Below are 66,308 nucleotides of genomic sequence, written 5' to 3'. Positions count from 1 at the left end.
TGTCAAATAATTAGCTATTGAAAAAGTGGAAGATTTTTCTCCTTTTATCTGCTTTTCATGCAGTTGTTAGCCATGATGTAAATATTGTAAGCAGTTTATTAAATACTTTTGAGTAAATCTTGGCTCTTTTCTGCAGATATTATTGGTAAAAACTTGTATTATTCTAATTAGTCATGGTTTTGTTTATTTCCAGGTTGTGCTCTTTGCAGCGCTACAAAATCAACAGGTGTCCTCACAGAACAACGAGTGTCTATGTCTGAGGAGTGGGTGCACTTTAAGATCCAGTCCTCAGATTCAAGCAGATCAACATCTCTGGCCTCTTTGAGAAACAAGATTAGACGACATGAGACGTCCAGAGCACACAAAATAGCCCAGGAGCTCACGGAGAAGGGTGGACAGGATTTAGTTGGAAATTTGGTGAGAGCTGTGTCAGAGACAGTGTTTGCAGTAGGCCATATTGAGATTTTGATAAAAATGTCGATTAATTGTTCAACCCTAGAAGATAAGTGGGCTTTTTCCATCATTGTTCATTCTTTTATTTTTTTTATTGTTAATGTCTCTGGCAGTTAAAAGTCACATAAAAATGCTTATAATACATTGACATGTTGATAACACATAACCAGTCTCAAGACTAGTCTATGCATTACTAAGTGTGATGGTGTTCATGAGGTGTTGCTTCGAGACAGGATGAATACAATTATTACAGTATACCCACTACAAAAAAGTAGACTACACCACTGGAGCTAACTGCCTGCCGTCAGATTTCATTTAAAAAACAGATCTGATTTTAAGACTATTTCTTCGCTCATAAAGAATGATAAGAATAAGAATAATAAGTATTTAACTGGTTTCATTCATTAGTGAGTTTAATTAACACTAGAACCACCAATCAGGTCAATTTGTGTGATGTGTGTTGTGTGTGTGCAATGTAACTTTTTTTCAATAAAATATTAAAGTCTCCCAGTCCGTGACTTTTCCTGAAAGTGTGTTATGTAGCACCCTATGTTGTTAAAAATTGCATTCTAATAGCGGGATTTGACGGGTTTAGGTAGGCCTGTACAAAAACCTCTGGCGGTTCTAGTGTTAAGGTAATTAGGTACAGTAGAAGCCCTTTTTTATCAGTAACAAATTTAGCAGTTGAACATAAAAGTCAACTAACTGGGGGTCACTTGCAATGACAGTGTTGTGTCTAATTGTACGCTTGTCACTCAGAGTAACCTACAGTTAATTTAGCTGCTGGAGAAGAAAGATCGGGGGGGGGGGAGAGAGCTGTGGTTGATGGGCCATTAGTTGTGTAAATACACAGCTGAGAGCTGCCTTTTCATTCAGACTGTTAAAACGGTAACAACGGACTATTTTTCAAGATCAAGACCCCTCCGTTACGCCTTGGGAACCTGATCTGCCGACTAGGCTCCATTAAAATATATTTATTTTTAGTGAATTACTGAGTTTAGGCACTTTAATGAAGTTGAATACAGTATATTCATGTTTGTCAGTGATTTCATGTCAATTGTGTGTGTGTGTGTGTGTGTGTGTGTGTGTGTGTGTGTGTGTGTGTGTGTGTGTGTGTGTGTGTGTGTGTGTGTGTGTGTGTGTGTGTGTGTGTGTGTGTGTGTGTGTGTGTGTGTGTGTGTGTGTGTGTAGAGGTGTGTGTGGTTAAAACACTTTCATGAAGTGAAGGAGGTTTTCCTTCTATAAAACAGCTGTGGGCAGCAGTGAGTGTCAAGGACATGAATTCATAGATCAAGTCAGACTGGCACACACACGCTCCTGTCCTGCCAGGCGACACGCCCGTTCTAAGCCGTGTCCCTCCCTCCTCACATCCCAAGCTGCATCCCCACAAAGTGTATGATGTTGTTACATCGTTTCAGATGTTATGTTTCAGTTGTGCTCTGTCTTTGATGCAAACTTTTCACCTTTCGGCGAAATTCGCTATTTTGAATCCAAAGTAGGTAGTTTGTGTGATTCACGTAGATATGCAATAAAAATATTTTTGGGGTATGGGGGGGTCGAGCTGTGTGCTCGAGTCTCCCTGCCTGTCGGCTCTGCTCTCATGGATGTATAATAAGGCTCTGCTGCTCCGAGATGATGGTCTAGCTTAAGCAGCTACATTACCTACGGGTGCGTTCGTTAATATTAACTGTGTGTCCGGAGTCACAGTGGCACAGACTGGACCGCTGGTGAACAGCTGTTAGAACGGGCCGTTCAGGTGTTCAGAGCAGAGCTCCCTGTCGGAGCGGCAGAGCGTGATGTGAACTGAAAAGTTTTTCTGTGGCAATATTATTTAAGGAATCGTTGAGCTAGCTAGCTAGCATACATTGTCACTATCTGCTAACGTTAGCTTTTGCCTTCTATTTCTAATAGTTTTTTTCATAGGCTGTAAACAGAGGTGGTATAAGTATATATATATATATTGTACTTGAATAAAAGTAGAAGCACTCAGATATTGTACTTGAGTAAAAGTAGAAGCACTCAGATCTTGTACTTGAGTAAAAGTAGAAGCACACAGATCTTGTAGATTAAAAGTAGAAGTACTCAGGTCTTGTACTTGAGTAAAAGTAGAAATACTCAGATCTTGTACTAGAGTAAAAGTAGAAGTACTCAGGTCTTGTACTTGAGTAAAAGTAGAAGCACTCAGGTCTTGTACTTGAGTAAAAGTAGAAGCACACAGATCTTGTACAAGAGTAAAAGTAGAAGTACTCAGGTCTTGTACTTGAGTAAAAGTAGAAGTACTCAGATCTTGTACTTGAGTAAAAGTAATAGTCCCAGAGTGTAGGAATACTCTGTTACAGTAAAAGTCCTGCATTCAAAATGTTCCTCAATTAAAAGTAGAAAAGTATTATCATCAAAATATAGTTAAAGTAGCGACAGTAAAAGTAGTCATTGTGCAGATTGGTCCATTTCAGAATAACATATATGATATTTTTTATAATGATTGATCATGAAAGTGTTCTCAAAGCTGGTAAAGGCGCAGCTAGTTTGAATGACTTTGTATACTGCAGGGTAGCTTGTGAATTTACTCCAGGTGGAACTAAAGTCTGATTTAACACTTGATTATATTTCACATCATTCATCCACATCTGTAAAGTAACTAAAGGTATTAAATACATGGAGTCGAGTAGAAGTACACCATGTACCTCTGAACTGTAGTGGAGTAGAAGAACAAAGTAGCAAAACATTGAAATACTTAAATAAAGTACAAATATCTCAAAATTGTGCCCAAGTATAGTACTTGTTGAGTTTATGAACTTAGTTACTTTACACCGTGTGGCTATAAAGATAGAAAGATTAAGCCTTGCACAGAGGCATGAAAATACATTTTCAAAATGCTCAACAGTGCTGCCAAAATTATAAACTGACTGCTACACAATTAAAATAAATGCTTTTATATATTTCTATTAGATGTGACTCTTTGGCGTTTCTGTTATTATTAACACTGCTGCTTTAGTTGTTCTGACTGCTAAAATCCTCTGTTTCCTCATTTTAAAGCCGATATTCCGTGGGGTGGAGGAGCCGGGGGCTCCGATCCTTGTCACCTTTTTCATACAGATGAGTTTGCATCCCAAAGCCTCAGTCCCCTTAATTCATGTAATAAAAACATCTCAGGTCAGTAACACTCAAAGCTAAATGTGCAATACCATGTTCAGCTATGTTACTATTTATAATGTTATTGTTGTTACATCAGAAGATGTACATATTGGAATGATTTCAACTTACAATAGGCTATTTTTTACAATGTGTGTTGGAAGGATTTATGAAATTACTATGAACATTGTCATTGTTGAAGGCTTTTAGAGAAGGATGAACTATAAGCCTGAATTACATAACATTTTATACCTAGAAACATAAAAGCCACAATAAATAAATTACAATTATTGAAGTTATTTTTACCTCCCGTATTGCTTTCAACCCACTATTTTTCTTAGCGGATGCATGTCAATTTAAATCAATACATAAAAACATTTTCTAAATCCATAAAAGCATTTAAATTAATATTGGGAGTCATGTCGTTACTTTGTTGAGAATGTGGTCATGTAATAAGCGGGATAATTTGCAGAGACTTGTTCCTTATGGGGAAAATAACAGCCTTCATGCTGATCAAGATCCCTTCGCTACGCTTTGGGATCCTGATCTGCCGACGAGGCTCCATTAAAATATAAATATTTTTAGTGAATTACTGAGTTTAGGCACGTTAATAACGTTATAATGAAGTTGAATACAGTATATTCATATGTGTCAGTGATTTCATGTAAAATCGGCGAACATAAACATAAATGATCGTGGTGAAGATGATGATTAAATTACGGGCTGCATTTCCTCCCGTTCGTTTTTTTTAACTAAACAACATTATTTTGTTAAATAACAACATGGTGATGTTCTGTAAATGATTACATGTCTCTTATTTAGCACAGAATATGATATCCGTGACATATGGATCCTAACAAAGTTCCGCTGTACATCCAGCGTACTGTATCTGACTTTATTTCACATGAGCTCCAGTGTGGAACCCCACTGCACCCCCTGGTGGATCAATGATCAATTGCAGCTGGCTTCATTATAATTACATTTATCTATCACGGGGGCGGTCTCAAGTCAAGCTGGAGGTTTTCCCTTGAGCGAGGGCAGATCACGTACCAATCACGGACCTCACGTTTCAAACTGTCTCAAATGAATCGCTACATCTGTAAAATTGGTTTGCCATGAATTTAGTGATGGATTGTAAATATTTGAAATGTAGCATTTAAGTGTTTCTCAGTTACAAGGTTGTTGTTTTAATAAATCAGACACTGATGGCGCAAGGCGGTATACTGTACCTCTTTATAAGGCTTTTTTCCCCTAACAAATAGTTTTTGCGCTGATCAGGGGGTACTTGGCTCAATCTTTTTTTCAAAGGGGATACATTATTGAAAAGGTTTGAGAATCCCTGCTCTAACCTGTTCCTGGGATCCGACTACTGTCCTGTTGGAGGTCCACGGAGTCTCCAAAGGGCCTCTAAGAGACGCAGGGCCAGGATTCCAGCCCGTGCCCCAGTGGCCATGGTTCCAGCCCCAGTTCTGGCCCCAGCAGCCATGGTTCCGGCCGCAGCAGCCATGGTTCCGGCTCCAGCAGCCATGGTTCCGGCCCCAGTTTCGGCCCCTGCTGCAATGTTTCTGGCTCCAGTTTCGGCTCCAGTACTGGCTCCCCGGCCGACGCCAGCCCCCCGTGTCATGTTGGTGGTCCGGCCCACTCCAGCTCCTCGTGTCCTGTTGGCTTCCCGGCAGACTCCAGCTCCCCGTGTCCTGTCGGCGTACCGACCAACACAAGTTCCCTCTCAAGTCCTCTCTCAAGTCCCCTCTCAAGTCCCCTCTCAAGTCTCCTCTCAAGTCCCCTCTCGAGTCTCCTTTCAAGTCACTTCTCGAGTCCCCTCTCAAGTCCCCTCTCGATTTCCCTCTGAAGTCCCCTCTCAAGTCCCTTCTCGAGTCTCCTCTCAAGTCTCCTCTCGAGTCCCCTTTCAAGTCCCCTTCCAAGTAAACTCTCAAGTCCCCTCTTAAATCACTTCTCAAATTCCCTCTCGAGTCCCCTCTCAAGTCCCCTCTCGAGTCTCTTTTCGAGTCCCCTTTCAAGTCCCCTCTTGAGTCCCCTCTCGAGTCACCTCTCAAGTTCCCTCTCGAGTCTACTCTCAAGTCACCTCTCGAGTCTCTTCTTGAGTTCCCTCTCAAGTTCCCTCTCGAGTTCCTACTCAAGCCCCTACTCTATGTCCTGTACCGTAGGGGGTCCCGCCGACTACTGTTCTGTTGGGGGTCCTGCCAACCCTATGTCCTGTGCCGTTGGGGGTCCAGCCGACACCTGTTTCGTCGGAGGTCCTGCCAACCCAATGTCCTGGTCCGTTGGAGGTTCCGCTGGGGGTCCTGCCAACTCCATGTCCTGTGTCGTTGGGGGTCCCGCCGACTACTGTTCTGCCGGGGGTCCTTCCAACCTGTGCCGTTGGAGGTCGTGCCGTTGGAGGTCCCGCCGACTGCTGTTCTGCCGGGGGTCCTGCCAACCCTATGTCCTGTGCCGTTGGAGGTCCCGCCGACTACTGTTCTGCCGGGGGTCCTGCCAACCCCATATCCTGTCCTGTTGGGGGTCCCATCGACACCTGCTCCGCCGGGTTTCCTGTCAACACCATATCCTGTCCTGTTGGGGGTCCCGTCGACACCAGCTCCTGCTCCGTCCGGGGTCCCACTGACACCAGCCCCTGTTCCGTCCAGAGTTCCGTCTACGCCTGTCCCGCCAGGGGTCCCAACAGCTCCTGCTTTTGACCCGGAGGGGTCCCATTGTGGCATACGTCGTCCTCCGGAGCAATCCCGTCGCCGCCTTGTTGCCCGACCTTGTGCCCTCGAGCCCGGCCTCCTGACTTTTCCAACTCTGCCTTACCCCCGGGCCGTCCGCCCGAGAACCCCACCATGAACTCTGCCTTGCCCCCGGGCTGTCCGCCCAAGACCCCCTCCATGAACTATGCCTTGCCTCTGGGTTGTCGAGTCCATCCCTTGAGGGGAGGGGAGGTTCTGTCACGATTTTTGGTTTTATATGTCTAGGTCTGGGTTTATTTTGCTGTTCTGTTCTCCCTGTCTCATGTTTTCCTCCTTGTTTCTTGTCTGGTCCTTCTCCCTGTGTTAGTTTCCCTGGTGTGTCTGATTGTCTAATTGTGTTCACCTGTTGCCCTTGTGTTTCTGCCTCCCTTGCCCGGCTATTTCTCGTCTCGTGATTACCCCTCCCTGTATTTAGTCTTGTCTCTTCCTGTGTTCCCCTGTCGGTTCATTGTTTGTTTTTCCTGTCTCCCTCCATGTCAGTCTTTCCGTAATGTTTTTTCCTTGTGCTTTCGTTTTGTTTCATGCCATGCTTTTTGTCATCGGCTTTTGTAATAAAGCTCGCTTTATTATTTTCGAAATAATACATTGTTATTTACTCAACAATAACACACAATTATCCTTGTTTTTATTTATGTGTTCAATTCTATAATCTCTGGCTTTTTGGTCGTCCGTCAGGAACTGAATTTCAAAATAAAGTCACCGGAAACAGACGTAGGCCTATATGGGACCTGTGAGGATCTGCAGTACTTCCTCCTTCTTTTTTCCCTCTCTGTGTTTGTTTTGTCTGTTTATCTGTGTGTCTGTCTTCCTGGCTGGGCGTGGCTACCTACATTCCGATTCCCGCCAACTCACCTCCTCAGCTGCTGCTCATCTCACTGATTGCCACCACTCACCTGCACCTGCTTAAAACCCTGGTTCCCATCCTCAGACTTCGCCAGTTCTTCATTTATTCTTCAGTGGTAAACTATCGTCCAGGCCTACTAGTGTTTTTCCTTGTGACTTTTTGATGCTCCTTGTGAAAGGAAATTATTTCCTAATCCTGCTTGTTTTTCCTGTTCCAGATCCACATACTCCAGCTGCTCTGCCTGCCACGTCCAGCCTCCCCTCCTGGTAAGCCCAGCTCCACGTCTTCCCTCTACGTTCTCTTCGTCAACTCCTTGTCAGTGTCGTGGACAAAATAAAGCCTTTTTTGACACTTCACCACTGTCTCAGTTTTAGTGCTTGCATAACAGGTTCTCATCTCCAGTCACTTCTCGGGAATCTTAACAGGACTTTTCGAGAATCATTGCGATACATAGCCACCGAACTGATTACCCAAGATCCTCAGCTATAGTTTAATCTTGGTGATTGGATGTTTTAGCTGCAATGCACGTTGGGATATGGTTTTTATGCGGTATGAAATCCCAAAAACATTTTGGAGTTTAGGATGGCCGAAGACACTACACTACCCATAATCCTCAACTATCGTTTGGGACTACAGTCCTGTTGCTTGACAAACCCCGTGATTAATCTTCATGCTCTGTGATTGGATGTTAGAGTGGCAGTGTACCAAGGTTACGTCGAGCGTCAGACAGTTCTTTGAAATAGAATGAAACCCACGGCAGACTATCCAAAACTGGACTCGAACGGGTCCCCCCCAGAACTACACATGCTGGCTATTGTGTTTCGCAACATGTTCTGGCACGTCTCTACTGGGAATTGTAGTTTTAAAAGACGTTTTTCCCACAATTAGAAGTTGCCAGTATTAACCAGTTTAGCCCTGAGCCTGTTTTTCAGGTCTCAGGTTCGAAAATGACATTCCCAGAACAAATGACCATATCTTCCCTTCTAAAAGGGTTACATTAATAATCTTTTTTCTCAAAGTAATGATAAACCTGTGAGTTGGATGTAGAAGAGTCAGAATAAATATAGATGTTTTTTATTTTAAAGAAAATTCAGATTGAACATAGTGAAAAACTGTAAATTATAGTGTCCGTCCAAAAAGTACTTTTTAATTATAGTGAAAACTACCCTTGGATGATGGTAAGGTAGACTAAAAGCTTTAGGAATCCAAAATACAACATATAATAGGTACCCTGTGTCAAGATTGATGCAAAACAAGTGACATTTGACCTTTTTATAGAGGTTTAGCAAAAGAAACTCCACCTCTGAGGTGATTTGGGTGGAAATGGGGGTTTTACCGTTTCTCTGGAGCCCATTGGTCGATTTTGGTGATTGACATCTCTTTCTGACCGTTAGAGCCAATATAATCGAAGAGGAATCTCCCCACTCACACACATGGTAAAACAAAAAGGTGGGGGCTTCACACACACAGTTTTGCATGAGAGTGAAGCTGTCTCTAGCTCTGACATCTGAAAACCGAAAAGCAGGTTTATTGCTCATGGATTATCAGAAATAATTTCAAAGGGACACAGACACATTGGATTAACCTATGGATTAACTTCAGCAGCGTTTTTATCGTTTTAATGCCATTGAAGACCACTTTTGACCAGACTACGACACAAATGAGCCATGTTAGCGTTTTTAGCTACCTAGTGCCATATATTTTGATGTCTGTTCTTGTTATTATCTCCGCGAGTTCGAATAATTGAGTGATAATGAAGGGTACCCTTCGATTCTTTGTCACCTCACGATGTGAAAAAATGTCATGGATATGCAGCAAAGATAAATAATAGGGTTTTGTGAGTGAATTTTGGTGCAGTCATCTGTTAACATTTTTCGCTAATTCAGAGGCTCAGCGTTAGCAATGTGGGGTTTTTTTTGAAAAAAAAATTAAAATGATCAGTTAGATGAGTTTCTTCCTATTACATGGATATAAAACATTCATAGTTTATTAAATGAACACGCCCTCAGACATTGTTTCCTTCAGGATGTTGCAGGAGGGCCCCGGTACCGGGGTCTCTCGGGCTTAACAGGTTAAACTGTGTACATCCCTGGAGGTTTAGGCGATAGGAAACACATCGGTGTTATCAAATTTAAAACATGTAATTACTAAATGGGTGAAAATCGCTTGTATCCATATCTGGCAGAATTAATATATACCCACATGACAGCTCATTGTTTCTTTGTAATTCTACTCCACTACAATTCAGAGGTTAACCTGGTATTTTTACTCCACTACATTTATTTTAGTTACTTTGCAGATTCTGATTAATGATGTGAAATATAAACAACCCTTAAATCAGACTTTAGTTACACCTGAGTAAAATTCAGGGAAGGTGATTGTCAAATGCCAGCAATCAGGCGATAGTTAGTGCTTGAGAAGACTAAACATTTATCTGCAGATCCCTATAAAGTCTATTCATTACTCGTTAATTAAAGACTGTATATAATGGCTATTTTGCACATCCCTTTCAACATTTCAAGATGTTCTAAGGTTTATTGACATATCATATATACAAATACGGTGTAGTTATGCAATGAATGTAGTATATATATGTAGTTATGCAATGAAAAGCTTGGGTCGCAGGTTCCTCAACAGTGCATTACAAGACGTCTATCAATATGTGTGTATACCTCCACCATTAAACTGTCATATTCTGCACATTTCTTATACTATCTACGTACATAAGAGTATAATTAATATGTATACATCAGTTAAAATAAGTGCTTCAAAATAGTTAACATTGCAGGAAAGCAATATATTAGACGTTAAGTACTTTGTCAGGCTTAATATTTATCTGTAGATACCCCCACAGCTTTTTTCTTATTTAAAAGAAGACCCTAAGCTAAAGTATTCTTTAATGTTTAAATAAAGGTTAATTATTATAATTTTTTTGCACATCCTCCTATTAATATCTTCGTACATCCGGCACTAAACTGTTTCATTGTAGAGATCACTTACAGTATCTTCTTGATTTTTTATATTCTATATTTCTATCATTGACCTTCTACTTTCCCCCTATTTTGTATGTAAATATAACCTATTCAACACAATTAAATAATGTGCTTTAACCACTAGGCGCTGCAGGTTAAAAAACTGTCAAGTTTACAGTGAGTGTTAACCATAGACTGTATATATAAATTATTATATATTAACACAATAAGTTATACTTTCCAGTATAAGTTTCCAGCTTAGTTTATGACGGATGTATTTTGTTATCCACACATATATTTTTTATTTTAACCTACACCTGCAACAGTCAAAGACAGGCAACTGTTGAGGAGTTGGAAAGGTCTGAAGATGTTACAAATAAGGTACACACAGCATACAATGCCATAATAACTTTGTATTTTTAGTATAGGACACTTATGTATGTATAACATCTGAAGATGTGTAGTTTTATTCATGTTTTCACATCATTTTACAGGATATTGCTATGTTATTTCACATGTTTTACTTCTACACATTAATATCTGATTTGTAAAACATCATAGACAGAAAGGTATATCTGTCATTTAATGGTAAGCTTTTGTAATTGTGAATCCATAGATGTGTCTCCCATTACCCAAAACCCCTGACTATTCTCTCAATTCAGTATTTACATTCTTATATTAAAAGAAAATCAGTAATATCTTTAAAAAGTCCCTATCTATAAGCTGTGCACCATTAGGGTGTAAATATAGCCTATTTACCAATTGGATCAAATATAAAAGTCAGCTAAATTAGTGTTGATATTGAAAGGAGATGTATTGTGTGAAGAGAAATTGAAGATGTTGTTTAATTGCTTTTATATTTATGATCCACGTCACATATTCAGTTTCGGTGGCAGTTCTTCCAGTTTATCTAGAAGTCTTCTAATCAGGGCTCTATAAATAAAGCACTACGGCAGATGTGCCATATTTAATGCAGCCGAACTGTGTATTACAATGCCGTTATGTGATGACTTTCAAAGAGAAAAGCAAGAACACTCGGATTAAAGTATTATTTTCTTATTTGTAAATGTTTTTCGGATTTCATATCGCATAAACACCATATCCCAACTTGCATTGCGGCTAAAACATCCAAGCATCGAGCTTAAACCATAGCTGAGGATCTCGGGTAATCAGTTCAGTGGGTGTGTATCACAATGATGCTCGAAATGTCCCTTATAGGCCTACGTCTGTTTCCGGTGACTTTATTTTGAAATTCAGTTCCAGAGGAACGGCAAAAAAGCCAGAGATTATAGAATCAAACAAATAAATAAAAACAAGGATAATTGTGTGTTATTGTTGAGTAAATAACAGTGTGTTATTTAGAAAATAATAACAAATTAGAAGGAAAAAAAGATTAAAAAAATACAGATTTCAGTATTCTGAGGCTCTGAGCCCCATTTATTTTCCTCGCGGACGGAAAAAAAGACCGCCATTATACGATTTAAAAGAAAAACAATAATCGTGGCTTGATATTGAGTAAGAACATGTTTTTATGAACCACACGGCTTCCGGTCTTCCAAGACCCGACCGGACAAAAAGGCGTGGTGTAGGCACGAAACATACTACCAATAGAAATACATTGCTTTTAAAATCGCTCTGTGTGACACGAAAAAAGGGGAAAATCATATTGGTGAACACGAATATATAGATTAAATATCGTGAATATAACACGAAATGCCGTGAGACTGGGTTGTTGTAGCGTGTTTGCACGGGTCGGCCACCAAACATTCCCTTCTTTTCACATTTACTATTTTATTGTTGTTCTAACACTTTGACATCACAATTGAATTCCTATTTGTTTGTATTAATCATTCTGTGTTTTAAAAAGTTAAGAATTTTAACATTATTTTGGGTAGCAGATAAGCAGAATGTGTTTTCTGCCTCTTCCGGCACTTTATATAAATTGTTGTCGGTTACATTTGTGTATTTCAAATTGTGCAAAATCTTAAACTCCATAAATGACCTTTGCCCTGGCAACATAAGCTTCACATGTTACATAATCCTAAATCCGAAAAAAACACGTCTTCAGATACAATCGCTCACCATCAGTTTCTTGGAGGAAGCAATAAGGCAGAGTGATTGAAATGTCGATATAACATTTACTTTTAATAACCAAGAGGCAATAAGGACTTGACGTGGATTATGAGAGGTGGAATCTCTTAAGCCTTCTTCCTCCTCACATGGTGAGTGGAGAGTGTTTGTTCAAAAAAGAAGGAAGGACAGCCTTGAGTTCATTCACGGATATTGTATCCAGGCTTCTGCTGCAAAACAATGGAGGTGGGTAACCTGTTTTTTTAGATATTGTCTCTCCTTAATGTGCGTCTAACGCCAGTGAGTATAGATTGCATGCCTGCTCGTTAAATATTTTCCAAACCCACCTCAGATCACAGTCTGTTTTTTTTACTTTTACAGAGAAAAACAACAGGAAGTACTTTCTTTAAAGCTTCAGTTAATATTAGTGCTGCATTAATGTACATGTAGCATTTCACCATTTACCTCTAAAAATAATCGTTTTCATAAATGTATCAGAAAAACAGCCCTGTTTTTAGCTTTTTTACATTGCATTTTCCAGGGAATCCAATAAGCTTTTTTAAAGACTTTATTAAGCTTAAGACAAAGGAGAATTTTTCTCAATACTTATCAGGTCCTCTTATTTTGTCTGCTCTTTATTGTATGGATTCCTTGTTTTCTCTGGAGAGAAAGGGGAATAAAAACTCTACAGTAAAAAGTTACTAAAACTGTCAGACAAATGAAAAAGTAAAAGCTTACCTGAGAGATGTGTTTTGGTGTAAGAGTGTTGTAAAATAGGATTGGTCAAGTAAATCAAATCAAATGGGTACCAAAGTACAGTACTTGATTAAGTAAGTTTTCATCACTATCTATTCAACATTTCTTTATATAACCCTGCATAGTGACGCTAATGCAAACACTTGCTGCTGACACTGACTGCCCCCCCCTGTACATCCACCTGTTTCCTTTGGAAGTCCCCTCTGTCCTGTGCTGTGCTGAATTTGGATCCTAGCAGTGAGACAAGTTTTGACATCTAATAATATTAATGATAATGTTTTTATTTATAAAGCGCTTTTCAAGACACTCAAAGACCCTTTAAAGAGTAAATCACACTTGAGATATGTAAAATAAAACATTAATTACAGATGAAAAGCAGTTCTGAAAATATGAGTTTGATGTGGCAGTTGAACATGGTGAGAGCGGTGCAGTCACGGATGAGTTTGGGGAGTGAGTTCGGAGGGAGGAGGCATCGACGGGGAAGGCTCTGTCCCCCCAGGTCCTAACATCAAATATCCATGTTTGTAGTTACATAATAAACATGGGAAGGCTTAGGGAGTAATAGATTACATGTACAATAGAGTAAGGCTTTATGTAATCAGGAAATAAGAAAAGGTAACTGTATTCACCTACAGTTACATAAACAAAATATGTAATCAGATTACTGTTCCATTTATAAAAAATGGGGATTAATAGCAGGAATACATGTTACTGTTTAAAAGAGCATAATGTGTTTATTTCCAGCAAAGCAGGTTTGTTTTGTGGAGGGGTCCCTGGATCCCTCTCGCAGTGAGCGGGTTGCAAGCTGATTGGCTGATGTTGAAGCAGGTAATAAATCATCATGTCAGTACAACTTGTCCAATAAATCCAATGTTATGCACTTAGGTATGAGGATTAGCTTTAGGTTTTCTCTGCGGTTATAATATTCTCTTTGACATGCATACTGTTCTATCTCACACAGGCTCCGCCCTCTACTGGACTCTATGGGCACTCCCCTCAGCAATGATACGCAAGCGTTCACACTCTGAAGTTGTATAACTGTAGCTGGTGATGACCATGGCGGCGTAGCGCTTTGGGCTACCGCTCCCCGCACCACTGCTGCCGAGGCCGGTGAGCCGCCTCCACCAGGGGTTCTACGGCCCGGTCCGACGGGCGCAGCCAGCTTTCGTTTCGCCCCCGTTGCCAGATATCTGGCAGTGTGTGTAGGCGTCGTGGCAGCAGACGCTGAAGACGAAGGCTCCAGTGACTGGTATGGTGGGAATTCTCAGGGTGCAGGGCCGCACGGACACAGGGTGTCCCAGCGTGCCCCCCCTTGATGAGAGCCTGGCAGCCCATCTGCTCCCACAGGCAGCAGGTTGGGCAGAGGGTAAGAAGCCTCTGCCCCCGCTCCCTCGTGACCAAGAGACGCTGGAGTATTTTGACAAAATATTCCGTCTTGGAGCACAGATGGCGGCAGCGGCAAATAATCAGGGTGTGTTGGGCGTGTCGCTGATTACTCGCGCATGTGAGTGTGATAAACCGCAGGAAGTGCTGTACGGGTGCAGGGGCATTGTGGCCGGCGTGTTGTTGTTAGGAAATACACCTCGCCTAGTGTGATAGCTCCAGTCAGTGCATTTCACCGTCTGTGTGAAAATGACATTATGACGGTGCGTTCAGGGACCTCAGTAGAACATCGGCCCTTTCTGTATCAGCCCCCCATGGGCCAAACTTCCTTTTATGGAGGGTTTGGCGGCAGAGTGGGCTGCCAGAGAGTACCACAGCTTCATAGCTGCGGCTCCACATCTTGCACGTCCCCTAACAGAGTTTTATGGGGAATGGAAGCGCAGCTGTGTGCTGACAGACTGGATGGACAGGACACTCAAACTGGGTTACGTACTCCAGTTCTGCAGTGCCCTTCCTCCATTCAGGGTAATAAGAGAGGCAAATCTATCATCCCTGGAGGATGATAGATTTTGAAAGGTTGAAAGGTTTCCTTTCAAGACCCTGGTGCAAAAACAGGCTGTGTCTGTTGTGTGCACCCAGGACAGGGAAAAGGGGCTTTATTCCATGTACTTCCTAGTTTCCAAGAAGACAGGGGAATTCAGACCCATTCTGGATCTTCGCAGCCTGAATCAGCACATTGCCTGCAGAAAATTGCATATGTTAACCATAAGATAATTACTGGAACTAGTGCAGCTGGGAGATTGGTTCACAACAATCGACCTGAATGACGCTTACTTTCATGTCGAAATTGCTCCAAAGCACAGAAAGTATTTGCGTTTTGCCTTCCAGGGGATAGCCTACGAGTACAACAGACTACCGTTCGGCTACTCCCTATCCCCAATCACATTCAGCAAATGTGTGGCCACAGCGCTTCAGCCGCTTCGAGACCATGGCATGAGGGTTTTCTTTTATCTGAGCGACTTCATAGTCATAGCCAGGTCCAGGGAATGGGCAATCTGGGGTTACTGCATATGTGGCCCGCTCTATCGAATTCAATCGGAAGTCGCAACGGCTCAACGTGGATTTGCGTAAAAAACAATTTTTTCGGGGTTCGGGTGTTTTGTTTGATTTTTAAAAAACAAAGTCTTGGCTTTCAGAATATGAAACTTTTATTTCCAAACTCACACGATAAATACATTCTTTAAGCTTGTAAAGGGAAGATGACAGGCAATCTGCTCTTCCGCAGCGCCGCCCCCCCTCCCTTCGGCTGACATCATGAATGTAAGCGTAGAGTAATCATAAATAACACGGCAGGGTCCGTTACAGTTTGTTTTCATCTGATTTCAATTAAACAAAGTCTTGGCTTTCAGAATATTAAACTTGTTTCGGCAAATTCAGATGATAAATACAACTTTGAAGCTTGTAACGGCATAATTACAAGCGGAGAACGGAGTAATTTAACGTCACAGCAGGCATAACAACAGCCGGTGTTTCTCATGAGGGTTTTCCCCGGGAAACAAACGCAATACACACAAACGCAAAATTACACAAACACACACACACGTATACACACACACACACACACTCGCGAGCTTCTCCCACACCAGTAATCCAAACGAAAATATCTTCCCTCCGTAGTATTTTGATCATTTGCTCCGCTAATAATCAATCAGATCGACGGATTCTAGAGAAGAGAAAACTTTGAAGGCCTTTTTCTTAAAATGATGACTCTGTGACAGTCATTATATAATGTGACATATTTCGCTTAATATTTGGAGAACAAAAACAATCCTGATATCATTAGAAAGCTCGAAATATCCTCTTTCCAGCAGTGTATACAACTCAAAATGTGTCTTCGGGTCAATGCGAATGATTTCGATAGAGCAGGGCACATACAGTACGTCGCCTGCAGAGGTGGTTTGCCGGCCTTCGTTTAGATCCCAAGAGGCACAAACGACGTCTGGTGACCATCCCCCCCTCAGTGGAGGGCAACCTCCGATTACAGGCAGGGCGGAGTCCGCTCCGCCGCCTTGTTGAGCACAGCGGAGAACCTGTGGTTGTGGGCCTCAGAGAATGTGTTGTCTCTGAGGGCCCTCCACATCCCTGGGTGGGAGAACAGGGGGGCCAACCTCATGTCGAGGGGCTGGCCCCTGCCAGACCAATGGATACTTCACCCGGAGGTGGTGAAGCAGATCTGGGCCCAGTTCGGGAAAGCGGAGGTGGACCTGTTCGCCAACCGGCGCAACAGCCACTGTACCCTATGGTTTTCCCTGGCTCGGCGGGATAATCCACCTTTGGGGGTGGACGCGTTTGCACACGAGCCATGGCCAAGAAAGCTGCTCTATGCCTTTCCACTGCTGCGTCTCATTCTCCCCCTCCTGAAGAGGGTGAGACGAGAGCGGTTGTCAGTCATCCTGGTAGCCTCGGATCGCCGCTTGGCACCGTGGCACGCGGAGGTTACACAGATGATGGTGGGCCAGCCCTGGACGGTTCAGCTGCAAAAGGGGCGTTACCCACTCTGGGCCAGTTGTGGGTCAGTAAGTTGTATCTGACCCCCTGGACATAATGCACTTATGTTTTCCCATGCTCCTTAGGGACCCGGGGAACATGGTGCGCAGTAAGCCCCAAACGGGGCTGGAGGACTCTCCAGAGCCTTCATCACTTCGGCCCATGCACACTCTACACGAGGTAAGCGTGTGTGAGTGTGGAGGACAAGTTGCACTTACGCTCTCCCCATGCTCCTTAGGGACCTGGGAAGCGTAGTGTGCAGTGTTAGTCACTTGCGCTGGCACCTGCAGGGTGGAGCTATGGGCTTATTCAGACCAATTAGGCTCTACCCAGCGGCCCCGATTTATCCACGGTCAAAACCGGATGAGAGGAAGTTGGGGTGCGGTGGTTGTTAACCAAAAGCCGGTCAGGGGCAGTGTGGTGGGTCGACGTGTAGGACGACATTGTGGTTATCCATTGGGGCTATGTGAGATAGAACAGATGGTTACGTATTGTAACCCTAGTTCTATAAGCACAGGCAGAGCCCTCTACCTGGGGGCCCTGTCTTCCTATGCTGCTCGCTGAAGAGGGTGTAGGATGACAGTCAGGAGGCGTGGCCGCCTTATATACTGTGGGCCTGCGGGCGCATTCAGGTAGGCTCGCCCTGATTGGCCGGCTACGTTTATACAACTTCAGTGTGTGGACGCTCGCGTATCATTGATGAGGGGAGTACCCATAGAGTCCAGTAGAGGCTTCCGCCTGTGCTTATAGAACTAGGGTTACATTACGTAACCCCCCGTTCCTCCTCCTCAGCCAGCACAAACGACCCAATTCCTTATCAAGAGCTGTGTCCCAAAATGACACTGCGAGGGCTGACAGTGCTGAGGCACGAGCTTTTGACATAAATATGCCCCTTGTGTTTTAGAATGTGCATTTCTACTTTTATGTTTCATATTTTATGTTTAGTGTAGTGTGCATGGAGTGTTGAGAAAGATGCCTGAGGGAGTTCTGAACATGCTGGGGCACATCTGTCAAAGCTGAGGAACAGAAAGCAGCCATACGTCACCAGAATTGGAAGAAAATGTAGCTTATTTTTTTTTAGTTAGTTAAAGCAAACGCCCTGCGGGGCTACATGGGTGTTTCTGCTTTCTTCTCTCCGCCAGTTATTGTTTTTAAAATGAATTTTATCTTGTTGGTGTGTCTCCAAAGGAAAATGAAATCTAATCTGCTTATTACATACACTAAAGTATGTACAAATATTGAATTGTCCATACTGTAGAAGGTACAGGAGGAAAATCGTTTGGGTCAGGATTCAGGAAGCATAAATACAAAAATAAGGAAAAAGAATGAGGCCATTAATCGGCAACCGATGAGGAAAATGTGAAACTCTCCGAGCAGAAATGTTCCTGCCTCTGCCCTTGCTTTTGTTCACACTCTGAGCATGTGTCAGTCTTTGAAATGGCTGCAGCAGGAAGACACATGGAACGGGTGCTGGCATGAGAGGATGACTGATATGGTCCCATCTCGCTGCGCACGGAGGATAAAATATGAGACAGGACGATCTCCATCCAGCCAAGAAGTGAACTTTGTTTCATTTTACCCACTTAATGGTCCAGCGCCACATGCCAGGCCTTTATCGCCTCCATCACTCCACTTAATCAGAAGTGCTGGCGGGGGCGTTCCTCTAATCAGACCAATTAGACTTTAAGGCCCTGTCTCTCTGGCGGATGTCCTCTTAGTTCAGGAATATCTTTGGCTTCCTCCCTCCTGCCTGGCACCCTCCCAGCCAAGCTTTCAGAGAACAACCTTGAGCATTTTTTTATTCTGCATAACCTTTATTTAATAAGGGAGGTCAATTTAGAACAAACTGTTACTCACGATGACAGTGGAGATAAATGTGTCCCGGGATGTAACAGGGACTTGGATTAAAACTAAGTAATGGTTTACGCCACCAAGACGATTAAAAGACTTAAATGAAAGGGTGTTATGAAGACTCTGTCACCATGTCTATAAAGCACCCGCCTGCGTTTCGGCAGGCTTCAGTCAGGCCTGTGAAACCTGTCTGTCTAAACATCAAATGAGTGTGTTTTCACACTCTGCACTGTGACAGCCATGCTGAGAGATGTAAACACCACAACTGAGGCACACTTAGTTCATAAGTACATCCTGTCAGATGTCATGGCACGTGGAGCATTGCTTCTCACAAACATCACACGATCTAGACTCTAAATTGTTTTTTAACACAAAGTAGAAATTCATACTCTCACAGTTAGCGATGCAGTAACATCATTTAAAATAAAGAACCCCAGAGAACCAACTCCTCGTGCGACTTTGTAATAGTTTTTGACATTTGATATTTCTGAAACATGTTTAATCTCAGGATAATCATGGTAAATCAGACAGCACTATCCATCATAGCCAATTGTAATTACCTGCATATATATCACTGTCACATGAAAAAGGGCCATTAAAGGGAGCTCTGTGTGTGAATAGAAAACATTCAATCAAAATGCCACAGGCAACACGAGCGGGAGCCAAGAGCAGTGATTGAACAGGAATCCTAACCAGGACATCCCACGCTGATGGCAGCGCTCCCAGGTGGGCTCTCTGCGTCTGACAGTCACATAAACAGGCCTTGGGGGGGATTTTTCCTGTTTGACCAGCTTGATTTATCTGAGCTAACTGTCCTGGTGGATTATCTGGCCAAATATATTTCAGACAGGGTTAGCAAAAAAACACCAGGGTTCATAATTAAAGAGGAATCCAGATATAAGTGTGATTGATTTTCTTTCCGTATGATAGTTTTGCCACTGATTTATAACCAAGGGATACTGTGCAACAAGCTTTTCATTGAAGAGGACATATTATGCTCATTTCCAGGTTTCCTAATTGTATTGTGTCCCTCTATTGCAGTGGTTCCCAATCTGGGGGGCGCCAAAGATCGCAGGGGGGGCGCCAGGCCTCAGATGATTTGAGGCCAAATATATTTTTTTTACATATAATTGTAACGCAATACATGATTGTCACTAAAAGCCTTGTCTCTATATTACAATAAAATATAAAAAATAATTGATTAATTAATTTTAATAACAATTCAAGTTAGTAGCTATTATAGGCATAACAAGACAGAAATGTATAATTATTTCTTTAATAGAAATGTTTCTTCTGCCCGTAAAGTGTCCAAACCATAAAACATAGTCATTGTCCATGCCGGTTTCAGTTGGATTATTTGTCACAGTTGCTCCGATCAGATTGGTCTCCTCCATTTTGTAGATTATTTACGACTTTTGAATCCGGTAAAATCCGGTTTACTTTGAGCATGTGTTTTAAATAGTTTAATCCCTTTGTGAATTGTTTCCACTTCCGCGCCGTCCTTTAATTTCTTCATACAGCGGGAATCCAAATTAATTAATCCAGAGCCCAATAACCATCAAAGTCACTCCAATAGTGCTCCTTAATTGCGCTTTCATCCTTCTTTAACAAAATACTTCACATTCATCCAGTTTGTGACAGTAGTTATAGCATTTTTTAGACTTTTAACCTTTAATTACCGCTGTTGCGGTAGGGGGGGGGGGCTCTTGGGAAAAAAGTTTGGGAACCCCTGCTCTATTGGGACATGTTTATACGCTTTAAAGGTGTCCTATCATGCAAAATCCACTTTTTGATGTATTTTATACATAAATACATGTCCCATCCACATCCCCGGTGTGCTAGTGAACTCACAAAGTGTCAGAAAATAAAACCCTCTCTCTTTTCCTTTGTCCCCACATTTCTAAAAACGGGGTTACAACGGAGCTGATTCAGATTTGCTGTGATATGACGTAATATCAGAAATGTGGGCTGGCTTTACACCCACGGCTCTATGAGAAATGTTGCTATCAGAAACAATGCGCAACGTGTTTTGGACGCAATATGGTCTTTGTTTACATTGGCAAGCATAGCTAACACTCAGAGCTAACCTGTACTGGAGAAAGTATGTGTAAAAAAAGCAGGAAATAAAAAAAGGAACTCACCTTTTAGTGAACCCACATGAAAATGAGCATTTGAGCTCCATACTGTTTCAGAAATAATCCTTGAAGTCGTTTGGAACATGATATTGCGTTTAACCACGGCAGCATTTAGCTACATCTGAGCAGAGCAGACAGCTCGTCACAGAACTCACAGTGTGCCTGCTGCTGAAAAGGGGGCGGGGCCAGCAGAGAATCAGCCAAAACAGGGCTGAAACAGAGGGGTTTGAGGGATGTCTAAAATGCATAATCTGTTTGGTGTTTTGAGCAAAATACATCATATATATGTTTTTTATATATATCTGATACCCATAATATATACCTGAAAATAGCATGATGGTTGATATTTAAAACATTTCTTATTGGACTTGTTTGCCATTCTTTATTCAAGCAATGTTTGAAGAAAGTTTAATAAAATAAAAAGGTTTTTCTTGGGTAAAAGCCTCTAAAAATGTATATGCATATGTTCGCATATGATTTGGTAGCCAACATGAGTGTTGCAAAAACATTTTAATCAGCTGTGTGACGTGCTCGTGTCCTACTGTATATAAGTCTAGCACTGATGATGATGCAGAAACAAACCCAAGCTGCCCTAATGAGTTATACTGAAGGTGTCAAAATAACAGCCTGTCCTCCTACAAAAAACGACCATATAGGCCGATTGTTCATGCCCTTATTACGACCCAGAGACACGTTTTAAAGTGTATGTTGTTTCTTAGACGACCACTAGAGGTGCTCTAGTGGTCGTGTAAGAAACAACATGCTCCCCGCCCGTTCATTGCAAACGCTCCGGAGGGACGTTTATTCACAAATAACCCTCTCTGGAAAATCCTAAATTGTGGAATAGTTTGGCCATTAAAATGCTTTTTGATGCGATTTCTGGCGAGAAGTGTATATTGTACTCTTAGAATCCACGTCCAGTCGATGTGTAGGATGATAGATATTACGAAGATGATTTGAGGTCTCGCCAGGATAACGTGTATGCAGCTTCCATATAAAGTTAGCGTGGGTGAAAACAGTTTGAAGTCCGGTCTTGAAGTTTTCATATTAAAACCGGATATATTCCCCTCACTGTCAAATGATTACACGGCGATATCTGCATTACTCATCCACTAAAAAATATCAGTTTATCCTTGTTAATTACACAATATTGATTGGTTTATTAAAATGCTTTTGTGTTTTTAACCTTCGATTCAGAGAAACAAATAGTTTTTTCGGAGTTAAGACACTACAGTTTCCGAAGACATACATGTACATTTAAATACACATTTATTTATTTCATGGGACTTTTATTTCATAATGACACATTTATTTATTTCAAGAGACTTTTATTTCATAATGACACATGTATTTATTTCAAGAGACTTGTATTTCATAATGACACGTTTATTTATTTCAGGGGACTTGTATTTCATAATGACACATTTATTTATTTCAGGGGACTTGTATTTCATAATGACACGTTTATTTATTTCAGGGGACTTGTATTTCATAATGACACATTTATTTATTTCAGGGGACTTGTATTTCATAATGACACATTTATTTATTTCAGGGGACTTGTATTTCATAATGACACATTTATTTATTTCAGGTGACTTGCATTTCATAATGACTAATTTCCATTCCTTATATGCAAATGAACGGGGCGTGGTTAGCTCACAGATCCAGAGACCCAGACCAAAGCAACAGCACCACACTGACTACTCGAGAAGAGGAAGAAAAAGGAGGAGAAGGACTACTGAATAAAAATAAGGCAAACTACTAAATGAAAATAAGGCGGAAGCAGAAGTGGCATGATTTTGTGCTCAGGAGGGGACTTTGAGAGAGTATTACCCAAAAAGTACACAGTAAAAACGTCATTTTATTGTAGCAGTCAAACTAGGAATGAGTAAAACAGTGTCAGTTGTATTAAGAACTTATGGTATAAATGACTTATATTGCAAATAAAGCAGAAAAAAACATGCATTATTTTACTCTTGTACAGCGATTACCATAAAGGCACTATTAATTGCGCACTCAAAAATGAATAGCTGCTGATTTGATCAAGCGAACGCGAGAGACGGCTGAGTTGACCGCAGTTATGCAACAGCAACCGCTAAAGCTAAACTGACTATCTTGACTACTTGTTGCTATCCTATTGTGGCATAAGCCGTTTTCTACAGCCACATTTGACCTTTTCATTATGATTTTACTTGTGATAGTCCGACAGCACAACCTGTGCAGCCCATGTATTGATTCCATCTGATAGCTGCTATAATACAAAACAACACTTCTGCCTGCTCTCCACAATGATCAATGACAGTGAACGGATGGTCAAAGTAAGGTACAAATAAACAAAATCACACAAAGCCTGGTTAGTGTTGCCTTTATAAAGTGTGTTATTTTTTTATAAGTGTGTGGTTGCGTTCCAGCTGAAAAAAACAGCATGGACCAGCATGGTGTTGACCAGCATGGACCAGCATATGTTGTGTTTTGGTCACCAGCATGGTCCACCAGCATGGACCATGCTGGTGGTCCTTGCTGGATCATGCTGGTCCATGCTGGTGGATCATTCTGGTGGTCCATGCTGGTGGATCATTCTGGTGGTCCATGCTGGTGACCAAAACACAACATATGCTAGTTTTGCTGGCATACCAGCAGACCAGCAGACCAGCATTTATCTATCACCAGCTTATGTTAGTATTACATATACAATGTATTCTGGTAACTATCAAAATAAAGACATTGTATAGTGTTCATAACAGTATTTTTATTTAATAAATTATACTTAAAGGAGACATGTCATGGCCATTTCCACTGATCATAATTCCATTGTTGAGGTCTACTACAATAGATTTATATTGTGCAATTTTCCAAACTCACATTGGTTTCTCATACAGCATCTCTGTAAACTACGTGTATTCACCGAATTTCACTCTCTGCCTTTAACGGCTCGTTGTAGCTCTAATAGCTCCAGCCCCCACCCTCCCTGTGAGCACAGTGTGCTCTGATTGGTCGGGACGTTGTGAATCGCGCTGAGCTCCGTGGAGGTGTTGTTTCCTCGTTTAGCGATACACAGCAAAACACAGCCAAACTCATCCTGAGCACACACAAAGTCACAGTCGAAGTAAAAACAATAAGTGTGGCTTGATATTGAGTAAGAAAAAGGTTGATAAACGCTGTGAGAATGGGTCTGCAGAGAGAATTTCGCCGCGGTCCCAATTGTCTGTTATCAGCCTGCAGCCAGGAAGGAGAAATCAGCAGAGCTGCCTGCACTGTGTGTGTGTGAGGAAGTCCGTGGATTGGTCAATTTGGACCAATCGGCAGGGGCTTAACCTAACGGCTCCACTGACGTAACATAACGGCTCCACGGATTGGTCCATTTCGTTCCGGGTACGTGCTTACGTAATCTCGTACCCGGAAGAATCAAATGGATGATGACGTTTCACCAACGAGGCGTTTTGGGGAGTTATTTTCTGTGTTAGAGTTTTACTCGCTACAGGGTGTACTTTGAGGGTTTTGACTCTGCACACCGTTTACATGCATAAAAACCTTCATAACAAACCTTTAATACAATAATATTACAAAAAAACCTACATCTAAATAAATATATCATCTAAAATAGATGCATTTTATTTAAAAATAACAAATATAATTCCAAATGTAAACAGCAACAAAGAAATTATAGACATTTTTTTTCTTTTTCTTGTAAATATCCATGATCTTCTCTGTTATGTATCTTCCGGTCTTTGCCAATCTGGCCAGCATTTCTTGGTCCTCCACGTCTTTCTCGTACAGCCACTGCTTGAAAAAACTGAAAATAAGAAACAACAATGTTTTAACAAATCGTATTAAATTATGTGATGATAGAACTGTAAACAGAATAGCTGAAACTTTAACAAAATAAATAACTCAGTTACCTCTAATCATTAACCCATGTTTGTATCATTGAGTTAACTCTGTGTGTTGCTGCTAGCATACATAACACCTGACGTGGAAACGTTACTCGTGGATGGGGCTACAGAGCTACTAGAAAGACAGTCGAACCCGGTGCATTTCTCCGTCTGAATGTGGTGCACTTTTGCTAAATGTTTAGACAAATAGCTCGTGTTACCGCCCTTACATGCTAAATTGTTATTGCACCTTTGGCAACGAGCATTTTCCACCTCAAGACCAAGCCCCCAGGAAGTGCGCCGGACTCTGAGGAAAATATTTGTTGTGTCCAAACGGTGGTACTACAATTTTCTTATCAGTCTGTGACGTCGACCGGCCCAGAAATACTTTTTCCCATTGACTAACATTGGGAAAGAGACGTCTGTAAATCAGTGGATATTTTTTTTTTTAACTAAATAAACTACCCAGTATGAACTATTTTATAGCCCTTATTAGAAACATTTGGTCCTTAAAGTTGTAAAATGCACTAAAAGCCGAATCTAGATTTATTTTCTCTCAATTCTTTCTAGTGAGCCGAGAGTGGGTGCTCGGGGGGCGGGGCTTAAGGGGCGCATGCTCTGTGAGCGCACATACGGGTTCTTCTGCTCTGACAGCCAGGCATGACGGGTAATCTGACGTTTCGCTCTCTCAAAAGTTGGGCCATTTTGACTTCATGCGCCAATGAGCAGCTCGGAAAGAACGAGACCCCGCCTCCGACGCTCTATCCAGTTCTTATTATACATCCATGCTCAAGACGGTAACATATAACTACCCTCGGGGCGCTTAGTTCTCTCCGCCATGTGTGTGTGTGTTTCTGTGCGCATGCGTGTGCGCACTTGTGTGTGTGTGTGTGTGTGTGTGTGTGTTGCATGCATGTAGCAGGTTGTGTGTGTAAACTGCCCCACCTCCTCGCACACCGACCGGGGAGAGAGATCTCTCGCCTGGATTGGAAAGATCGAAAATAAATCATAGACGCATTTTGTAGTCTTATTGCATATTAGAAACGGAGTTGGCGACAGTAAGACTGCAATATAATGTTTATGTAGATATAATACATATGACATCTATTTTTTAAATGTCTCCAGTACCGATAAAAAGATCGATAACGTTGGACCTTAACGGTACCACGGTCTTTAATAATTCAGCCCCGGGGCCCCGTTAATACTGGGGCTCGGTACCCATTCCTAGTTTTAATTATTACATCATCAATATTAGATTTCAAATAACCAAATACTTGGTGTCTCACAAAGAGCAAGTGGCTAGTGCTGCTAAGAACATACCTGGTCATGGTGATGATGGTGGCTCTTCGCTGCCGGATCTGGTCGATGTCCTCCTCGCAGAAGCGATTGCCTTCGTCGTTCGCGTTCATGATGGCGGCGTTGGCTCCTTTCCTCAGCAGGTCCTCGATCTCCTTCTTGGAGAACTGCTGGACCGGCTAAAGGCGACGCAGAGAGATATTTACACAATTGGATTTAGAAAACTCTTTTCGAAGATAAACTAAGCGTACTGAAACAGCGACTGACCCAAAAATGACTTGGCATCTAGAAATATGACAGATTTTCTTTTTCTCACCCCGTTGTTGTTGCCTTCTTTGTTCCCACTCATGCTCTGCAGGACAGCACGGTCCAGCCCGAGCTTCAGACTAGCTTTATCCAGCATTTCCCTCTCATAGTTTCTAGTGATCAGACGGTACACCTTCACCGCCTTAGACTGGCCAAAACAATGACACCGAGCTTGAGCCTGAAATAAAAAAATAAAAGAGGGGTCAAAAGAGCATCATGTGCAGCTGCTGTTCAACGTTTTTAAGCATTAAATGGGAAAATATACACTTAAAGAACCGAGGGAATAAACGGAAAGACTGTTGTTGTTGTTGTTGTTGTTGTTGTTGTTGTAGCCCTATTGAACTATCTTTAGGACAGACAGAGCATATACAGTATATATATATATATATATCATACCTGCAGGTCATTTTGAGGGTTCCAGTCAGAGTCGAATATCACACAGGTGTCCGCAGCAGTGAGATTCACAAGCTCTTGATCAGGTGTTTGATGTGGGCTGGCATGATCCTTTCTGCAGCGATAAATAAAGAAAACAAAGAAAACATTTGTAATAATAGTAATGATAGTAACAACAATAATATTAGAATAACTATTTATATAGCACTTACACAATAATTGCAAAGTGATTCTCACAACAAAAATAAAGAACAAAACAATAAAAAAACTAATTATTATTGGAATGTTCAGAGACAAAGAAATGAGCAGTCCCAAAACATGCTGTTGTATAAAAAGAAATAGGTCCAGATTTCTTCTATTTTGTGTTGGATGATTTGTTGTATTGATTGCTGATGGATGTTAAGATATGTTTTACAATTAAAACATAAAGATTATTGTAATTGGAATCAAAAAGTTTACAAATCGTAGTTTTAATAAAATGACTAGCAATATAGGATTTATTCAACAGCGGTAAAGAATTAAGTTGCTAAATTAACATACACTGAACTGTAAAACGTACCACTATTTAGTAAAGGACCTGATCAGAAGGATTGACTAGTAAGACAGCAAAGAGGCGGAGGAGGTCTCTGTCATGTACAACCATTGGTATATGTTACACCTGAAAGAAAGATAAGGAAATAAGAGAAGACAGGAGGACAAACATCCTCTTAAGTAAAAGACCAAATCATGTCAAGCTTTACATCGTTCAGTCTTTACAATGCACTAGGGCTGTACCCGAATATTCGACTATTCGAATATTCGTTCGTTGGCCAACTATTCGGTTTTCAATTTCATTATTCGGATATTCGTTTTCAATTATTTTATTTTTTTTCTAAATGTATGCTATTAATAAAGGCGAATTGCCATATTCTTATACTATATTTACACTTTTGAACTGCACTTTTAAAATGCGGAAATATATATACAATCTCAGCCTGTGCTCCTGACATCGTGTTCACTCAGTCACAAACGCAAACGGCACGCTTCACCTCGCTTCACCTCGTTTCTCCCACAAAATGCCAAAGACTTCAGCTGTGTGGGACCATTTTAAATTGGACGACGGTAAGAAGAATATGTGCCAAATATGCAATAAGAAACTGGCCTACCACGGTGGCACAACAACTCTGAAAAGTCACCTGGATGCTGTAAGTAGTAGCCTAGCTTAGCTGTTGTCAAGTTGCCATGATGAAGCTGCTTTATCCGCCGTTTAAACAGTAACGTTACACATGATAAAAACGTGCACTTACTTGCTTGGAAAATAGTTGCAAGCAAGCAACCAAATTGTTTTTCATATTAGTTTTTTTAATTTTATCCGAATAGTGAAAATAATAGGAGTAATGTGGGAACATGGGGCGGTTTTGGCGCGGTGGTTAGCAGTGGTTAGAGCGTTGGTCATAAGATCAAGGGGCGTTGGTGAACTCCAGTTCGAATCCCGCCTCGGCCGCCACTGAGTCAGGCCGTTGTGTCCTTGGGCAAGACACTTTACCCGCATTTGCTCCTGTGGGTAATGTCCACAGTAATGACTCTTATATGTGTAATTTGTAATTGTAAAGCGCTTTGAGCACCTGTAAAAGCGTTCTAATAAAAAATGTAATGCATTATTGTTATTATTCATCATCTGGGGCTAAGGCAATGGCATAACGTTGAGTAGCTCAGCCTAATCATAACTTGTGTGCATCCCAGCCATCAACATCCTCAACAATACAGCAGACCCTACAGTTACCCTACAGAGGACACATTTAGTTTTAATGTTTGCGAGTACTGAGACAATAAATAAATATAAACCGTAATAGTATGCTCTTTCTGCGCTTCTGCTTAACAGCGTGTTGTCAGGTGTCTCGGATTCGGAGAGTGTTATGAAACCTTTACCAAAAAAAATATTTTTTGAAAAAATATATTTTTGAACATTTTTTTATTAAAAAAAAAATACAAATCTCTCAGCACCGAATATTCGCTGCTGATTACTACCGAATATCCGGAGCCCGAAAAATTGTATTCGGGACAGCCCTACAATGCACTGTTGGAAATTACGTTCCAAATGCTAAATTCAAACTCAATACCATAAATAACTGGGTACCAAATTGCTTTACCTGATTTAACACGTTCCACACGGAGCAGCAACCATCCGGCTGGGCCTTTTTCTGCATATCATCTCATCGCTCTCCACTGTTTCCAGTAGATATCTACTGCCTCAGTCCAATAAAACAGAAATGCACCAAAACAATCATATTTAAAAAGTTAAAAACAATAATTTGCTTTTGGCATTCAAATGTATTAGAATCTCACCTTTTTCCTGGATGTCAGGAAGGCCAGGAAGTCGTTCCCTTCGAGTCCGCAACCAGTCATAGGAGTTAAAATGCAAAGCCTGAACGATGACAAGAGCGAGAGACTTATGTTTTACAAGATAAGTAATACCAGAGCAGTGTTTACGACATACAGAGAACAGATCAAACCCCCTGACAGACTCACACACTTTGGTGATGTCCTCATCTTATAATGATGTTTCATTTTTAGCAGCAAAGTAACATTACTCAAGCAGGGCTCGACATTATCATTGGCCCGCTGGCCCGGAAGCACTATTTAGACACCCCGTGCCAGCATAACGTACTTTCCACTTGCCCGCTTGGGCCACTAAAAATATTGTTTAAAAAAAAATGTTTCCTTTGGTATTGGTATTTTGAATATCAATTTAGATAAATTGTTTCGTTTATCAACGCTACAACATAGCGTTTCGTGAGTCGCTTGTCATTGTTGGGTGAAAAGCAAACAGCTGTTCGGAGCGCAGTGCGAGCAGGCTCCCGTGAGCGGGAGCGCGCTCCTTGCTTTGGTCTGGATCTGTGAGCTAACCACCCCCCGTTCATTTGCATAATAAGGAATGGAAATGTGGGATTATGAAATACAAGTCACCTGAAATAAATAAATGTGTCATTATGAAATACAAGTCCCCTGAAATAAATAAATGTGTCATTATGAAATACGAGTCATCTGAAATAAATAAATATGTCATTATGAAATAAAAGTCTCTTGAAATAAATAAATTTGTCATTATGAAATAAAAGTCCCATGAAATAAATAATTGTGTATTTAAATGCACATGTATACATATTTATTGCCTCATTTATTTATTTCAGAATTGATTTCATAGGCATATTTATATATATATATGTATTTATTTAATTATTTATTTATTTAATTTTGGCTTAAATGGCATTCTTGACCCCTCCTGTTGTTCATTGATAAGCCTGAAACATGCACTTGTCAAGGTTCAGAGGCACATTTTGCAAATATGGCAGTAGCCATCAATCATCTTAAGATAAGATAAGATATACTTTATTGATCCCAAGTTGGGAAATGTTTTTGTTACAGCAGCATACAGTACTACTTTGTTCTACTCCACTAAAATTCAGAGGTTAACCTGGTATTTTTGCTCCACTACATTGATTTTAGTTACTTTGCAGATTCTGATTAATGATGTGAAATATAAACAACCCTGAAATCAGACTTTAGTTACACCTGAGTAAAATTCAGGGAAGGTGATTTTCAAGTGCCAAAATAAACTATGCAATATATTGGACGTTAAGTACTTGGTCAGACTTCATATTTATCTGTGGATAACCCATAGACTGTACATATAAATGGACGTAGGGTCCGTGACGTCACCCATAGGATTCTGCAGAGTTGCCGAGAAGCCCTTAGTAGGCGGAGTTGGCCACTAACGGCTCGACAGTGACGTCAGAGTTCAACTCCCGCCTTCGCCAGCCTGCTCCAAATAAGGGCAAAGAGCTGGAGCCGAGGCGGGACCTCCTGCCATCGAGCTGAAAGTTCCAGAGCTAGCTGAAGCTACCAAGCTAAGCTAACATGCTCCCCATCTGCACACTGCCGTGGCATTTTATGTTTCTAAGGTAAGCGGACATGAAACTATTCAGCAAAACTATAAATAATAATCTAAGTTATTGAGTTTTTAGCATAATACTTCAGAATCTTAAAATCCCTTAACGTTTGTATGCAATTGTGCTAAATTCAACACTGGAATCAAGCAAATATTAATATGTTTGCATGACATTAGTTATTTATATTTTGATATCACTTAATTATACGTTTAATACATTTAAGTCAACAGGGTGTCCGCGGGGTCTTAAAAAGTATTAAAAGTTGATAAATCAATTTAGCGAAAATTAAGGCTTTTAAAAAGTATTAAAAAGTATTAAAAAAGTAAGGTCCCAAGGTGGGTAGACCGGCATACGCAACGCTCTGGGGGTCCAACGGCTCCGTGTGTAAGCCCTATATGATCATTTTTCTGATTACGATTAAATAGCCCGCCTCCCTCTCCCAACGTCTCCTGCTGCTGCTGGGCTGTCAGAAGAGGGGGAGGAAAAGAGAGGCAGGCACCGTTTATTAAACATTATTATACAGAGAACAGAGTCGTCATAAATTTGTTTTAAAGCTCAATAAATAACAAAGAAGACGTCTGATCGGCACTTTTCTAATTTTGTACGGAAGATTTAAACTAACGGACATGTTGACCGGCGGAACATTTTTTTTAACGGAAACTGCCGCACGGTTCCCTCGTTCCTTGGAAGAGGCGGAGAGGTGGGTGTTTTTCATCTGCTGGTGGACTACCTGAGAGATATACAGCAGGAGAACACGTCGTCCACCGCGGAGAATAAACAGAAGGGCAACCATGGCAACTAGGGATGTCCCGATCACCTTTTTTTGCTCCCGATCCGATTCCGATCATTTGATTTTGACAATTTGCCGATACCAATTTTTTCCGATCTTTATGCAATGCATTAAGAGAAAAAAAATCATTCAAGTTGTCCCTTAAGGTTATTTTTTCTTATTTAAATTGGATATTCTATCCAACATGGATATAGCTTCTTTCTTTCACAGCAGCATTGGATCAGTTCAGTTGTGCAGCATTGGAACAAAACAAAATAAAGCTTTCAGTACTCGTTAGCTTACTGCTACAATTAGACACTGCGCCCTGCCCACTCTGTTGCCAGATTTGAGAGAAATAAGCAACCAGGTCTATGAAAACAAGCCCCAAAGAAGCAACACATACATGATGTTCTGTAATTTGAAACCAAAACTAAGGCCTCAGGATGACTTTAAGACTTGTACATGGTCATTTTTGTTTTGTAACATTGAATACAAAATTTAAAAAAAAGTATTTATAAAAATCTTTTTAAAAAAAATCCCGATCCCCGATTTTTTGAAAATCACGTGATCGGCTCCGATCCCCGATCACGTGATCGGATCGGGACATCTCTAATGGCAACTATGCTCCGGGGTCTTCTTCGCAGCTTTTGGTGTATTTTGTGGCGGCAGCAGCGCCACTTACAGGCCTGGCATATGTGCTACAGCGTTTCCAGCATTTCCAGCGGTCTAGTGTGAACGGACACATTAATGAAACAAATGCGTGTGAACGGAAGACTTTTTTGCGTTTGCGTATGCGTTTTACCGTATGCGTCCTCGTGGGGCCGGGGTCTAAGCCAAACTATATCCGGTCACAGAGATCTGCTATTTTAAAGTAAAGTCAACACATATAGACCCTAAATATAGTCTATATTAAGAACGAGAAAAGTCTTAACATATATATCGTTTTTTGTAAACATATGACAAATGTGTCAGGGTGATGACGTCAGAGCCTCGTCCTATGTGCCAGGGCTTAGCCCCGGACAGCCCCAGCCCAATTTAACCCCTGGGTATTTGTGAGGGAGCTCCTATATGGCATTACCCCGCTGAAGCTCACCAAAGTTTAATATATTTCATAGTTCAAAGTTTCTTCAATTGTTTTGTTTATTGGTCAAATACTGGTTTCTAATGTTTTCTGAGGAGTTTTACTGGAATGAAAGAGCACAGAGTACAGAAGCAACAAAGCAGCATACTGCATTAAACCTGACCTTCACAGAGAGGTTGAAGTTCATGTGGAAAAGAGGCTTCAGTAGTCTGTCTGCACTCTGTTTAGTTGTGCTATCTTACAATCAATATAGTAAATGTGAAGTAAAGTGTGTTGCCAATGTAACCGGTTAGAATTCAAAGTTGCGATGAGGTCTTAAAATGTATGGAAAGGGTCTTAAAAAAGGTCTTAAAAGGTATTAAATTTGACCTCAGGATTCCTGCATATACCCTGAGTCAAGCTAAGGTACATGTGATGGTAGCTAGTTAGTGCTCTTACCTGTGAGGCCTCCTCCAAACAGCATAATAACCAGACTGTATCATTAAAACTAAGTACCAGTTCTAGATCCTTGACTTTAGACAAACAATTCAACAGACATGTATTTAAAGACCAATCTTTATTTGAATGTGCCTCTTAACCTGATATATTAGTTATACAGTAATAGTATTGACAATCTAAAAAAATTGAGCAACTCAACAGTCAACTTTATGTTTCTTATTGTCTAAAGCATTTGTTATTTTCATTTTCCCCCTCTCATATTCAGTGTGGACGGATTGAGACAGCGTGGTGTCCAGAAAGCTGCAGAGACTTCAGGGAGAAACCTCCGTGTGATGGACGTCCTGTCTGTTGGTTTGGAGAGGACTGAGGGTCTTTCCTCTGTGAGGAGGTCCAGGCCTGATGGAGGAGCCCATGCTGGGCAAAGCTGATACCAACTGCACAGGCCTAGTCTGTCACTTTATTTGACTAAATGTGTTTACTTATACATTTAATAGCTTTACACCTTCTGTCCATATGTGCGTTTTATTTAAAACATGTTTGATTAAGTTTTGGTTCACATTTCAATAAATTGTATTTGCACTAATTTTTTCCATTATTCTTACTGAAGATTGGCCCCATTTATTTGTGACGTTGCAAACTCTTCGGTACAAGGCACAAATGATGTGAAGCTCATAAAGCGAGGCAAATAGAAATAATCAGCTGATGGAGTGTAGATGTGGAAATAGGTGCATTCGATCAGCTGACTGTTTTTACAATAAAAGTAGTGTACTGGTCTTAAAGTCTCATAGCATCAGCTTTTAATTTTCCTCTTGGATGTTCTTCTTGACCCTCAGAGAAGGAGAACATGTCATGTCTTTCAGGCATGTCCTTTCCTAACAAAAATTACAGGAAACATAAAACATTATTGCAGAACAAGTGTGTTATTTATGAAAGCGGTGTGTTTGTGTGTTTAGGGGCTGTAGATATAATTATTTTGTAATTGTAATGTTTTTTTTTTATTTCAACAGTGAGCTACAAAGACAATCAGATTATGAATGAAAAGTATGAAGTTCATCAACATTGAAATATATGTTATTATCAAAATAATATTTAACTGTTATCAAAACGTAGTGCAACTGTAGAAGCTTGCTCTGTTGTCTCTCTGAAAGAATAACTTTTACCACGTTTTTTACAGACAATATTGAGAGATACATAGTAGCAGTTCTCACTATGTGTTAAATATCTTTGCCTTTAATACATTAAATTAGAAAGCTGACAAAATCATATTGCTTGTTAACATCTAAATGTAACTTTTTGCACAGAAAAAACCCTCAACTTCACTGGTGTGTAGGTGATCTAGTATTGTTTAATGGAATGTATATCAGTGTATTAAAGTCAATACTTTCTTGATTCTTTGTACAGTATGAAAAAAATAGTATTTGTACCTGTGCTGAAGTTCACTGCTGTGAGGAGTCCAGTTCTGTCTCTCACTCTCTGGTCCAGCCTGTCTGCATCACCTGGACACCTTAAACAAACAGACATATATGTAAAGTACCATGTGTACAAACAATATAACTGATTCTCTTCTGTTGAACATGTTGGATTGTGTATTGTCCAAGTTAGGGTCCTTTTTATTCTACTGTAGCTTTGGAAATTGTGTTACCAATGCTTGCTGTTTATTTGATACCAATTTGGTAATGAAATTCATAAAAACAACAAGGTTTGGGTTTGTTCTTCAGATGACTGTGATGTTAACGTGTAAGCTCAATAATGAACTCCAGCTCAACCAACCATATTTTAATATCTAAGTAATCATCTTGAAATATGACATTAATAATTGTAATATACACACACATCTTATTGTGAGGTTGATTTCACATACACTACTTCGACATTAGTTGTCTACATACTTGAGCATAGCCAATTTAAATTAACCTTTGCGATGCATACAGTTCCTACCTACATAATAATCATCTCTCTAAGTTACAAGGATGACCTTATTTTATCAACCTCAAACAGAAGCCGTTTGTTGTACAGTATTATCCCACTTAACGCTTAACACTTGTCTATTTCATTTGAACCTTTATAAATATAGTCTATGATTTTAACTTGGAGGCTACTATTAGCATCGTTAGCACCGATGTAGCTACCACTCGCTTACACGCTAACCCAAGCCGTAACATTAATTACGTAGCTGATTAAAATCATTAACACATAAATAAGTACTCGAATTTCACTTACCGCAAAACCGCATTCATGCACCGTCTGTTTCAACCGCAGAGCGAGTCACAATAGTCCGATATATAAGCATGAAGAACAAACAAACACGGCCGGGGGCAAGTTGTGTTCCCTGGATGAGCTGAACAGGCAGAGTGTCTGTAGCTTCACGGAGCAGCTAGCAGAGAGACAAGAAGCTAACAGCAGCAGTCACTTCACAGAGCCGTCACTCAATGTGACCACGCCCTAATTTATGCAAAAACGTTAAGACCTAATATAAATAAAAGGTTCGTGTTAGAAAACAATTCACTCACAGATCCATAATCATGAAGGTGGAATCTAACTATATTCATAATAATATTTATTGCATCCATTGGTAGAAACATGTTTTTTTCTGCTGTAAAGTTGGGCATTTTAACATGGCGGTCTATGGAAATTGCTCCTTTCTGCAGTCAGTCTCTATCAGCCAATATATGAACTGCAGTGTGTGCCACTTCCGTATTGGCATCCCGGCTCTTCCACAGAGTTTGCCGCTTGGGATAACCCCAACGTTTTTTTCTTATTCAAAAGAAGACCTTAACTTAAAGTGTTCTTTAATGTTTTAATAAAGCCTTATTAGTTTGTCTGTTTTTTCGCACATCCTTCTGTTAATATCTTTGGACGTCCTGAGCTAAACTGTTTTATTTTTAGAGATCACTACAATATCTTCTTGATATTTTCTATTCTAATCATGCCTTCTACTTTCCCCCAATTTTGTATGTAGGCTACTCTTAATATTTAAATGTTTTCATCAAATAAAACTTATTCAACAACACAATTCAATAACGTGCTTTAACCACGAGGCGGTGCGGGTTAAAAAACCAGTGGTGTAGTTAATAAAATATAATAATATAAAACATAATATGACTATTAACTTTCTTGTGATATTAAAACAGAACGGTAAAAGGTAAAAACTTGAAAAATATCCCTCTAAGGAACATTTAGAACAGATGAAAGATGTGCGATGAATTTGCGATTAATCGCGATTAACTATGGACTATCATGTGATTAATCGCGATTAAATATTTTAATCGACTGACAGCCCTAGTAAATACAGTTTCAGTCTCTCGATTTGAAGCTTATGCATTGTGCCATGAACCTGTATAGACCTGTAACAGTCAACTGCATGAGGAGTTGGAAAGGTAGTTCAGTAAATAATATCTTTAAAAACTACAGAAAAATCCCTTTCTATGAGCTGTGCACCGTTATGGTGTAAATATAACTATATCTACCAATTGGAAAGCTGTGTGATTTATGTTAGAGGCTATAAGCTTTCATAACTTAATCTAAGTTGGAAGCCAGTGCTCTTCGATCATTTGGTTAAAATAGGGACTTATCTCATAATACTATCCAACTGCTTGTGTTTATTACTGGATCTTCAGTAAAGATCAAAGGTTACTGTGTGTGCAAGTTAAATAGACACATCTGTGTATACATTGAGTTCATAAAAAGGCATTTCACAGCTACCGCAGGCAGGTCATAAAATACTAAATAAAAAAGCATTTGGATGCCTGAGAAGCACAATAACCCACTGCTTTATTTAATTTATGGTGTTTAGTTTAGAACTAATTGATTTATCTTTAAAATAGTAATAGACTATGATAGCTGTAGGCATTAAGTCAAACTGTGTTTAGAAAATGTTTTTTAAATGTATGAATGAATATTTACATATATTATTTGTGTAAGTACATTAATATAATAATAATAATGAAATCAGAAAGCATTTATTATTATCTCATTGTACATGTATAATGACATTAAACTATTATATTATATATTGTTTTAAGTGTTTAGTCATTTATGTAAAGGTCATTATGCACTACCTCATTATGTTTCTTTGAAGAGACAGCTGTCACTCCGTAGATGAGTGCTGCCTCTGCAGGGACACTATTGTAATTCAAGTGTGACAAAAGGAGATACAAATGGCAGGCACACATAGATTATATCCAAGCATGCATATGGCATATTGATATATATTCACCATATCTGAGAGCAAATGCTCTTCTTCTATGAGCGCATGACAGGCAAATAAGTGGTGGTGTGAATGCAAACTGTATTGATGATGAGTTTGTTGTTGCCTGCGGCAAAAAATATGTTCCTCCTTGGGATTATGGCTGTGATGTTGGTGCAGCACCAAAGCACCCATAATCACAGAACATCCTGAAGGTAACTGCAGCTGCATATTACAATGGCTGCACAAGTCTGGAGAGTTTTTCTCTGAATGTATTGGTTTGAAAATAACATAAGTTCATTTGAATCTGGTCAACAACAAGCTTTAGATTTAATAACAACATTCTAAGAGATAAAACATGCTAATTTCCAGGTTAAAATATGTTTTGCCTCTACTGTGACATGTAGCTGATTTATAAGCGAGCGATACTGTGCAACAAGTTTTTCCTTTTTTTTTTTCACCCTCTGTCTGAAACCAGAGCCCAGTGTGCTCTGATTGGTTAGCTGGTTGATTGGTCAACCGCTTAGAAATGTTTTCGGAAATGTCCGTCCCCTTATCACGTACAATGTGTTGGAGCGCTAGCCAATAGAAGCGCAATTGTAGCGAAAGTAAACAAAGGAGTCCAATGGAGGCGTTTCCGGCAGGGGGGGGGAGTGTGCGGGAGAGAAACTCCCTCTGGAGAGAGTTTAGCCTTTGCAGACCATTTACATGAACAAAAACCTATATACATATAGCTGTACAAACTCAGTTAGTTCTTTAATTGATTGTATTCCAACCCACTCTCTTCAGTCTGCATACAAATAACACGACTTTACACATTGGAAATTCAATTCAATTCAAAAACCTTTATTAAATGTGTGCAATAGATACACAGAAGTCCGATGTTGCGTGCATATGATACGCTAACCATTCCCATTGAGTTCTGAAGCCGACTTTTGCGTGCATATGACACGCCACGTTTCGTGCCTGCACCAGTTATTTTTGTCCGGTCGGGTCTTGGTAGACCAGAAGCTGTGTGGTTCATAAAAACATGTTCTTACTCAATACCAAGCCACGATTATTGTTTTTATTTTAAAACTTTTTTTGCCGTCTGTGAGGAAAAGAAATGGGGCTCAAAGCCTCAGAATACTGAAATCTGTATTTTTTTAAATCATTTTTTCCTTCTAATTTGTTAGAAGGAAAAAACGGACCAGGACATTGGGTTAGCAGGACCCCCGGCAGAATAGTAGTCTGCGGGGACCCCCAACGGGACAGGACATAAAGTTGGCAGGACCCCCGGCAAGACAGGTGTCGGCGGGACTCCCAACAGGACAGGACACAGAGTTGGTAGGACCCCCAACGGAACCCCCAACAAAACAGGACAAGGAGTTGGCAGGACCCCCGGCGAGACAGATGACGGCGGGACCCCCAACGGAACAGGACACAGAGTTGGGACTTGAGAAGGGACTAGAGGAGGGAAATGAGAAGGGATTTGAGAAGGGACTTGAGAGGGGACTTGAGAGGGGACTTGAGAGGGGACTTGAGAGGGGACTTGAGAAGGGACTAGAGAAGGGAAATGAGAAGGGATTTGAGGGGGGACTTGAGAGGGTACTAGAGAAGGAACTAGAGAAGAGACCAGAGAAGGGACTAGAGTAGGGACTAGAGTAGGGACTTTGAATACGGACTTGAGTAGGGACTGGAGAAGGGACTTGAGATGCGACTAGAGAGGGGACTTGAGAAGGGACTGGAGAAGGGACTAGAGAAGGGACTGGAGAAGGGACTTGAGATGGGTATAGAGGAGGGACTAGAGAAGGGACTTGAGAAGGGACTTGAGAAGGGAATTAAGTAGGGACTAGAGGAGGGACAAGGGAGGGACCATGGCTGCTGGGACCGGAACCAGGGCCTGAACCATGTCTTCTGGGGCTGGGACTATGGCTGCTGGGGCACGTACTGGAGCCGGAACCAAGGCTTCTGGGGCTGGGACCATGGCTGCTGTCGCACGGGCTGGAATCCTGGCCTTGCGTTTCCTTTCATGCTGCCTTGAAGCCTTATGGAGGCTCAGAGGTCCTCCAAAGGCAAGACAAGACCCAGCAAAAGGGTCCTTGAAAGGAGCCTTGTTGGGAACTGTGGCTGGCAGGTTTGACCTCAAAGCCACCAAAAAGGTCCTCCACCCCTCGGGTAGTAACTCCTTTAACCAGGGCCTTGAGGTTACTTCTTGCCGTGCTGTAGAGATAGACTGCCTCTCTTCACTACTGGAGGCATATCGACAGTCATTCTTTAAGCATGTTAAATTGTACGTCACCTCGTACAGGCTGTCTACTGGATCCATTTTTGGTTAGATTGAAGCCGGTAGGACCCAAATGCAAAATAAACAGAAAATATCTTTATTTCAAGGCTAAATAGTAACAGAGAACTCTTCCCCGAGAACACAGTCAAAGACTAACAAGGATCTAACAATGACAGACAGAAAAACCATAACTTAAATGCACACAAGACTAATCACACAAATAAGACACAGGTGAACACAATCAGGTAATCAGGCAGGAGGGAACACAGTGGCTGCGTTTCACTTCGGTTAAATGGATTCCTTGCGTCCCTCACTTGCTTTGTTTCCCTGTGACTAGTCCCTCCCAACAGGGAAGCATGGAGAGACGCAAGGAAACCACGAGAAGCAGGGAAATGAGTTTTAAGAGCAATGAGACGTCCTTTCCTCCGGAGCGTCACGTGAAGCGACGTCCGTTTGTGATGACAGCGCACAGCTGATCGTCTGACAGCAGCTCTGTCCCTGTTATTTCCACACACACCCCCGCCTCTGTTAGTACACATTTACTGATACAAACATTTGTATCATCTGTTGTAGACCCAAATAAATAAAATAAGATAAGAACTCATCCTCAAAAAAGATAAACGCCATTCTTAAAATGTATAAACGAAAAAAGCGATCATGAAAATGTTTCCAATAAATGAAGAAAATGATTTTTGACCACTTTGTTGTTCAGATATATCACACATTTGTAACTAAATGATACATTACTTGAAACAAAACACTGTATAAACTGAGGAGTGACTCCCGTGAGGTTCATGTATTTTCTTCACTCCGCTGGAAAACTGCTCTCATGTCAAGAAGCATCAGATCAGTGCATGCACTGCCTCGCCCAATCAGTGAGCGATACAAAGTAAGGGGGCGGGGCGAGTATCTGAGGACTTCATCGAAGGATGGTCTGGTGGTTCCTCGGTTATCACTCCTCCGTTATCGCTCCTCGCTCCTCGCTCCTCGCTCCTCGGTCCTCGGTCCTCGGTCCTCCGGCAAAAATAAGGCCACTGGGACGCTACTCAAGATGGCGCAGACAAATCAACTTCCGGTGAGACTGAGACCGAGGAGCAAGGAAATGAAAAATAAGAGAAGTGAAACGCAGCCAGAGACAGAAAGCAACAGGCAAGACGGGGGGTGAACACTTTTCAAAATAAAACAGGAAACCAAAGACAGATCAAGACAAGACAAAACACAACACAGACAGATCGTGACAGATATGGTGTTAATACGATATGAAATCTAAAAAACATTTCAGAGTTTAGGATGGCCGAAGACACTACCCATAATCCTCAGCTATCGTGTGGGACTACAGTCCCGTTGCTTGACAATCCCCGTGATTAATCTTCAAGCTCTGGGATTGGATGTTTGAGTGGCAGTGCGCCAAGGTTACGACGAGCATCAAACAGCTCTTGAAATCGAATGAAACCACGGCAGACTATCCAAAACTGGACTCGAGCCCCCCCCCAGAACTACACATGCTGGCTATTGTGTTTTGCAACATGTTCTATGGCACGTCTCTACTGGGAATTGTAGTTTTGCAAAGACGTTTTCGTTTTTCCCGCAATTAGAAGTTGCCAGTATTAAACTGTGTACACCCCTGGAGGTTTAAGCGATAGGAAACACATTGGTGTGTACAAATGTAAAACATATAATTAATAAATGGGTGAAAATTGCTTGTGTCCATTAGTCTTAATTTCATTGACTAAAACAACTTTTTTTTCGATGACTAAAACGTGACGACGAGACGGCACAGACGTCAGTAAACAATAACTGAAACAAAATCAACATGCAATATCGTTGACGAAAAGCTCCTGACATTCCTGACAACGAAAAAGTCTAACGCCAGCAGTGCTTGGGAGAAAGAAACAATGAGATATTTGGACCCATTTTTGCTACAATGAGACGGAGAAAAAAAAAGTGAATGCATTGTTTTTTCAGAAGGGAAGATATGTGGCCATAACACAGCTGGTAAAAACACCACAAACCTGACCTAATAGTTAATTAAAGACTGTATATAATGGCTATTTTGCACACCCCTTTCAGGATTTCAAGATTTTCAAAGGTTTATTGACATAACATATACACAACTACGGTGTAGTTATGCAATGAATGAAAAACTTGGGTCGCAGGTTCCTCAACAGTGCATTACAAGACTATCAATATGTGTTAATAACTCAGACACTTAGGAGGTAGGACCCAATTGCACGACCCGAGAGACAGAGGTAAAGTATTGGCAAGAAACTTTATTTTTCCAAAACACGATGAACAAAAAATGGTCACTAACTAATCTCAGATTGAGATGACAAAAAATGTAGAACAAAATGAAAATTGCTCACGTGGTTAGGAACTAAACTTTTCAAGAGCACAGAGAGCATAGACCTGATCATGGCAAGAGACAAGACGAACTGTCACTGAACTCTGAGAGACAGGGGAATTTAAACACAGGATAACAAGACACAGGTGGGGACAATCAGGGGCGGGGCTGACGCTGATGAGCACAGGAGACACAGAAGGGAAACAGGTGAACACAATCAGACAATTAGACACACCAGGGAAACTAACGACAGGGAGGAAAACACAGGGAGAAGGACCAGACAATACACAAGGACGAAAACATGACAGCGAGAACAGCAAAACACCCATAACAAGACATACAAAACTAAAAACGTGACATAACACAAGAATTGTGACAATATGTGTGTATAGCTCCACCATTAAACTGTCATATTCTGCACATTTCTTATACTATCTACATAGATAAGAGTATAATTCATATGTATAATATCAGTTAAAATAAGTGCTTCAACATATTAACATTGCAGGAAAGCAATTAGACGTTAAGTACTGGCAGGCTTAATATTTATCTATAGATACCCCCAAAGCTTTTGTATTATTTAAAAGAAGACCTTAACCTAAACTATTCTATAATGTTTGAAAAAAGGTTAATTAGTTTGCCTGTTTTGCACATCCTCCTATTAATATCTTACATCCGGCACTAAACTGTTTTATTGTAGAGATCACTTACAGTATCTTCTTGATTTTGTATGTTCTATATTTCTATCATTGACCATCTACTTTCCCCCTATGAAAGTATGTACTCTCAATACTTTTTTCATCAAATATAACAAAAATAATTAAATAACGTGCTTTAACGACTAGGCGGTGCACACAAGGTACACACAGCTTGCTAATAATAACTTTGTATTATTGGTGTAGGACACTTATGTATGTATAACATCTGAAGATGTGTAGTTTTATTCATGTTTTCACATAATTTTACAGGATATTGCTATACTATGTCACATGTTTTACATTAATATCTGATTTGTAAAACATCACAGACGGAAAGGTATATCCGTCATTTAATGGTAATCTATTGGAATTCTGAATCCATAGATGTGTCTCCCATCACCCAAAGCCCCTGACTATGCTTTCAACTCAGTATTTACATTCTTATATTCAAAGAAAATCAGTAATATAAGTCCCTTTCTATAAGCTCTGCACCGTTATGGTTTAAATATAACCTATTTACCAATTGGATCAAATATAAAAGTCAGCCGAATTAATGTTGATACTGTGAATAGACGTAATGTGTGAAGAGAAATTTAAGAGGTTGTTTAATTGCTGATATATTTCGGTGGAAGTTCTTCCAGTTTGTCCAGAAGTCTCCTCATCAGGGCTCTATAAATAAAGAACTACGGCAGATGTGTAATATTTAATGCCGCCGAACCGTGTATTACAATGCCGTTATGTGATGACTTTCAAAGAGAAAAGCAAGCACACTCGGAATAAAGTATCATTTTCTTTTTTTAAAGGTTTTTCGGATTTGATATTGCATTAACACCATGTCCCGACGTGCATTGCGGTCAGTGTTGGGTGTAACGCGTTACAAAAGTAACGGAGTTACAGTAATATATTACTTTTTGCTGTAACGAAGTAATGTAACGCATTACTAATGAAATTTGGGTAATATATTACCCGTTAAAATTCTCAGTAACGCAGTTACACGACACATTTTAACCCGAAATTAAATGGTGTTTTGTTTTTTAAGAATTTACAAATATCGCGAGACATTCCGACCCCAGAGAAAAAATGTGCGGGTAGATTAATAAACCTGATGCATTGTTTACTATTGGGTTAAGATGGCGGGAGGAACTTTTGAGCGATGGGTGTTCTCACATTATTATCAGTTCATTAGAGAAAAAGAGAAAAACGTAATAGTCAAGTGCAATCTATGTTCGTCGGCAGCAAAGGAATTGTCTACATCAAGAAATAGCACTCGCAACTTAAAGAAACACCTGGACCGGTGCCACGCTAACAATAAGTTATTCGAGAGATCTGCCGGCTCGGAGAAAAGAAAATATACAGAAGACGTGAGTGCAGGCACGCCGAAGCAACACAAGTTAACATTCTCTCGGTCTTCTATGATTCTGGAACCCCGAGAAGTTAAGAGACTCGTGGCAGAGTATGTTGTGAAAGACATTCAATCTCTGTCAACTGTGGAGTTGCCGGCATTTAGAAAACTTGTCAGCAAAATCCCTGTCAACACCACCAATGACAAGGTAAGCTAACGTTGCAATAGAGGCTTTTTAATACAGTAGATTACTGGGCCATGCCGAGGCTGTACTACCATGTTAGCGACCAGCGACGTAATTGTAATGTTGTTATTTTGTGTGTGTGTGTGTGTGTGTGTGTGTGTGTGTGTGTGTGTGTGTGTGTGTGTGTGTGTGTGTGTGTGTGTGTGTGGACTCGCATCTTATTCCACTCTTTGTACATGGTTAGCTTAAATGTTATACTGCTGCCTGGTGGTAAAAAGATGCATTGCCTATACATAAGCACCAATCATTACAGTAATATTACCGGTATTTAAATATTATTTAGCCCAGTTATAAATGGAGCATTAGTTTATTATCTAGCATGACTTTAATATCTCTATCTTCTTAATTTTCAGCAAGTGTTGCCAGATAGAAAGACAATTGCCAAAGTGTTGGATAAAGAATATGCTATCATGGAAAAGGAGCTGAGGAAAACTATCTATGACCAGGATTATGTGTCAACAACGGCAGACATATGGAGTGCTAACAAGAAAAGTTTATTGGGGGTGACTGTGCATTGGATCGATGCAGATACCTTGAAACGAAAGAAGGCTGCGATCGCTTGTAGAAGATTTAGGGGTCGACACACGTACGACGCAATAGCAACAGAGCTGGAGGACATTTTCTCTCAATATGGACTTACCAACGATAAAGTGACTGCATGTGTGACGGACAACGGGAGTAACTTTGTGAAGGCGTTCAAGGAGCATCAGCAGCGGCAAGTGGAGTCCGATGAGGAGGAAGATGAGGTGGATGGCGATGGTGAGGCAGACTTTACAGACCTTCACAGTGTGCTTGCCGCCGCCAAAGATAATAATGTCCAGGACGGGCTATGTGTACTGCCTCCCCATCATAGATGCGCAGCCCAGAAAGTTGATTGTTCCCACAGTAACAAGGTAGAACTCATACTTTGACGCCTATTCTCGGATCACAGAAATTCCCCTCACTGACATCAATAATATCTGCACACAATTTCAAATGAAATGTATGAACGACAGGGAATACCAATTTCTCAAGGAATACTGTTCCATTATGAAGCCTTTCACAGTTGCACTGGATATCTTACAGGGTGAGGACACTTGTTTTTATGGAACGCTTCAACCAACACTTGAAGTTCTCATGGGAAAAATCTTAGCAATGAAAACTGGCCTATCAGCAATGACCACTGGGCTGCCTGAAGTTATTGTGGGAGCAATCAAAACTCGATTTGCTGCAATAATTGACTCCAAGGAAGCGCTGCTTGCCGCTGTCTCACTGCCTAAGTTTAAGCTGCGTTGGGTAAAAGAAGAAGCCAGAAGAGACTATATCAAGATACTCCTCATGTCAGAGTGTCGTTCCCTAACAACACAAGAGCCTGCAGCCCTCATGCAAGATGTCCCTCAACCTGCTGCTGTTGCCTCCAGCGAGGAGGATTTTTTTGCCTTTGACTTACAGCCCGTTACCACAGCTGTAATGTCTTATTTCAATTCTGCCCCTACGATGGAAAGTCTGCACCAGTTTCTAAGAATTAAAAAAATCGCACTCCGCTGTAATGCCCCAACGCCATCCAGTGCACCAGTAGAAAGACTTTTCAGTCTTGGAAATCTTGTGCTGACCCCAAAACGCAACCGTCTCGGTGATGGACGCTTTCAACGCCTTCTCCTGATGCGCTTCAACCGTCATTTCAGTCAAAGCGGTAATGGAATAGGCCAGCCCCCCACCATAGAAAAATAAGTAGGCTATAGGTCAAGGCTTTAAGGGCTTTCATACTTAAATGTATTTTACGAGCATTAATCGGCTGTATTCTACCTCTGTTTTGGCAGTAACAGGTTTCCTGTTTATTTTCTTTTATTTTCAATATTCCAATGTGCATGGGCGCGGGAAGGGGGGTGCTGAGGGCGCTGCAGCACCCCCTAGCGGCAGGCAGGGGGTGCGGAGCTCCCCTGTCTGAATTATTATTTGACGGTTATTGCTGCTCCCGCTGTGCATAATCTGTGTAATATGTAGCCAATAAATTCCACATTGTTGGTAAAATAATATTTTGGCCTGCCCCGAATGTTTTTTCTGTAGCCCCGGACAATTCTACCTCAATAATATCATACATTAACCGTGCTTTACGTGAATCTCATCAAGACACTAGAAAGGACGGCAGGACTGTAATTTCCCGTGTTCAGTGAATGCAACAGAGGCAAGACACCAGACCAATCAGAGAGTTGCATGGAAATAAAAGTGTGATTGTGTCATTCAAGCTCGCGGCTCTGTGTGTGTGCGGAAATAGCGCATTTAGTGTGTGTGAGAGAGGGGGAGGGAGAGAGGGACCGGTGCCAGCAGCAGGGACCGTGTTGTTAGCATCTGGTTAGCTAGCTGCACTAACGGACATACGGAGCTGTTTGTTCCACAACAAGCTGGAGGAGAGCTCTCCTCTCAGACTGAGGGGCTCAGGTGAGCTAAAGGACTCTCTGAGTGTTTAGATAGTTAACATTAGTCTAAGTTATCTCAGTGGGTCTCAAACGGTTTGGTCAAAAATTATTCAAAAGATTATTTCCGCGGCACACCTTCATATGATCATAATAGTTATAAAAAACATAAGAGAATAAAGGAAAAACAGTTATGAAATACTATATGGCAGTAAAACAAGAATACAGTTTGAAAGGGGAGTGATTTGTAAAATATCCATAAAGAAAAAGAACATCTGCTTACAGTTGTGTTTCATCTGGGTGTTGAGAGATGTATCCATAGATCTCTTAAAGTTGCTCTCAAAGTGGACCAGATTGATGCTTTTAACTTCAATATTTAAAAAATATCTTCCCGGGGGAGCATCCCCCGGACCCCCCTAGAGGAGGTGAGGTCCGCTCCCCACTCGTAAAAAATAGCACTTTACCCCTGCCTATATGCCGTGAGCTGATTATCGAGCCTTCATTGTAACAGTCGCGGGTGTGCTGTGTGTTTGCGTGTGGGGAGTTTTTTTGTGCGTGCTCTATAGTGCCCGTAATAGTGTTCACTGGAGTCGAGCACCTCAGCACCTCAGCACCCCCACTCAAAATACCTTCCCGCGCCTCTGCCAATGTGTGTGTTAAATATAGTGGAGCTTCATTTGTTTTGTGAAGTATTTCCTACGAGGCCTTTTTTGTATTTAGATTTGACCAGACTTTGTTTGGTAGCCTATGTTCTCGGCGTTGTTTGGCAAATAGCAGGGCTCCTATTTTTGTGCTTGGAACTTGAATTAAATAAAAGAAAGTAACAAAAAGAAAAATATATTGCACACCTTGTCATTTCATAATGTTATAGATTTCATTATAGTTAGCTCTAGCTCTATTGTATTTAATATATATATAGGCCTAGACTTATAAATATTTACAGTATCTCTACTATAATTGACTAGACTTTGATCCTTTGTCTGCTTTAAATAAGTGTATAAGTTGTTAGTAGCCTTCAGGGCCTACACAGTTGTTGTGCTATACCACATTGCCCTTCACTGGATGTATAATGAGCTGCACTAAACTACATTTTAGCATTTAAAATAACTAGCCATTCTTTTGCGGTTATTTTGGTGAAAGTAACCAAAAAAGTAACTAAAGTAGTGTAACTCATTACATTTCAGAGACAGTAATATTGTAATGTAACTTATTACTTTCAAAAGAGAGTAATAAGTAATATGTAATATATTACATTTTGGAAGTAACTTGCCCAACACTGATTGCGGTTAAACAATCCAATCACCGAGCTTCTAGCTGAGAATCTTGGCTAAGCTTGATTAGTTGTAAAATATCGAAATTATCTGCCATTTAATTGGAGTGTAAAGTAAAGGACTATAATGTGCACCTTATTGACAACACAATTAGTTCAATGAGTGAGCTAAACACCTACAGTTTATTTCTAGTTACACTCTGAATTGAAGTTGTCTCTTCAGGGATGAAGAGGAAGAAGCAGTAGAACTTGTGTTTGTGGAGTGCACCATTAGACCCAATCAAATGTGCTTTTTAGTTGTTATTGAAACTCTGGTACAAACATGAGGTTGAATGCGAATTAGCATTGTTTTATGACTTTAAGATGTACAAATATATTGATATTTCAGTTTTAAAGCAACAGGAGTAGCCTTTTCTAAACCCAGAGGCCTCAAATAAGAGAGATTGTTCATTAGATGAATTAATTAATTGCTTAACAGTTTTGGTCAAGCTAAGTGAAATACTTAACTCACATTATGTACGACATATACTTAACGTGACAAAGGTTGTTTAAGCATAAACCCCATTTTCTGCCTAGATACAACCAAGTTGTTTCCTGTGAAAATTGGAGATGACTTACTATGTGTGGACATAATAAAAAAACGTAGGGCTACTGATCAGGCTGCCGTATTCGACAAATTGAGAGAATATGTTGAGTAAAGTCAAATCTGTGCCCAAACTGCAGGATCATAGTTTATTATTTGTATTTAGAAGTATTCAATTTGTCAATTGCGGATACAGACAAACTTTATCGACCAACAGCACAATAACTTTACTTTTGGTCAGTATCCACATGTTTCGCTTGAACCTATCACGATAAAAACAAGAAATGCTAGTACTCTAAATGTTTTTACTTATATGAAGAGAATATACCTGCATGTTTTGTTGTTGTTCCTGGGCTATACAATGCTTGTTATTTCCATTGAACATTAAATGACCCAATTCTCGCATTTTGCATTATTTGACTATCAAGCAACTTCAAAGTTTGTTTTCATCAGTGGATACCATACATTATTCAGTTGACCAATGTAAGCATCAGCATGATGTGGCGTATATGTGGCAGGGCCTGAACGACAGCGTGCAGTTTGAGCCGTGCCCTTCGGGTTTGGTTTTATTGCTGGATCTCTTTGCTCCCTGCTGAGGCTGTTCTGGTGAGAAAGTCTCTGAACTGGGTCACTGCTGTGCTGCACACAGTAGCACTGTGGCACATTTCTCTCTGAGTGAGGACAATCTGAAGGCCGGGGGAGAACATGAGCGTGCTTGTTAAACTGACCCCCCTCGAAGTAAGATGAGAGGAGCGAGAAGCCGGAGCAATAAATCATTAATCCACCATAAAGGAGTTACGGGAGGAAAGGCAACGTCTCTCAGTCTTTTAATGTGAGGCGAAAATATGGCACAGCAAGTCGTGCTTCTGCCACCTTGGTATGGCCCTCCGTAGGTAGAGCAAAACTGGAGGAAAAAAATACACAGTCTGGTGAAGTGGAAACACAAGAAAACTAAAAAACATGCTAGATTTCTCTCCTGAAAGGGCAGGGTGATGCTCAGCGGGGGGGGGGGGGGTTATTGCGCCTTCTTTTGTCTCTTCTTTCATCACTGGAAGCAGTCAAAACCTCTGCTGCACATCAACTAAACTCTTGCAAGTGATTTTTAACTGGGTCGAACCGTAAAAGTAAAAACCATAAAAATAGATAAGGCTGAGTAAAACATTACAAAGTAAACTCAACCATTTAATAATGTATATATGCAAAGCTTAAAGATGTAATTCCCTTCCGGCTTGACTCCGGTGAGTTGGAGGTCTTGCATTAAATGACATTGCCTTGCCCTCAATTACCACGGGGAAAAAAGATCACAGAATCTGAGCTGAAGTGACGCAAATGCCCAGGTTATACATTTGTATAATCTATAACTTTTTTAGCCCAGATTATCATTAAGACACGCTCTCCTGCACTCGTTGTATTAATGACTAAATCAAAAGCGTGACCACATAGCTGCAAAGGCTTTGAGGAAATCTTCATGATCAGCATTAATGTCAGGGGGTCTAATGGGTCAGGTCCAAAAGGTCTCAAAAGTCAAGTTGAAGATTTGAGAAAAAGGGAATCAGTTTCCCTCCCTGCTGACAGAGAGTAGAAGCCTGCTGTGAATCTTTGGCTCCAGCTTTTGATTTATAAAAAGGAAGAAAACGCTAGCAAAACATATTCTTTCTTATTTCTTTCTTGCTTATGTTTGACTTTTGTCTTGGCCTGTGCTTTCCCCTGCATGGTTACTCCTTTTTGAAAATGAATGCATGTACTATTTTCTGTGTTTGTGTGGAACCCAGAAAGTAGGTATTAAAGTAGCCACTGGGGTTCTTAAGAAACAAATAAACAAACCCACACCAGCTCACATGGGCCTGGAGACTTGAAGGCATAGGAAAACAGGGTTCTCCGAGGTTTTGAATAAATCAAATAAAAGAGAGAAACAAAGCTTTCAGCAGCATCAGCAGGAAGAAATGCAGTATCTGCATTCACAGGGAGATTCTGCTGTGAACCATGACAGAAACATTTGTTGGGATGCTATAATTTTCTATAATTTGCCGTGTTAACCAAATAATAAGTGCCAACTTAAGTTACACATAATCTTTATACAAGTACATACATAGCACAATTCAAATGAATGAAAACAACTAACCTAACATCACCTGGTCTAAAACCCAGGGGGTTGTACAGGTTAGTGATTGTTTGGCTAACATCTCAGTGGATGTCTGCGAACCACTTGAAGCCCAATCTAAACAAGACTGCAGTGCTCTTCCTTCCAGGTAAGCAGTCTTCTATCCACATTGGCATCTCTGGCCTTTCCCTGAATCAGAATGCAAATAATCTGGGTGTGGCACTGGATGATCAACTGCTAACATCGCTGCTACAACCCACTCATAATGATGAACTCTCTACAACATCAGGAGGGTACGCCCCTACTGACCCAGAAGGCCCCACAGCACCTGATCAAGGCTCTTGTATTCTTACACTACTGCAACTCTCATGGTACCCCTCAACTAAAACACATCTGTTTATCCTGGCAACAAAATCGTGGAAAAAGCTCCCCATTTAAATCAGAGAAGCAGAACATTTGCTTGATGCATTCAGCAACATTCAGCAAATGATAATTTCATTTGTTTTGCAAGTATTTGGTCATGAACCAACGCATTGAAAAAAAGTAAGTTTAAAATTGGTTTCTCTACCCAGTTTTAAGGTAATCGGTCCGTTCAAACTAGTTGTTGAGATATTTCCGTGAGGAAGAAAGGGGCAGAGCAATTGATCTTGTCATCGATTGAGCCATTTTTGGCAAATTGGCATTAGAAATTCTGGGAAAATGGAAGGTATCCTGACATGTTGACTAGGCGAATAGTTAGAAGCGTTTGTCACCATGTTTTGCAAGTCACTGGCAACCCGATAGTATCTAAAAATCCATTAAGTATTGGTTTTGATTCTGAAACCATATTTTTTTCCCTCCAATGCTCACCAACTGGTAAGTGTAGACATGTTGGAGAATCGCAGCAATGACGGATGAGTTGGGAGGACCAGGAGGCTGCTATTTTTACACTCTGTTCTATTGAAAGGGTTGACATGGTGTCCTTTTAAATAGAGGTCAGGTCTTCTGCTCACAGTCAGCTCCTTTGTTTAACTGCTGCACTAAAAGGACTGGATGGGCTAGATTTATTTGACAGGTCTGGAAATGAATAGCCTTATTTTATTACTCAAAACACAAAACCAAACAAACTTGAGAACATCTGCACTTGGAGTACTATCTACATATTTTAATTTGTGTTTATAATTGTGTTTCTAACTCTTTCATAGAGGGTATGTTGTTTTGCTAAATCCTAACCCCTATGCACATATCCCTTACATCAGATGACCATATTTTCTTGTTAATTCAGTTTCAACGGTCAACCGCACAACAGCTCTTTGCAGATTTGTTTTTATTGTTTTTATTTTATTGGGGTATTATATGCCTGCCTGCAAAACTGCATTCTTCCTTTTTGCTGGAATTGCTATTTCAGGATAACTGCTTTATTTCAAGCATCTGTTTTTGTATTTCATTATTACTATAGGTGACCATAGGTTTATTCTTTCTTTTATTAGTTTATGTATTGTTCACAAAGTTATGCATTTTTCTTCTGCACTTTTTTGTTAGGGTTCTCAGTGTATGTCATACCTCAAAAGATATTGGCAAAGTAACTATCTGTTGGAAATCCAAAAGATTAATTAGGAAGTAGTAATATGAGCAACGTGTTTGTTGGCAAGTGTTGTCAGCTGTAATAAATGTGTCAATATTGAGATATCCAGATGTCGGATATCAAAGGTTAACCCTTTCCAATCATGGAATGCATTTTACTTATAAGCATTAGCTTTGGACAAAACAATCCTTAAAATGTTTTTCATTATCTTCTCTAGAAATCCAATGTCTCAGCTGTTGCAAGCATTACTGGCTAATTGTAAAACAACCTTGCAGCCCTCCTTGGCCAGGCTTGCCATTAGCTGATTACCGCATACCCACTATCCTATTAATGTAAATACTTGAAAATAAATATGGCAGAGGCACAATATTTGTTTCGCAGCCTTTTCACACTGTACAAAGTATCAGTTGGTTCCAAAGCATTATAGAGATTTTTAATGAGTCTTAACCAACTACCGAAGAAGATGATTTATTATTCCATCCCGCTGCCTGCTTGAATGAAAAAGAAATAAGCATATAAATGAGAAGAAAATGTGTTTTTTTTGCAGCAGGATGAAGCTTTTTAATTTACTGTTTTGGAAGAGAGGTCATCCATCTATTTTTGCATCTCAACAACTATAACTTAGACCCTGCTTATCTTGTCTGCACCAGGTGATGTATACAGTGATGCAAATTAGTCGCTTTTCGGCGCCTCCCGCTTTTTTAACGCTGATTTGGGTGACTTGTGTAATTCGTGGAGAACCGAAGAGTTTTCGTTTTGGGGGGGGGGGGGGGGGTCCGACTGACGGACGGACAACTTCTCACTTCAAAAAAGAAGAAGAAATCTAGATCGCAAAATAATTAAACAAGCGAGTGCCTGTTTTTCCTGGCCAAGGACAGGTTCATTGAACACAACACGAACGTAACGTGTCTTCACCATAGGTCTTCACGTGGTTATGTCTCGTCTGAAAGGAGTAATGGAGAGCACCGGAACGCCGCTCCAACTCTTCAAATATTGCAGTACCCATAAGGAGCCGTACACATGCCGCAGTGTTTGCGTGGCTGTGTCTTTAGTTGTAAGCACAGTTACGATCTGTTGTTATTAGCATCTGGTTAGCTAGCTATGCTAACGAATTTAAAGAGCTTTTCTACAACCAGGTGGAAGAGAGCTCTCTCCTGAGAGGCTCAAATAACCTCAGCTCAGTGAGGTTAAGGCACACCTTGATATGATCATTATAGTTATTAATGAGACATTAGAGACTCAATTATTAACAGGTATAAAATACTGTATGACAGTAACAAAAAAAAGTTGTTAAAAATAACAAGAATAGAGTTTGAAAGGGGAGTGATTTGTAAAATATCCCAAAAGAAAAATCTGTCATTGTCAGATGGTATATTACGCTGTTTTTTCTGCTTCGAATAGTTCTCTCTTTTTTCACCATACCTGTGTTTGCATCACTGTGTATAATGCTCTTCTCTTTGTTGACTCCTGTGTTATAAATTCATCTGTGAGCCTTTCCCATCCGTCCTTATGGTGTTGTTTGACTGCAGCTACGGGCAACAAATATATATAATTGATAACAGGGCAACTTTATTGATTTATACAGAAGAAATGTCTTGTTATCATATTTGCACAGGCAGTAGCTGACATATTTCTTCATGACATACCTTGTTTATCATTTGAATTTCTGCAGTGTGTTTCTCAGGGCCTCACTTTGGGAATTGAAATGCATTCAGTGTGCGACAATGCAGTGAATGCAAATATCTGCGCACACACATTTACCCACCATTTCTGTACGTTCCCCCCCCCCCCATTAAGACAAAGGGAAGACGTCCGCTGTAACCTCATCACTCTTGGCAGCGGCCAATCCGAAGCCCTCATCCTGTCTCATGCTGCTTGGGCACCTGCCAATTTGTCCTCATTTGAAAAATCGCCTGGGATGATAAATGGTCGCCCTCTCTTTTACCATGACTAACACAGTGCCTGCCTTGGACAGGGTCGCCGGAGAGATATTCATTCTGGTGTGCGGAATTACATCAGCTACCAGCCAGTGGGGTGAGCCTACAGATTTAAAGATGACTTGTTTACATGATTAAATGTTCAAAAAGGTCTTCATTTTGTCATACCTCCTGTGCTTCAGCAACTCTTTTCAACCTCTACCTGAAACCACAGCCCAGTTTACTCTGATTTGTTAGCAGGCCGGCCAGGTTGTGATTGGTCAAATGCTTGGAGATGTCCCGCCCCTTAACAAATGAAGTACAAAGCCCCCAGCCATTGAAGCAACATTTTTGTAGTGGTTGAGTGGCAAAAAGGTGGTACTACACTCCAGTTCTGGTCTGTGACATCATTTTGGCCAATAAAGGCTTTTTCTCATTGACCTACAGTACATGTGGAAAGTAACATCTGTAATTTTTTGTTATTGTTAAATAAACCACACAGTATGAACACTTTTATAGCCGTCATTTCAATCATTAGGTTCAATAAGTTGTAAAACGCACCAAAAGCCAAGAGGTATTTTACTCACCATTCCTTTGACTTAGCCGATAGCCGGAGATTGGAGGCGGGGCTTAAGGAAAACTCAATTGCGCACGCATGATCCGGGTACTCTCAGATTCTACAGTGGCTCCATTTTGGGCTTCATGCACCATAGAGCAACTTTCATAGTGATGGACGGTGCCCCTGCCTTCGATCCTGAATCCAGTTCTCTTCACACATCCATGATGCGCCAGCATCATCAGTGTTACATGGTGATTTCAATATGTTTACAAAGGAGTTCAATCTCAACATTTCAGGCAGGGGGGGAGTGTGAGAAAAATAAAATCTGGGAACTTTGCCTTTGCAGACCTTTTACATGCACAAAAATCTATACAACACACTAAAGGAAAGGAAAACCCCCAAAAGCATAACAGGGCGTCTTTGAATCACAGTACCACTTGTGCAAACCCTCTCCCTCTAACAGGGTTTCATCCAACTCTCATACAATGTTACCTGATTTACTGCAATGCTTTTTCCATACAAAAAAAGTATGGAGCTAAGGAGTGGAGATCTTTCTGTCTTGAAGCCTGAATCGATGGTGGATCAATACAGTGCACTCCATTGTCTCCCTGTGTGAAAAGACTTCTGCAGAGGCGTCTGGCTCTTATAGGCCGGCAGCAATCAGCCAGTCAAACTATAATAGACTGATGTCCGTTTAATTAGCTTTTCAAAATAAATGTATTTGACCTTCCTGAAATAGTACACCCTCTGCATGTTTTCCTATGTTTACCATCCAAACATTTCTAATGCCAGACTCAGATTATTTTTCACATCACCTTAACCTTTAACATGAGCGAACGATTTCAACATTTCCGGTGTGAGAGCGATATTTGGACTCAGGCTCGAAAATGACATTCCGGAACAAATGACCATATCTTCCCTTCTAAAAGGGTTACATTAATAATCTTTTTTCTCAAAGTAATGATAAACCTGTGAGTTGGATGTAGAAAAGTCAGAATCAATATCGATGTTTTTTATTTTAAAGAAAATTCAGATTGAACATGGTAAAAAACTGTAAATTATAGTGTCCGTCCAAATATTCTTTTTTACTTATAGTGAAAACTACCCTTGGATGATGGTAAGTTAGACTAAAAGCTTTAGGAATCCAAAGAACAATTCACTTGGGAAGGTTGCTTACGTAGTAGAAATCCAAAAAATAGGTACAGAAATGTTCCGACATTTTCCGATTCACCAAACACTGCGTACCGGCGAGGAAAGTGCATACAGCTCTTCCTTCGCCGGTTTCCCTTTATAAATCACAATCGACTCGAAATGCGGTGAAGCTTTTGCGGGCTTCATGTAACGCCCATATTTACCTATAAATAGTCAAAGAAACGCCCATTCATTCATTCATTTTGACTGACTTTATGAAGAAGATAGCAGGAAATGACGACAGAACAGCTAAAGAAGACATCTCACACCGTGTCAGATTTTGGTTATTTTGGGGAGGTCGAGATAAATCATATCGTTTGGTGGATGCAGTTTGAACCAGAGTAGCAGCATGGAGGTCGGATCGTCACCAAAATAAATAAATAAGTGGTCCGAAAAAGGTTCATGACAAAAAAAATACACATAGCCTTCCTCAGGCAGTGTGTTTGTACCGGGGACAGGAGACACCCGCTTGATAAGAAACTGTAAGAGATTATCGGGAATCCCTCCGGAGTGGAGTCATGATGACTGGATCTGAATTATATTTCGTATTTGGTGGTTTGTGTCCCAGCTGTTGATCAGCTGTGCGCAGCGTCTCTGCAGCAACTCTATATCCACCAGTTAAAGGAAATACAACTAATGTGTTGTGTTATATTAGTTGTACAATTGACCACATATGGTGTTCTTAGTTTCCATACCTCCTGTGTTTTATGAGCGACTTATCAAGTCTTAGCAAACGGCATAAAACACGATTAAACGTGATAGTATATAAAACCATGCTCGTATACAACCTATAGAAATGCAAAATGGCGTCAGTTTAGACGTAATTCTGTCCTCCTGCTTACCGCATCATTTATGAGAAAACATTTCATAACATTAACACAACATATTCGAGGTGGTTTTAAATAACATATCCGTATTTATTTATTTCTCCAAATTATGTTTTTGTGTGCACTGAGGAGTCGCAAACAGGCGTTTGTTTAATCATTTTAAGATTGGCTTTGATCAATGTTTGAAAAATGAATTCTTCATATAGGATAAATGAGGGGTAACATTTTATTTATGGTATTATTTCCACATATTTCTCTCCATTCTTCCTTCTGCCAACGGTGTCGCAGTTTCTCGTCTCTCCCGTTTTTGTGCTTAGTGCGTACGCATGGGTTAGAGTTTACGTGGAGGACCGCACGTTTTCCCGTCAAGTTAGTATTTTATAAATCGCAAACATTGCGTAGAAACTGGCGTACGCCATTTTTTGAGCGTATATTCCTTTATAAATGAGGCCCCTGGAGTCATTTGGGTGGATTTTCCATATCTCTGGCCCCCCTTGGTCGATTTTGCTGATTGACATCTCTTTTTAACCGCTAGAGCCAATGGAATCGAGGGAAAGTTCCACATACACACACAGGTTACCAAATAAGGAGTGAGAGAGAGGGGTAGAAAAACCAGAAGCTGCGCTAACCTCTGGTGTCTACCATTAGCAGCTAATTCTGCTTCTCCGATTTTTGTATAAAAATTGAATTATGGATTATCAATATTTTTTTCAAAGTGACAGACACATTGCTATAACCTATGGATTAACCTTCAGCCGCGTTCTTTCTCGTTTTAATGCCATTGAACACGACTTTTGATCAGCATAACAGCTAAGGTGAGCATATCTCCATGTTTTGCTACCTAAAGCTACTTGTGTGTTGTCTGTATTTGCTTCCCCTGTCACGAGTTCTGATCGCTCAGTGATGATCTTTATATTTCTATAATCTGTGGACTCTCAGGATGTTATTTAAACTTGTTTGTGCAGATCCAATAAGTATATTGATCGGTATAGCTAGAGTTCTGTGCTAACGGCCTTAAGATTGTTTCGCTCATAGCTAATTCAGAGGCTCGGCGTTAGCTTTGTGGTTTTTTTGAAGAAAGAAAAAAAAAAAGATCAGTTAGCTGAGTTTCTTCCCGTGACATGGATATAAAACATTCATAGTTTATTGAATAATAAGATGCCCTAAAACGCTGTTTCCTTCAGATGATGTGTTTTTTCCCCCGGCACCGGGGGTGCTGTGTAGAAGAGGTTAAACCTTTTAACACACCTGCAACATACTGTATGTACATGATGTATACTGTACGATTTTAAGGAATAAAATACTTGGTTAACACACTAAGTAATAGTAAGACATATATAAGACAAAATGTATTAAAACAAAGTATATTAAAAACTATAAAGTAAAGAAATAAAATAACATAAAAAAAATATTTGAAGAATAATTACTCAAACAAATCTCTAAACTATACCTTCCTAAAGAAGCGGGTCTGGTGTCAAAACCCGATAAACACACTGAATAAAGCCATTTCATGGTAAAATGGCTCCTGGACAACGGACCTTTCCAGTGGCTTTCAGCCGAGTTGCTAATAATATTTGCTCAGCTTGTTTCTCTGATGATCCAGACATTCAGGGTTTTTTTTAACCATGAGCTGAATAATAGACAGAAGCCCTCCCCTCTCCAAAACAAACAGAGCCGGTGAGTAAAACCCGTAAAAACACTAAATAAAGCAGTCTCAAGTGAATGTTTTCTGATGCTTTTCTGCTGCCGGCCGCTAATGATTGCTCAGATTGTTCCTATCATAACTGAAGTTGTCCGATGAGTAAAATTGTCTGTCTTTTCAAAACATTTTAAAACCACCCAGATCTCAAAAGTCTAAAAGTTCTGTCTTAAAGTGGATGAAAAGTAAATTCATAAGAGCTTCTGGCAAACAACCACAACGCTGATGCATGCTGAAAAATAAATAAAGCGGCATTCCCACTGTACACCGAAAAAAACAGCACTGTTACCTCGATTAAATTAACATATTTTGTTGTTTTGAAAATTGTTTTGGACACAACAGAATATATAACAAAAATATCATTAAACATATAGGTATTTATTAGACATTTTTATATGTAAATGAGATTCATCTGTTCCTTCATTTTTCTACTGTGTTTAATATCACAAAGGTATTTTTTTACTGCAAATGTAATTTCTACAGGTTTCACTGTAGCTCCTCTCCACTGTATGAAGAAACCGATATGTATGCATGACTGCATACGATTCAAAAAGTACCGATATCTCATCCTTTTTTTATCTGATTCAAATTTGTATCTGTAATTCCGCGCTCTCCAGAGTGCCACAGTGCAGTTTACACAGTGTATTATGTGAGCAGAATAAACAGCGCTGCCCCAAGACAGCAGTTAGCTGACGCGCTCACTGCTAACACAGCGGAGGTAAACACAGGCCTGCCTGCCTGTTTGAGCACCTGCTCACTGAGATTAATGTGGGCACTGGGGCAGTAAAAACATCATTATCATTCAATCTTATTTAGTCGGATCTGCAATACAAGGTCAGGCCATATGTTCTGTGGAAAGGAAGTGGCTTATCAAGAGAGTCGCTCATTATTAGGTGGGAATGAGCTGCATACAAAGCAATTTTTAGCCGTTGCGTTCAATTTTATCAGGTTTTATTTTCCAAAAAACTATACAATTATCTCTAACATTTCCAAAACAGGCTTGATAAATCATCTTAATGCAATTAGCAAGCTAAACTGCTAATTTAAAAGGAAACAGCTGCTCAGGTCGTTGTGGATGACTGCTTTTGTCATAATAATTTGAGAAGAATAGTTTACCTGCAGTCAAAAACTATGTTGGGCAATGCTGTTGACCCAATATGTTATGACATGAAACAGTGACAAGAAACGGACCTACGTGCTCACAAATGATTTAAAAATGGAAATGTTTCACCTATATATATCACCGCATTGCATACAAAAGCTAAAAGAAGGCTTGTTAAAAACAATTAACTATCTCTTGCTATTCATGATGTTTCTTGTGTCTCTTAACTGTATGTATTTTCCTATCAAAAGTAAAAGGCCATAAAAACATTCTAAAATACATCCATGCATTTGCAACCCTTGTTGAAACAAATCAAAATGTTGACTGCTAAATTCCACGTTCCAAAGACAAACTCTCCGGTGAATTTATTTATCCAACACAATGAACATCATGTCTGCCAATGTGTTCCAAAGCAATTGTTACAGATAATTGCACAGGAAGGAGGAGGAAAAGTATTTACTTGATAATATAAAGTCACTGCGACACAAGGTAGCTTTATGCACCTCATAAGTAACAGTTACAAGCAGCCATAAAAGCAAATAAAGATTAAACAGATAGTTAAGTAAGGAGACACACTGAATCAAAAGCACAAGAAAACACAAAGATGCCTGTGAAAGAAACAGCTTTCAGCTTACAGTTTGTTGAAGAAAAAATGTAAGTAAATGTTCTACGTCGTTCCTGCGGTCCATTCCATCAGCCTTTTATCTGCATCCAAAGCGGAAAAACTTCAACAATGATCTTAGGTAAAGTTAAAGAGCAACTTCCAGGTTAAAGATACCTGTGAATAAATGTGTAGGAAAATGATGAATACACTAGATTTTCAAAAAAATATACAGAAATATACACTGCAGTGACATCTGGCGTCGTTTTTGTAAGAAATGTTCACTTCCGCATAAAAAAGCCTCGGCATGTTACCTCCCGCGTGTGACATAACAAGGGGGACACAAGGGGGAGAGCGGCCGGTGTAACGTATTAATAAACATGGATCCCAGTGCTAGTTTCGACACAGAAGAAGTTGAACATGAATATTCGAATGCATATGACGGACCACAACCTTATAATTATGAGCCTGCTAGGCCTCCAAGAGACCAGGAACAGCCAAGGATTAGAAGAAATAACGGCCATCGGAGAGAAATTGAGCTGTGGTGTGAGGAGAACCAATGGAGAACTGGGCAGCTATCTTGGTGAGTGACCGGCGTTAGCTACAGAATGTTAGCTAACGTCACATCACAACATTGTAAAGTTAGTTATCATATATCAGGCTATAACTAAAGTAGCATTGATAATATAGTAACGTTACTGGCAGGACTGTTGATACTGATCCGTAACAGAAACTAATGCGCAAGTATCAGCCGTATCTCGCGTTACCTAATGCAACTCCACACTACGGTGCTGTGTACCGGAGGAGAGACGCGAGATACGGCTGATACTTGACGATCTGGCGGATCAAGATTGTGGAGCCTCCGTTGATATGTCGTTGTAAATGGCTTGATGGAAAGCAGGTGTGTAGTCGGGGAGGGTGCACAGCTGATTGCAGCAGGTGAGTGGAGGTTGAGCCGGGAGCCAGGAGTGACAGCCACCACGCACACACAAACAACACAGACAGGGGGAAACAAACAAACACAAAGGAGACGGCTGGAGCAGTAAAGCCTCCACAGCGTTATCTAATGCAACTCCACACTATGTCTTACGGTGCCGTGTACCGGAGGGGAGAGAGAGAGAGAGCAGCTAAGGGGGGGGGGAGAGAGATGTAATACGGTTTCCTGATAAAGCTGTGGAGAGTATGTGCTGCAGGGAGGTGGATGCACAACACACCCAGGAACGAACGCTAGCTCCGGTCCTTTTTACTGTGGACTCGATGTCCTGACAGGCTGGTATTTGAGCAACCTGCACAAACACAATACTGCACCATGATTACAAATGGTGAAATACAATGTAAAACTACCGAAAAATACCAGCTCCTTAAAACACAACCACTCTACTCAACGCAACTCTACTATACCCGCGGTCAGAGAGCGGAGATGTTTCCCCTGTGTGATGTAATATGACGCGTTTGACGTATGACCTTAAAAAAAAGCCGTTTTTAAGAGTAGAGCTCAAAATTGCTCCTTTCCCTCTGAATTCCTGCCCTTATGTCTCGTAAAACATATCAAATCCTGCATTCACTTTTTTAATTGTAATTTTCGAGCAAGTTTAAGCACAAATGTAGAAAAAATAAAAACCTGCAAGATGCTCTTTAATGTAACTTTAACGTAAGTGGTGCAGGAAGGAGTCCTCAAACCTCAAAATGACTTAGCATGTTACCAAATTGGTTCGTTAGTCTTAAAATCAACAGTTATTTTGTACATGTTTTTGGTTAGAAGCCTGCAATAAGGTATGTGGTTAACAAAAGCAATGAGATTTCATTGTTTTGTTCAAAAACATAAAATATGTCACTAAATACCCCACTCATGTATGTTCTAAGCTTCTAAACGTCATAACAAAGGGGCAAGTGGCTAAATGTCTGAACATCATCGCGGAAACATTAGCGGCCTTTAGCTTGGCGGTGGTTATGCCCAGCCATGCAACCGTGATGTACTTCCTTTTATAGCCTAGCGTTAGCGTTTTACTTCTTGTGATTGCATTTATGCTTTAAAAAAGTGGTGTTATTATATTTGGAGATTGTCCTGCAGAACAAAAATGTTTAAGTATCATAAATGTATGTTTGCCACATAGCACATTTTCAGTGATATTCTTAAATCCAATGGGAAAATCCTGAGGTGTTTGGACAAGGAACCTCTTGCGACGCTAACTGCTAACAGGGTTGGCCTACAAAAATAGGTCATCATTGCACCACTCTATTATGCCCCCTTTTCAAGTTGTATTGAGTATATCCAATGGTAGTGTAGAAGTCATCTTTACTGTTGATGTAATCATCAGTTCATAATGGATATCCACCTTGACTTTTTGTCGTTTTGTTCAGTAGCGGCTGGTGCATTTCTCTCCAGGTGGGGCTCTACCAAAATGTAAGCAAACATATACAAACTCAAAACATATGTCATATTACAACTCGGGGCTAGCTCAAAGGCACCACAGCACTTGAAACAGTTTATTATTTTAGAAAGGATGTGCCTGTTTGTGTCAACCTCCTTATTAAGCCTATCCTGTAGTCTTCATTGGACAGCTGTGTTTACTTTCCTAAACATGGCTAGTCGCATAGCATTTTCCATGTGGACTATAGTTTGTTCATGCTTTTAATTTTTTTCTGATATGTGATTTAAATAATAATACATTTTATTTGGAGGACACCTTACAGGGCATAGGGTAATATAGGGAAAATTAAATCAGTGGATTTAATGACATGTCAGCCGGGGTAAAACAAGACAAACAACAGGAAATTGACTACAAAAGGACACAAAAGGACACAGGGTACAGTTTATAATGAGAGTGCCAGCTTGAACAGGTGGGTTTTGAGTTGGGTTTTGAATGTTGTTATAGAATCAGACTGTCGGATATGTAGTGGCAGGGAGTTCCAGAGTCTGGGAGCCGAGCAGCTGAAAGCTCGAGCACCCATGGTTTTGAGGCGAGAGCTTGGGATGGTGAGAAGTCATGGTGAGAAATCACTTACATCTTTCTGGATCCATGCTGGGTCTGGTCCATAGACTGGTCTGATCCTGACGTTTGAAAAAGGAGGCAAGGGAAGCAAAATATAGCACTGGTGTTGCTACAGGTAGTTAGCCCAGCCTTCTTGCTAAACCAGCTGCTTGAAATAGAGCACATATACTGCCTTCCTCTGTGCTTAACTCCAGCCTAGGGAGGGGTACAGAGCCCCGGTATTAAAGGGGCCCGGGGACGAAATTATTAAAGACCTTGGTTAGGGGTGGGCGATATGACGATATATATAGTCGAGACGATATTAGATCTCCACGATATGCCTTTTCAGAGATATCATATCTATTGTGATAGTGCACCAGGGCAGAGTCCTGCACAGGTCTGACTTTCAAGACCCGCTCCCACGACGTGCAATACCGAACCCGCCCCGCTACCCGCACCGACCCGAACCCGCATATATATGAGCAGTGAAAACGTGCAATTATTAACACACGCAGTTGCATATTTGTCTCAAAAAGAGTGGGATGTCGGTTATTTTCTGCATCTAGGATTACACCAAAAGCCTCCGAGACGTTGGATTTCGCTCTTGAGGAAGTGTTATTGAAAATGCTGTATTCTCCGCTAGAGACCTTCACCTCAGCCATTTCGAATGTGACGCGCTCAGAAGCAGATTGATGCGCTGCAGAGGTTATGATTATGCGCGGTCCCACGGGGGAGAGGTCTGAGGATTTAAACATTAAACTAAATTATCATTATTTTAATATATTTATTATGCAACACCCGCGACCCGACCCGCATCATCTTTGTTTTACCCAGAACCGAACCCGGAAAAAAGTGTTTGAAAAAATACCACCCGCGAATCACCTTTTTTGCGGGTCACCCGTCGGGTACCCGCGCATTGACTACGCTAATTTTCGTCGTTAAATGCAGGCACTAAGTTACATGTTTACATTCTGCTGCCACAATCAGTCGGTTTCTCCGGTGTAATGATAATAAAATGCTTAGTAAGTATTGGTAATAATTAGGGATGCACCGAATATTCGGCCGCCGAAAATTATCGGCCGAAAATGGTTAAAAAGGCTCTTTCGGCATTCGGCCGAAAGGGTTTTAGCACCGAAAAAATATCATCGAATGTCAGAGAACAGGGTTACGTTGGTAAGCTAACGTGTTGTTGTGATGACGTAATCAAAACGCAGCGACAAGCACGGCGCGCGACCATGCTCGCGGCTGGCTCACAGCCAACATGTCTGCCGCTTGGAGATATTTAAAAATATCAGAGAAAGAGGCGCGGATTGCGATTTGTAAAACGTGTTCAGCTGACATTTCTCGAGGGGGTGTAATTGCAAAGACTTTCACCACTTCGGGATTACTCCACCACTTGAAATCAAAACACCCGGACAAATATGCGGAGTAAGATCAAATCACAAGCACTGACAGCGAGAGACTGTTCAGCGCTGCCTCTCATGTGCTTGATGAGAAGAGAAACAGACTTATGGCTGATAAAGCAGAGAAGCTACTGTTCATTAAAAAGAACCTCCCACTTTTCCTTCATAAGTAGACAAGGCTGGTTTATCATAAGCTTATCTATTTCTACATGTCTACTCTATACCCACTTTCCTGAACAATTTTCATTGTGAGTTATAATTCACCATCTCAGGTTATCATTAGTGGGAAATGACAGCAGCACAGTATTCAATATATTGTACTTTCGGTATCTAAATGATACAATGTTGTTTACATTGCTCACGAGGACAGACCACCTTATTTGCAGATTCTTGAAATTGTAATTTAATTTGTAATTGATTGTGGATTTTGTATCCAGTTTTCACTTTATGTATCTTTATACAATGTGTACTACTTTGCTTATGAGGACAGACAGCCTTATTTAGATTCTTGAAATTCAATTGTAATTTCATTTGTAAATAGTTACATTCATGTGGATTTATCCATTTTGCACATTTGTATGCATGCACTTATAGGTGCATTTGTTGTTGTTGAAGACCTGGCTGTTACAGTCTTTATTTACACTATTTTGTTGTAGGCCTACTGGCCTAGATGTGTATGTAGTTTTAAAGCACCTTGGCTTTGTTCTGAATGCACTTTGTTGTAGTTATCCTACAGAGAAAAGAAAATGCACTTGACTTGGAATTAATGTAATGTATGCATTCAAAAGTGCTGAATAAATGTTTTATGGACCCATACTAGTGATTATTATTTAAGTTTTGCCATAATCATGTCTTTTTCCATAATCAGGAAGCTGAACAACATTGGTAAAAAATGTATACATTATATATATTTCTATTAATCATTTTCGGCCTTTCGGCATTCGGTTTTCGGCCAACTGTTTCCTATTTTCGGTATCGGTTTCGGCCAAGAATTTCCCATTCGGTGCACCCCTAGTAATAATATTAATAAAAAAAACAAGGTTTGGGTTTGTTCGTTTATTATGATGGTAAAGTTAACCAGTAAGCTTCAATAATCAACTCCACCTCAACAAACCATATTGCAATATCTACGTTAACGTTATTTCTGGAACCAACTGGAAATGTGAGATTCATATTTTTCAGATACACAGATCTTATAGTGAGGTTAATCTCATATACAGTCCGCTGCTCTTCAACACTAATTTGACGTTAGCTGTCTGCATCGTCGAGCATAGCAAATTTAAATCAACAATATCAATGCATACAGTTACCTAACTAGCAAACTAACTAATGTACGAGGATGACCTTATTTGACCAGCCTCACACAGAAGCCGTTTGTTCTACAGCAGCGGTTTTCAAAGTGTGAGGCGCGCCTCCCCTGGGGGGCGCCAGAGAGCTTCAGGGGAGGCGCAGCGTGAGACACAAAAGAACGAGAAAAAGACGAGTAAAGTGACACTTGCCCACTTGTGGCTGTCTGTGGAGACCGAGTTCCCCCGCCTCGCCAAAAAGGCTGTAAAAGTGCTCATTCCCTTCCCCTCCACCTACCTGTGTGAGTGAAGGTTTTCCGCATTGACTTTGATCAAAAGCAAGTACCGGTAAAGGTTGCAGCCAGAGTATGATCTGCGTTTATTCCTGTGTGCATCAAAGACGCAGACTCATTGTTCCCACTAAAGTAGGGGTGAGTGTAATAAGGAGGCAAAGTTGATATTCAGTGTGTTACCGGGAGCATATAAGGATTTATCCACCATGTTGAAAATGTTAAAAAACATATGTCTTGAGAACACGGCGTGCGGAAATATACAGGTCGTGCTGCAGCTAGATGTGCCTGTCCTCTGTAAGAAGGTGTCGGCGACTGACATGCAAGGAAGAACGGCTGCCCACAGGCTGTTCCAACTTTAACAACTGTATTAACTTCCAGCAGGGGTGGACTGGGACAAAAATTCAGCCCTGGCATTTTCTGTCCAGACCAGCCCACTGCATTATCAGCGGACACTACATAGAAGTCCACTAAACTTGCGGCATCTTCTCTCATGC

The 66,308-nt window shown here is 40.6% G+C and overlaps 1 protein-coding gene and 2 long non-coding RNA genes across 3 annotated transcripts in view; 1 reads left to right on the top strand and 2 right to left on the bottom strand.

The window, feature by feature from the left end:
- Window positions 1-17,222: 17,222 nt before the first annotated feature.
- Window positions 17,223-29,181, bottom strand: LOC307014285 (chromodomain-helicase-DNA-binding protein 8-like; the record flags this gene model as incomplete). The annotated part of the gene is made up of 8 exons (XM_079642158.1): window positions 29,086-29,181; window positions 28,890-28,985; window positions 27,320-27,418; window positions 26,764-26,875; window positions 26,378-26,545; window positions 26,086-26,240; window positions 24,563-24,686; window positions 17,223-17,366 (listed from the first exon to the last, which is right to left on the bottom strand). The coding sequence occupies exons 5-8, from the start codon at window positions 26,462-26,464 to the stop codon at window positions 17,223-17,225; spliced, it is 510 nt and encodes a 169-aa protein (XP_079498284.1). The 5' UTR covers window positions 26,465-26,545; window positions 26,764-26,875; window positions 27,320-27,418; window positions 28,890-28,985; window positions 29,086-29,181.
- Window positions 29,182-30,536: 1,355 nt separating this feature from the next.
- LOC307015299 lies at window positions 30,537-34,366 on the top strand. Its single transcript, XR_013801458.1, has 2 exons — window positions 30,537-30,701; window positions 33,243-34,366. It is a non-coding gene; the product is annotated as an uncharacterized lncRNA (long non-coding RNA).
- A 31,927-nt stretch (window positions 34,367-66,293) lies between these two features.
- The window catches only part of LOC307014541, a 1,768-nt gene continuing 1,753 nt past the window's right edge, over window positions 66,294-66,308 (bottom strand). The window contains exon 6 of the long non-coding RNA XR_013801244.1: window positions 66,294-66,308. This exon is cut by the window's right edge and continues 495 nt beyond it. This is a non-coding gene — a long non-coding RNA (uncharacterized lncRNA).

This window comes from Notothenia rossii (assembly GCF_949606895.1).
Source record: "Notothenia rossii genome assembly, chromosome: 8".
Lineage (NCBI taxonomy): Eukaryota > Metazoa > Chordata > Actinopteri > Perciformes > Nototheniidae > Notothenia > Notothenia rossii.
This window is presented reverse-complemented; position numbering and strand designations above follow the sequence as displayed.